The sequence below is a fragment of the Bubalus kerabau genome, chromosome 11 (genome assembly GCF_029407905.1).
Source record: "Bubalus kerabau isolate K-KA32 ecotype Philippines breed swamp buffalo chromosome 11, PCC_UOA_SB_1v2, whole genome shotgun sequence".
Classification (NCBI taxonomy): Eukaryota; Metazoa; Chordata; class Mammalia; order Artiodactyla; family Bovidae; genus Bubalus; species Bubalus kerabau.
Window position 1 is genome coordinate 68,616,777 of NC_073634.1, and position 72,089 is coordinate 68,688,865.

At 37.3% G+C, this 72,089-nt stretch overlaps 1 protein-coding gene and 1 long non-coding RNA gene across 3 annotated transcripts; both read left to right on the forward strand.

Moving 5' to 3' along the window:
- Positions 1-11,006: 11,006 nt before the first annotated feature.
- Positions 11,007-25,771, forward strand: LOC129622481 (uncharacterized). Its single transcript, XR_008700011.1, has 3 exons — positions 11,007-11,160; positions 23,064-23,298; positions 25,542-25,771. It is a non-coding gene; the product is annotated as an uncharacterized LOC129622481 (long non-coding RNA).
- A 7,382-nt stretch (positions 25,772-33,153) lies between these two features.
- On the forward strand, positions 33,154-46,856 carry ETAA1 (ETAA1 activator of ATR kinase). Of its 2 annotated transcripts, none has more exons than XM_055540495.1 (6): positions 33,154-33,517; positions 34,658-34,786; positions 35,040-35,116; positions 38,884-38,996; positions 39,247-41,288; positions 46,355-46,856. In XM_055540495.1, exons 1-6 carry the CDS (start codon positions 33,307-33,309, stop codon positions 46,468-46,470), a joined length of 2,688 nt encoding a protein of 895 aa, XP_055396470.1. In that variant the 5' UTR covers positions 33,154-33,306; the 3' UTR covers positions 46,471-46,856. The 2 variants fall into 2 exon arrangements, with proteins under 2 accessions (XP_055396470.1, XP_055396469.1); XM_055540494.1 differs by having other exon boundaries at positions 33,155-33,529.
- The last annotated feature ends 25,233 nt before the right edge of the window (positions 46,857-72,089 follow it).

Genomic DNA, 72,089 nt, shown 5'->3' on the forward strand with positions numbered 1-72,089 from the left:
CTTAAAGAATGTGCATATTTTGCTATGTTTAGGTATATCAATTTGGAATATTATCAAATTCCTCATTATGATAGTGAAGCATTTTACTCTCTTATATTCCCATCCTCTCTGCTTCTCTTGCTCCATGATTCCAATGTAGTTGTATTCATTTTTTAAATTAAATCAATATCCAGTTATGTCTATGTAAATATTACTCACAGCTGAGCACTGTCCTAAGAATATATTTTCTTTCCTATATTTTTCTGAAGTTAATTATCACCATATTTTTTATTGAGGTACAACTTACACAGCATAATATGCACCCATCACTATAATTCAATGCACAACTCAATGAATTTTAGTAAATTTATAGGGCTGTGGAATTATCACCACAATCTAGTTTTGGAACAATTCCATCATCCTAGAAAATTCTAGTGTGTCTGTATGCAGTCGGCCCCTGCTTCCACTCCCGGCGGCAGGCATCCACTCATCTGTTTTCTGTCTCAATAAAATTTGCCTTTTCTGGAAACTTCATATAAATGAAATGATGCAACATGTAGTCTTTTGTATCTGGCTTTTTTCACTTAGCATAATATTTTGAGATTCATTATGTTGTAGCCTGTATCTGTAGTTTGTTCCTTTTTATTGATGAATAGTATTCTATTTTATGGATATACAACACTTTGTTAATCCACTCACTGACTGATGGATATTTGGATTGTTTCCACTTTCTGGCTACTATAAATAATGCTACTGATAACATATGTGTACAAGTCTTGTATGACTTGTGTTTTCATTTCCCTTGGATAAATATCTAGGCGTAGAATTGCTGAGTTATATAGTAAGTTTACATTGAATGTTTTAAGAAACCACTAATCTGTTTTCCAAGTAGCTGTCTTATTTTACATTCACGCAAGCAATCTATGAGAGTTCCAGTTACTCCATATCCTCACCTGCACTCAAAACTCTCAGTCTTTTAGTTTAAAGCCATTTTAATGGATGTAGAGCAGTACTTCATTCTAATTCATATTTCCCTAATGACTCATTATTTTAAGCCTCTTTTCCTGGGCCCATTATTTTTTTTATAAAATGTCTGTGTAAATCTGTTGCCTACTGTATTAGTTTTTTCTTTGTTTTATTGCTGCCATAACAAATTACTACAAATGTGGTTGCTTAAAGGTGAGAAGCCCGTTTGGGCTCAGCTGGATCTTCTGCTTAGAGTCTCACAAGCTGTAATTAAACTGTCAACAGGACAACAGGATGTGTCCTGTACTGAATGCTCTAGGCAAGAATCCTCGGTCAAACTCAGTCAGCTTGCTGGCCAGATTCAGTTCTTTGTGGTTGTAGGACCAAGGTTTCATTGCTAGCTGCCATCCAGAGACCAGTCTTTGTTTCTTAATGCTACCTGAATTCCTTTATTTAATTTTAATTCATTTTTAATTGTAGGATAATTCCTTTACAATGTTGAATCGGTTTCTCTCATACAACAATGTGAATCAGCCATATGTGTACATGTCACTTCCCTCTTGAACCTCCTTCCCACCCCTCTAGGTGGTCACAGAATACCATGTTGAGCTCCCTGTGTTGTACAGCAACTTCCCATTAGCTAGACGCAGAAGATATTAAGAAGAGATGGCAAGAATACACAGAAGAACTGTACAAAAAAGATCTTCACGACCCAGATAATCACGATGGTGTGATCACTGACCTAGAGCCAGACATCCTGGAATGTGAAGTCAAGTGGGCCTTAGAAAGCATCACTTACGAACAAAGCTAGTGGAGGTGATGGAATTCCAGTTGAGCTCTTTCAAATCCTGAAAGATGAGGCTGTGATAGTGCTGCACTCAATATGTCAGCAAATTTGGAAAACTCAGCAGTGGCCACAGGACTGGAAAAGGTCAGTTTTCATTCCAATCCCAAAGAAAGGCAATGCCAAAGAATGCTCAAACTACCGCACAGTGGCACTCATTTCACACGCTAGTAAAGTAATGCTCAAAATTCTCCAAGCCAGGCTTCAGCTTGAACTTCCTGATATTCAAGCTGGTTTTAGAAAAGGCAGAGGAACCAGAGATCAAATTGCCAACATCTGCTGGATCATGGAAAAAGCAAGAGAGTTCCAGAAAAGCATCTATTTCTGCTTTATTGACTATGCCAAAGCCTTTGACTGTGTGGATCACAATAAACTGTGGAAAATTCTGAAAGAGATGGGAATACCAAGCCACTTGACCTGCCTCTTGAGAAACCTATATGCAGGTCAGGAAGCAACAGTTAGAACTGGACATGGAACAACAGACTGTTTCCAAATAGGAAAAGGAGTTCGTCAAGGCTGTATATTGTCACCCTGTTTATTTAACTTATATGCAGAGTACATCATGAGAAACGCTGGACTGGAAGAAGCACAAGCTGGAATCAAGATTGCTGGGAGAAATATCAATAACCTCAGATACGCAGATGACACCACCCTTATGGCAGAAAGCGAAGAGGAACTCAAAAGCCTCTTGAGGAAAGTGAAAGTGGAGAGTGAAACAGTTGGCTTAAAGCTCAACATTCAGAAAACGAAGATCATGGCATCTGGTCCCATCACCTCATTGGAAGTAGATGGGGAAACAGTGGAAACAGTGTCAGACTTTATTTTTCTGGGCTCCAAAATCACTGCAGATGGTGACTGCAGCCATGAAATTAAAAGACGCTTCCTCCTTGGAAGGAAAGTTATGACCAACCTAGATAGCATATTGAAAAGCAGAGACATTACTTTGCCAAGAAAGGTTCATCTAGTCAAGGCTATGGTTTTTCCTGTGGTCATGTATGGATGTGAGAGTTGGACTGTGAAGAAGGCTGAGCACCGAAGAACTGATGCTTTGGAACTGTGGTGTTGGAGAAGACTCTTGAGAGTCCCTTGGACTGCAAGGAGATCCAACCAGTCCGTTCTGAAGGAGATCAGCCCCGGGATTTCTTTGGAAGGAATGATGCTAAAGCTGAAACTCCAGTACTTTGGCCACCTCATGTGAAGACTTGACTCATTGCAAAAGACTCTGATGCTGGGAGGGATTGGGGGCAAGAGGAGAAGGGGACAACAGAGGATGAGATGGCTGGATGGCATCACTGACTCGATGGACATGAGTCTGAGTGAACTCCGGGAGTTGGTGATGGACAGGGAGGCCTGGGGTGCTGTGATTCATGGGGTTGCAAAGAGTTGGACACGACTGAGCAAGTGATTTGATCTGATCTGATCTTATACACGGTAATGTATATGTTTCTATGCTACTCTCTCAATTCGCCCCACCCTCTCCTTCTCCTGCTGTGTCCACAAGTCTGTTCTCTATGTCTGAGTCTCTGTTCCTGCCTGAAAATAGGTTCATCAAGTACCATCTTTCTAGACTCCATATATATGCATTGAAAGTAAAAGTGTTAGTCGTTCAGTCTGTCCAGCTCTTTGCAACCCCATGGACCGTAGCCCCCAGTCTCCTCTGTCCATGGAATTCTCCAGGCAAGAATACTGGAGCAGATAGCAGGTAACCATTCCCTTCTTCAAGGGATCTTCTCCACTCAGGGATTGAATTCAGGTCTCCTGTATTGCACGTGGATTCTTTACCATCTAAGCTAACAGGGAAGCCCTGTATATGCATTAATATATGATGCTTGTTTTTCTCTTTCTGTCTTACTTCACTCTGTAGAATAGGCTCTATGTTCATCTATCTTACTAGAATTGACTCAAATTTTTCCATTTTATGGCTGAATTCCTTTAATTCTTTCTCTGTGCCCCTGCTCCAGCAACAAGGAGTTGCTTTCCTGCCACATTTTTAATTTCTCTGCCTCTGTCTTTTCTTGTTAGCTTATCTTTTTGATGCTAACTTTTATGGGCTAGTATGATTGCTGCTGCTGCTAAGTCGCTTCAGTCGTGTCCAACTCTGTGTGACCCCATAGATGGCAGCCCACCAGGCTCCCCCGTCCCTGGGATTCTCCAAGCAAGAACACTGGAGTGGGTTGCCATTTCCTTCTTCAATGCATGAAGTGAAAAGTGAAAGTGAAGTAGCTCAGTCATGTCCAACTCTTCATGATTAGATTGAGATAATTTAATCACAACCCAGATAATATAGAATAATATCTCTGTATTAATGTCCACACCCTTAATTAATCAGCAAACCCCTTATACCAAGTAATATAACATATTCACGGATTTTAGGGATTAGAGCATGGATACTGTGGGGACAGGTATCACCAAATATCCACTTTTAAGGGGCTTGTTGGTCTTATTAATGAGTTGTAAAATTGTGTATATATTCTGGATTCATGTCTGTTAGCAGAGGTTCACAAACTTTTTTTGTACATGGAAAGATAGTAAATATTTTATGTTTTGTAGGTCATATGGGATTGCTTTTGTATTAGCTTCTTTTATAAACAACCTTTATAAAAATGTAAAAACTATTCTGTGTGTGTGTGTGTGTGTGCGTGCGCGCATGTGCACACGCAGTCACTGGGCCGTGTCTCACTCTTTGCAGCCCCATGGACTGTAGCCCACCAGGCTTCTCTGTCCACGGGGTTTCCCAGGCAAAAATACTGGAGTAGGTCGTCATTCCCTTTTCCAGGAGACCTTCCTGATCCAGGAATCAAATCTACAACTCTTGTGTCTCCTAAGCCGGCAGGAGAATTGTTTACCACTGTGTCACCTGGAAAGCCCCTTCTTAGTTCATAGGTCTTACCAAAAACGGCTGTGGCCACAGTTTGTCAACCCCTAAGCTGTGTGATTTGCATATATTTTTATTAAATTTTCTTACTGATCCCTTTGGAAGAGTGTGATGGACAGACTTAAAAATGGCCCTCATAAGCCCTGCCTCCTGGTATCAGTGCTTTGATTGAATCCCTTCCCTTGAATACGGTGGGACCTGTGACCTGCTTTTCACCAATGATCTGAGGCAAAAGTGACTCCATGTACACTGTTAAAGAGTATAGCACCCATCTTATCAGAGTCTTTCTTTCTCCTGTTAGAGACTCTCTTTCTCTTTCCCTTTCTCTCTCTCTTCTTCCTGGGTTTGAAGAAGCAGGTTGCCATGAATCCTTTAGCCCCCAGGTACCAGACACTTCCAACAACTCTGCAAGTTAGTAAATGGACATTCTGTAACTGACTCTCAGCCCTGGCTGACACCTTGATTACAGCCTTGTAAGACCCTAAGCAAAGGACCCAAATGAACTGTCCTTATTTCTGACTTAGAGAAACTGTGGACTAATAAGTATGTGTTGTTTTAAGCCATTAATGTTGCAGTGATTTGTTATGCAGTATAGAACACTAATACAAAAAACAAATATCAAGTCTACTTTATTTTTTCTCTTGAAACCATACCTGAGAAATCTTTACCTAACTCAAAGTTACAAAGATTTCATCTTGTGTTTTCTTAAAGATGTTTTAGAGGTTCAGTTCCTACATTTCAATGTGTAAGGGTCTAAGTTTATTTTTTGAAATATGTGAATATCTAGTTGTCAATAATATCTAGTTTGCAACAAATGATTGCAAAGAATCTCCTTTCCTCCATTAAACAACTTTAGTACCTTTGTTGAAAATCAAAGGATTTTATAAATTTTATAAATTAAATTATAAATTTTATAAATTAAATTATAAATGTAAGAGTTTATTCCTATTTTGTTGATTCATTTTTTTTATTTTATTTTATTTTTAAGCTTTACAAAATTGTATTAGTTTTGCCAAATATCAAAATGAATCCACCACAGGTATACATGTGTTCTTTACCCAATACTCCACTGTCTTGATTACCATAGGTTTATAATGAGTTTTATAATCAGAAATTCTAAGTCCTCCAAATTTGTTCTTCATTTTAAAATTTTCATTGGTTACTTTGTGTTTCCATAAAATTTTATAAGCATCTTGTCAGTTTCTACAAAAAAATAAAGTCTCCTGGGATTTTGATAGAGATTTGTTTGACTCTAAGAATTACCATCTTGTCAATATTGAGGCTTGTAGTCTAGAACATAAAATGTCTCTCCGTTTATTTCAATTTTCATTTCTCAGCAGTCCCTTGGAGGCTTCTGTAAATAAAACTTTCCTTTTGTTACATTTACTCTAAATATTTTTTCTTCTTGATGCTCTGAGAAATGGACTTTCATGTTCCAATTCTTCATTGACAAAATACAAAAAAATAATTATTTTGGCATATTTATCTTGAATACTGTTATCTTGAACTCATCTATTAGTCCTAATATTTTATTTTAATATTTCTTAGAAGTTTCTACATGCAGGATCATGTTGTCTTCAGAAAACATAGTTTTACTTCTTCCTTTTGCTTTTTTATATGCTTTTAATTTCTTTGTCTTTTATTGTACAGTCTAGAATCTCCAGTACAATGGTGAATAGAGCTGGTGAGAGTGGATGTCTTTGCCTTACTCTTAATCTTAAAGACAAAGCAATTTAGTATAATGTTAGCTGTGGATTTTTGTACGTGCCCTTTTTCACATAAAGAAACTGCCCTGCTATTGCCAGCTTGAGAGCTTTTTATCATTCATGGGAGCTGAATATTTTTCAAAACTTTTTTTCTGTTTTTCTTGAGATGATCATGAAGTTTTTAATCTCATTTTTTATTAATATGGTATGGTGCATGCATGCATGCATGCTGAGTCACTTCAGTCGTATCTGACTCTTTGCAACACTATGGACTATAGCTCTCCAGGCTCCTCTGTCCATGGGAATCTCAAAGCAAGAATACAGGAGTGGGTTGCCATCCCCGCCTCCAGGAGATCTTCCCAACCCAGGAATCAAACCAGCAGTTCCTGCATTGCAGGCAAATTCTTTACCACTGAGCCACTGGGGAAGCCCAATATGGTATGGTACATTGATTTATTTTCAGATGTTAAAACAACCTTGTACTTCTGTGATAAGTAGATCTGTTAGTCACGGTATACTTTTTTTATATGCTGTTGGATTTCATTTGTTAGGTTTTTGAGGAGAGGGCGTTTGAGAATTTTTGATCTATATTCACATTAGATATTGATCTGTAGTTTTTTTTTCTTTCTCTTGGGATATCTTTATATGGCTTTGGTATCAGGATAATACTAGCCTTATAGCATTGGAAAGTATCCCCTTTTCCTCTATTTTTTGAATATCTATTTTTCTGGCAGAATTTGTAAAGTGTTTATATTATTTCTTTTTTTGAGCTTTTATTTATTTATTTTTAGCACGTATTTTATTGAAGTATAGTTGACTTACAATGCTTCAGGTGCACAGCAAGGTGATTCTGTATATATATACATATATTATTTTTCAGAATATTTTCCATTATAGGTTAGTGCAAGATATTGACTATAGTTCCCTGGGTTATACAGTAAACTTTTGCTGCTTGTTGCATATGTTTTTATTGTTTTTTTAAATTAGAATTTAAATATTTAACAGAGATCACTAGAGAAGGTATCTAGGCCTGGACTTTTTTTGAGGATTTTTAATTACTAACTCAATTTCTTTACCTGTCATTCTGTTCAGATTTTCTACAGCTCCTTTAGTTTGTTTTAGTAGTTTGTGCCTTTCTAGGAAATTTTCTGCTTCATCTAAGTTTTCTAATTATTTTGACATAATGTTGTTGACAGTGTATCCTTACAATTCTTTTAATTTGTGTCATCTTTCTTTATCTTGGTTAAACTAGATCAGGAGTCAATACAGTATGTATGGCTTAGTGGTGAGGTCATGATTGGCCCGTTATTTCATTCAAACACCTAGAGTCAGTCTGGCTGACACTCTGCTCAGTGATCTGTTTGTGGGTTAGGAGTAAATCCAGATTTCAAGCCTTTGGCATCTTTGATGTTACCTTTACACTTGGTCATGCTCTTTCAAGTATTCTCTGTATAAATGCATGCCGTCCTGGTCAGCCAGTGATGTCTGAGGACCTTTGCTAGCTCTTCCAGAGCTGTCTGATTTTTTTGGAATCCACTGCTAAATTTCTAGTTAGTTTGTAGGTCTGCCACTCACTCCAACCAGGATCACAACCTCAGGCTTGGATTACAAGGTTGTAGCCTAGACCATTTTCTTCCTATCCAGGCTACTACTATCACTGACATAACTTTATTGTGTGTGAGTTGTTTTGCCCTTCCCTCCAAGTCAAGTCAGCCCTTCAGCAGGAAAGCTTCTGCTTTGATGGCTTGCCCAACCTGGTACAAAGTGAAGTAAAGTGAAATCTCTGTCATGTCCAACTCTGTGACACCATGGACTATAGCCTACCATGCTCCTCCATCCATGGGATTTTCCAGGCAAGAGTACTAGAGTGGGTTGCCATTTCCTTCTCCAGAGGATCTTCCCAACCCAGGGACTGAACCCGGGTCTCCCACATTTTAGGCATGCTTTACCATCTGAGCTACCAGGGAAGTCAACCTGGTACAAACACCATCCCAAATGCACTATAGGACTGGATGGGAATAGTTCCAGGCAAGAATGGAACAGATTTCCACTGCTCTTACCTGAAATTCAACAATATTTTTTTTAGTAATAAATAATTCTCAATTTGTTGTTTGCCTTTGATTTTCGGAACCCTCAAATTTCTTTGGAAAAAAAATTGATGAGTTTTACAGTTATTTTGAGGGCTTCCCTGGTGTCTCAGCAGTAAGACCTGGGTTTGATCCCTGGGTCAGGAAGATTCCTTGGAGAAGGGCATGGCAACCCACTCTAGTACTCTTGCCTAGAGAATCCCATGGACAGAGCATGGCAGGCTGCAGTCCGTAGGGTCACACAAAGTCAGACGCAACTAAGCAGCATAGTTATTTTGAGGAAGATAGGATTTACCAGCCTTATTACTTTCCCATAATTGGAAATTCCTGCCCAGGCCACCTGGCGTCCCAAATATCTGTTCATTTTCACTTATTTAGTTTTCCCCTATACGTATTGCTAATTGTCCACGCACTACCAATAGTCAGAAAACTTTCACCAGAAAGAAATCTCCCCCTTTCGATGTTTTATTTTGGGAAATTTCCATTCTGAAAATTTTCATTCTAATTTTCATTCATTCAATCTAGAGTAATATTAACTGCACAACTAATATCAGTTTTTAATTATCTTAAGGATTCCCTTTACTCATCTCCTAATTTAGTTTATCTATCTAAACAGAATTAAAAGTCCGTCAGAAACTTAAGGTTTTCTCTTTTTTGGTTTATTCTCTTGCTTTGGTGGAACACAACTTCCTGTAGAGCTTTTTCTTTTTTGTGTGTGTTAAAAATACTACTCTTTTAGAAAGAGTGGTGATGGCACTCCTCAACATGCTTGCTTCTGTAGTAACACTGATCTAAGCTATGACTCCCTCAGACTGTTGTTTAGTTGGGTGGAATTTTTGTTGTTGTTTTGTTAAGTGGGCAATTCAACTGAAATAAATAGCCTAACTGTTAGTGAAAATAGAGTGAGGAGAAAGGAGAAAAAGACCCAGAAATAGAGTCTTTCTTTGCCAGTGATTTCTAAAATTAGAGTTAAATTTTTTTGTATATAAAAAAAGAAAATGTTGCTTATTCTGGCCTCAAGGTGATTTCAAGACCAAAGCAAAGAGTACCCAAGGAAACACATTACATTCTCATTAGAGAAACATGAGGATTAAAAGATATTAATAGAAGCAAAAATAAAAAAAAGTCCATCTTAACAACACATCAGTATAGATCCTTGCCTAAAAAGGAATTCCAGTATACAAAGACTAGAACTTTACCAAAACTTAAATTAGTTCTAAGACATATTGTTGGTCAGAAGCATCTTCCAAATTTGCTTCACTCAAATCCCATCAAAAGAAAAGATGATTCTTACAGCTATGGAGGCCACAGTTAGAACCATATGCCCTGAAAATGATGGGACTGATTGTGTCTTGGAGAAAGGGGAAAAGGATGAGGAAGTGCCATTGGCAAATAATCTTATCCACTCCAGAATTACTTGTGAATGCTTCAGAATTGCTTTTCCTGTATCCAAGGAGGACATGGATGAATTGACAGTTATTCTGTTTATATTCAGGATGCAATTTGATCCTGAAATCGCCCAGTAGGCATCTCCTGGTTTTTACCAAGAACATCCACAATGATGTCACTCAAGAAAAATTCCTAGTTTATGAACACCTCTGAAAACTAACAGCTACCAGCAGCTTTGAACTGGTAAAAATTTTATTTGCTGAACAAATCTTCAATTGGATAGACCACCTGGGTTCCTAAGATGCAGATGGAGTGCCTGAAATAATTAACCACACATTTATTTTTACTTCTACAGTGAAGATAGAAGTTGTACGCACAGTACCGAGTCTTATTATGAGCTCCATTGGATAAACTGGCACCAAGGGGCTGAATACATCCGATATGAAGACTGTCTTCTGAGATGAGAGTCATTTTATCCATGTTAGGGATAAATTTACTACTTTTTCAAGAGAGCTTGTCAAGAACTGAAGGTATAATATTTCTTAATTACACAAAAGTTCATTAGGTTTCACAGAAAATTCTCAATATGCTATTTTGAAGGCTGGACACATTTATTGATGTTGATGACGGAGTATTTGTTTGCCTTTATTTACATTTTAAGCAAAAAACACTCTCAGAACCATCTAAAGAGAGATTTGTTTTGGTCTGGTTCACGTGGAAGATAACTTGGGGCCATATAAATGAGGTAAACTTTCCCTTTAAGGCTAGTCGATTTGTACAGCTATGAAGTCTTAAGCAACCTGTAAGTCAACAGGGCCCTTAACACTCACATATTTACAAAGTCTTGGATTAGGCACAAAATGGGTGGTGAAGGGACCAAAGCCTGCCTGGCCTCCATATTTAAGTCAATTTTTCCCATCTTATTCAATCTTTTAATACTATGTATCTCTTCATAATATTCACCATGATTGTACCTTAACATTTTTAATGATCCTTTTGATTGGATGACTTGACTACAATCTCCAATTATTCAATGTCAGTGGTGCTGTGGACGTATTTTGTAGATGCAATTCAAGTTCATAATCAGTTGATTTAAAGTAGGGAGATTATCCTAGATGATCTGGGTGGACCTGATTCATGGAGCTGAAAGGCTTGAAAAGGAAAGCTGAGGTTTCCCCAAAGAAGAAGAAATTTCTACGTGTGGATAGCAGCTTCAGCCTATGCCTGAGAGACCAGCCTGTCCTTTCTGAAAGCTTGCCCTACAAATTTCAGACTTGCCTTAGTAGACCACACAATCAAGTAAGCCAACTCCTTGTAAGAAATGTCTTAATATATATCTTCTACTGGTTCTATTTCTCTGGTCAAATCTTAATTCTTATAACATTGTGTGTGATTCTTTAGAAAATATGTTTTACTTTCTGAACTATTTTTATTTATGTATTTATTATTTGCCAGCTATGGTATTTCATGGTATGGAATAATGTCTAGTCACAAAACTCACTCAAAAAAAAAAAAAAAGTGTGCTGAATGAGTAATTACAGATTGATAGATTTATGTAGCTTTAACTGAACTATGCTGCTGCTGCTGCTAAGTCACTTCAGTCGTGTCCGACTCTGTGCGACCCCATAGATGGCAGCCCACCAGGTTCCCCCGTCCCTGGGATTCTCCAGGCAAGAACACTGGAGTGGGTTGCCATTGCCTTCTCCAATGCATGAAAGTGAAAAGTGAAAGTGAAGTCGCTCAGTCGTGTCCAACTCTTCGCAACCCCATGGACTGCAGCCCACCAGGCTCCTCCACCCATGGAATTTTCCAGGCAAGAGTACTGGAGTGGGGTGCCATTGCCTTCTCCGTAACTGAACTACATATAACCTCTAAATATAACTGAAAGCAGGATTATATCTTCCAAATCTCTAGAAAAAATATAAATGAAAAAATACATAGTTCATCCAGTAAGAGGTAAATAACAAAAAGAACAAGAAGCATAAACTTAGAAAAATACTAAAAATTTCAAAAGTAGATCAAAAAGATTAATTGTAACAATTAATGGATATTGATACAAAATTCTTTATTAATAAAAAGAAAATACTTAGATTTAGTTTTATAAAAATCCAACTAACTGTTGCTTGTAAGAAAAATGTATAAACCAAAAGTTTTAAAAGCTTTAAGAGACTGATATGGTCAACAATATTTCCAACCACTGTTAAAAAAAAGCAGAGGCAGTAATATTAATATTGACAAGAAAATACTCAGAAGGAAAAAGAAAAGCATATATGTGATAAAAAGGATAAATTTATATGAGTAAAAGGAGATATAAAAATTGGGAATTATGGGTCAGCTCATAAAAATATTAAAAATCCATATTGATAAAAACAGAAAAAATGGACAGAAATTACTTTAGTGAAATCCTTTATAAACCATTATAAATTTATAAAACATCAGTTCAGTTCAGTTCAGTAGTTAGGACATGTCCAACTCTTTGTGACCCCATAGACTGCAGCATTCCAGGCTTCCCTGTCCATCACTAACTCCTGGAGCTTGTACAAAACATCAGATATGTTTAATTGATGAGAAATTAATTTAAGAAGGATACATTTTATATGACATATATTTTGATCTATATCATATAATACTTTCTTTAAAGTGTCTTTGAAAGATATAATTTTGTCATTTTCTAGAAATAAAGAATATCCAAGGAAACTTCAAAAAATGGATATTTTGTTGGCCACATCCTTTAATCATAATGAAATAAAGCATAAAAAGTACAAATCCACTAAAAATTAATATCAAAAAATCAGACAAACATTTTTAACCCTTTGAGAATTAAAATAATTTCTCTTCAATAACCGTTGGCTAAAAAAAAAAATACAAAATGAAATAGCATATAAAAAGGTATGGCACTCAATCAAAAACTATACCGAAAAATAGGTAGAATCGAAAGTTTGTATTGATTTTTTTAAATAGGAAAATAAATAGAGAAAATGCACTAATCATTTACTTCAAGTAAGTTGGTGTTAGTCACTCAGTTGTGTCTGACTCATGGACTGTAGACTGCCAGGCTCTTCTTTCCAGGCAAGAATACTGGAGTGGGTTGTCATTTCCTTCTTTTTTTTTAAATTGATTTTTTTTAATTGGAGGCTAATTACTTTACAATATTGCATTGGTTTTGCCATACATCAACATGAATCCACCACAGGTATACACATGTTCCCCATCCTGAACCCCCCTTTCACCTCCCTCCCTGTACCATCCCTCTGGGTCATCCCAGTGCACCAGCCCCAAGCATCTTGTATCATGCATCGAACCTGGACTGGCGATTCGTTTCATATATGATATTATACATGTTTAAATGCCATTCTCCCAAATCATCCCACCCTCTCCCTCTCCCACAGAGTCCAAAAGACTGTTCTATACATCTGTGTCTCTTTTGCTGTTTTGCATACAGGGTTATCATTACCATCTTTCTAAATTCCATATATATGTGTCAGTATACTGTATTGGTGTTTTTCTTTCTGGCTTACTTCACTCTGTATAATAGGCTCCAGTTTCATCCACCTCATTAGAACTGATTCAAGTGTATTCTTTTTAATGGCTGAGTAATACTCCATTGTGTATATGTACCACAGCTTTCTTATCCGTTCATCTGCTAATGGCCATTCCCTTCTTCAGGGGATCTTCCTGACTAGGGATCTAATCTGGGTCTCCTGCATTGCAGGCAGATTCTTTAGAAAAGGGGCTTCCCTGGTGGCTGGCTTCCCCTGTGGCTCAGACAGTAAAGTATTTGCCTGTAATGCAGAAAACCTGGATTCGATCCCTGGGTCAGGAAGATCCCCTGGAAAAGTAAATGGCAACCAACTCCATACTGTTGCCAAGAAAATTCCATGGAGGGAGGTGTCAGGTAGGCTACAGTCAATGGGATCGCAAAGAGTTGTACATGACTGAGCAACTTCACTTCTTTAGAAAAGAAACAAGTACCGTAATATTTTAAGGAAACTAGAGAATAGAAAGTAATGATGGTTAAGTTAAGATAGTGAATTAGAAAATAGCAAAAAAAGAAGATAAATAAAGGCAAGGTCTGGTTCTCTGAGAAAAACTTAACACAATTATAATTCTTTAATAAATCTAATAAAAAGAGATTGTGTCAAATATGGACATAATTTTCATCTCTGTATATCATGTTCAATTCTACAAATAAAATTAACAATCCTTAATGACAAGGAAGAAATTGGAAATCTTAGCTTTAAGGAAAATTTTAGATATCTTCCTCCCAAAACTATAGACTCAGACAGTGTATATCTTGATCTACTTTATGGATAAATTATTTTAATCATCCAAGAAATTAATAATTCCCATACAATGTAAACTATTCTACAACAATATAGCAAAATATGGAAATATTTCCCCATGTATGAAATAAATTAAGAATTAGTTTGGGGAATAAGAGTCTTGCAATTTCCTAGTTAGGTTATCTTCAGTGATTGCTCTCAAATGCAGTTTCCTAATAAAATGAGAATGGGGGTTTCCCAGGTGGCACAGTGGTAAAGAATCTGCCTCCCAATGTAAGAGATGCAAGAGACGTGGGTTTGATCCCTGGGACAGGAAGATCCCCTGGAGAAGGAAATGGCAACCCATGCAAGTATTCTTGCCTGGAAAATCCCATGGACAGAGGAGTCTTGCAGGCTGTAGTCCATGGGGTCGCGAAGAGTTGAACTTGACTGAACATGCAGCACATATACACATAAAATAAAAATAGTTATGGTACAAACTTCATAAATTGTCTGTGAAATTTAAAGGGGATAATTCATGTAAGTCTCAACTTAGCAGATTCCCAGGAACACAGTGTAAACTCTATAAGGTTTTTTCAGCTAGAATAACCCTGATACAAAAACTCATTAAATATAACACTAAAGTCAACAACACACCAATTTAGTTAATGAGAAATGATGGACAAATCTAAATAAAATATATGCAATGAAATTTAATAGCCTATTAGAGAATAATAGTGGAGAAAGAAATGGCAACCCACTCCAGTATTCTTGCCTGGGAAATCCCATGGACAGAAGAGCCTGGCAGGCTACAGTCCATGGAGTCGTGAAGAATCAGAAACAATTCAGACTACATAACAACAAGAGGATAATCGAACATAAATACAATGACAAATTAGTGTTAGGACATATGATTATGCAATTAATCTAGCTACATTGATGCACCAAATAAGAAAAGCATATTATCACATAAAGATCCTATGCCTGATAGCATCTTACAAGTGAAGAAGGAAAATAAGATATCTAATATGATAAAGCCAACAGCTTCTTAATGATAGAACACTAGAAATGTTGCCACTGAAATCACAAAGTACACACAAAAGGCAAAGAGGCTAGTTTCCCAAGATATTATGCAACCAAGTTTTCAGGCCTAGGTGGCTTAGCTCTAGACAGACTTTCAGTTCCTTATTCATCGATATTCATCAAGCCGTTACTCATGTAAACCAGTCATTCTGGGTGTGATCTCTAGACCAGCGGCATCAGTATCACCTGTGAACTTGTTAGAAATCTGAATTCTTGGACACTACCCCAGAGCTATTGACTCAAAAACTCTGGAGGAGATGCCCAACAATCTAAGTGTTAATAACCCCTCTAGGAGATTTAAGCCCCTGTCTTTGACGGCTCTCTTAAATTCAAATGCAATTCCAACTAAAAATATATTCTGCTGATGAGTATGCTGAGAAAATTCACTAATCTCCCAGGAAAAAAAAATTAAGTTAGATATTCACTTGGTACACAAAATTGAATTTCACATAGATTTGAGATTATATAAAATCAGAAAAAAACACATATAGAGCATTATATGTCATGAGTGTGAATAATAAGCATAAGAATAAATAGCACGTTAGGACTAAAGGGTGTAATTGTTAAGAATGGGCCCCCAAGGCATCTTACATAAAATTATATAACAGAATAAGACATTTGTGATGCTTTCAATAATTACCGAACTTAAAAAACTGCTCCATGAAATGGCTATTGTTTCTCCCCAGTTTCCTTGAGTTGGAAGTTTACCCAAACAAATTTCACTCTGGACCTCACCAAGGCTTCTAAACTCATAGGCTCCTCCTATGTTGTGTGGCTTGGAGCCTTTAGAAATGTATCCAGAACAATGAATAGTCTGGGCCTCACATAAATGGACCTCCTTTACTAAGTGAATTCAGGAACCATCTCATTCTCTCTCTGGCTGTTGAGTCTCCCATCCTGCCTTATTCTCTGTCCTTTTTCAAGTGTGCATCTCCAGTTTAAGTCACCATTTACCCTCTTGTCTTTCAATCTTCAAGCTTTACCTCTCTGGCTTTAATCTCATCTGATTTGGCTTTTCCCTAGCCCAACAGAGGAGCAGGGATCAAGCCCTAAACTTTCTGTGCAAGTGGTGTTCTGGTTAATGGTTAACAACCAGCTCCTTCTGATAGATATGGCCAGAAGGCACGAACTACGTTTATTATAAATTTCTAATGATACAAAGGATATTTTATATCATAATTTTGTTTAAACTCTTGTATCCAAGCCAGCATAAGATTTTGGTTGAGGAGCAAGAGGATAGGTCTGAATGTTGGTTGATATATTCCTTTACATTAATGAGAAAGTAGAACAATAAAGATCTATGTAGGAACTTCAACACTTTCCCAATGATCTGAGTGATTTATTTGCTCCATCAGAAAAATTTTTTTTAGTTCTGGGAAAATATTCCCTCAATTTTTGTGCTAATCACACCTCATTGGTCACAGTGAAGGCATTCTTTGAAGTGTAATCTACATTTTCTCCTTTACTTTCTAAGGTCCAGACGATCAACAAACAGTAAATCAAGCCTTGATTTGCAGTATTTATCAGTTTCTTTGGGGTGAGCTTTTCCATCATGGCTAATCTCAAGTTGCTAAGGTGACACCACTGGATGTAGAGTTGAAAAGAAAGGAGTAAAGATGGTAGCAGATCAGGGCATTGCATTTCCACTATATAGACACAGCGGGCACAAACAAACTCAAAATATAGATTAAATAATTACTAATGGTGAGTTCTGACTATTTATTAACTTTGTTTTTACTATAATTTAATAGGTGTTTACATAAATTACTTTTTAATTATGGCTTTCAAAATTCCTGAAATGTTATTTTCATGAGCAAACCACTGGCTCCATTTTCCCTGCATCTCCCCAGAAAAGTGTTTTTCAACATTATTTGTACATCCATAAAGAAGACTGAGAAATATATACATTCATTAGTAGCCTGCATATCTTCCATCTTGCTAATGTGTTCTTCTAAGAAGAAGACAAATACTGCAGAGCATCAGGGAAGGCTCTTAGAAATTTGGATCATTGGTGGCATAAGCCCAAATCTGTTCAAGCAGTAGGCTCATTTGAGAAGCTCAGACCCTGGCCCTCATTTTCAGCCTGCACAGTTGGAAGAGGCCAGTGTTCATGAAGGGCATCCATGGCGGGAGTTTACTGAAGGGTTGCTGAACTTCAGGCAGGGCTATCTTGGAAGCTCAATGGTTGTGTGGAGTAAGAAGCCAAAAAGACTTCTTCCCACTTTGACTGTGGCTGTACTGTTATTCTTACACATAGAACTAGATTCTGGTCAAGTAGAGACAATAGCAAAGAATAATAATTATTTAGTGAGTACTTGTTCTGTCCTAAATATCATGCTAAATGCTATATATACATCATCTTCATAACCCTTAAAACAACCTTGGGTAGTAAGGATTATTATTCCCACTTACAGCCAGAAACCTGAGAGACAGAGCAATTAAGGAATTTGTCCCAGGATCACCCAGACAAGTGATAAATTAGGATGTGAACCAGCTGTGTTTCTCCAAAGCCAATGCTTTGCTGAATCACCTCCTTGGGCTTCCCTGGTGGTTTCCCAGGTAAAGAATTCACCTGCAATGCAGGAGATGCAGGTTCAATCTCTGGGTCAGGAAGATCCCTGGAAAAGGAAATGGCAACCCACTCCAGTATTCTTGCCTGGGAAATCCCATGGGCAGAGGAGCCTTGTGGGCTACATTCCATGGGGTTGCAAAGAGTCAGACACAAATTAGTGACTAGATAACAACAACCAAATCCTCAGTCTGGAGATCCAGGATTTTTGAGACCCATTAATAACAATGCGGATGCAGTTCATTCATTCTTCAACATTCCTCATTAATCCATTAACCAGATACACTTAGTATATTTTTGTTTTCAGCTGATATTGTTAATGGCATCCATTTCCACTAACAGGGATGTCCTAATTTGGGGGTTAAATTATATGTCTTTCTATATACAGAAGAACATGTTCTGTGTACTAGTAGGAACAGAGGGAAATTGTATCTCTGCCCTGATTCCAGTGGACCCAAGATGGCAGCAGCACAAAACCTGCCTCAATTCTTTTCTTTTCCAGCTTACCAGATTGAGTCTGCACAGCCACCTCTCCAAGGGCCCTACACTTTCATGAGCATGTGTAAAGAGGAAGGGTCAAATTTTCCAAATACAATTTCAGTAATTAGAATGTGTGGTGGTGCCCTTTGACCTCTGAGATTACCTTCACTGAATGCCACTACCTACAACTATATCATCCTAAAACTACATCATCATCTTGAATGAGCACTTCCCCTCACCCCAGTTGACATCCTATGGAAACCTAGTTCTGACAGTCACAGATGTATTTCAAAGCAACTTTTCTCCATGTAATGCTTGAAAAACACACATTTTCACTCCTGGGAAACTCAGTGGATACCTGGAAAAGGGGCAACCCCTCAAAAGGAACAAGATTACCTAATGCTTCTGAGATACAAAGTCAACCATGCTCAGCTTGGGATTCCCTCCTGGCTCAGCTGGTAAAAGAATCCACCCGCAATGCAGGAGACATGGGTTCGATCCCCGGGTTGGGAAGATCCCCTGGCGAAGGGAAATGCTACCCATTTCAGTATTCTGGCCTGGAGAATCCCATGGACTATACAGTCCATGGGGTTGCAAAGACTTGGACACGACCGAGCTACTTTCACTTTCACTTTCATGTTCAGTTTACAACAGTGTTCTTAGATTATTTAAGATGACACCACCAAGGACAAAAGATGAAGTAAAATTTGGAAAACTTTCCATGGAAACATAAAAAAATACTGTGGAAAACCAGGCAAAAATAAAGGTATTTTAATTGATTATTTGTAGATTAGCTGTTAACTATTGTTAAAGCATGTGTAACCTGAAGACTTTCGTTTTACGAATGTATCAAGTGAACCCTAAGCTTAAAAAGATATGAACACAAATAGTCCACTTAACTTTTTTCTTATTTGTTCATTTATTTATTTTTGGCTGTGCTGAGTGTTCACTGCTGCACAGCCTTTCCCTGGTTGTGGTGAACAGAGCCTATTTTCTAGTTACGGTGGGCAAGTTTCTCATTGCAGCAGCTTCTCATGCTGCAGAGCACAGGCTCTGGAGCCTGCGGGCTTCAGTAGCTGTGGCTGCTGCGCTCTAGAGCACAAGCTCAATAGTTGTGGGCTTGGTTGCTCCGAGGTATGTGGTATTTTCTCGGACCAGGCATTGAACCTGTGTTTCCTGCATTGGCAGGGATATTCTTTACCACTGAGCCAGCAGGGAAACCCCATAATAATCCACTTTTGGAATTATTGGAAACCCAATAATCCACTTTTAAATCTTGAATATTACACAGTCTCTTTCTCTGTAGATGAGTATCTTAAGAAAAATTATTTATCAAATTAATAACAAATGCTTTCACAATTTTAAATATGCTCTGTATAGTCAATTAAATTAAGATCTTCAAACACAGGCTAGTTATTTTGATTTAAATAAAAGAAACAATTTATACACTATATAACAGTAATGTTTTTTGGCCTTTACCACCAGGAAAACTACATTTTTCTGGTTTTAAAATACCTTAGTATGGGTTTTTCTTATAAGGGTCAAAAAAAAAAAAAAAAAACCTTCCAGAAAATATCAACCTAAATAGAAAACCCATTTCTTTCCCAACATTGCCTGGAGCAGTAACCCAGGTAAACATACTTGTATGTATTTGTGTGTGTGTGTGTGTGTGTGTGTGTGTATGTAATATATGTTATGCTGTGGATTTTCCTGGAAGGTTTTTTCATTCTTTTCTGCTAATACTGTTTGAATTATTAAATATTAATGAAATCAAGGAACTAATCCTTATGGATTATACCTTAAACACAGGGGATGGCTCGCAACGATATGAAGTTGCAATCTAACACTTAGGGACTAAAGAATACTACTATGGTCAAGTCACAAAATAGGTATTGCCAAAAAATATTTAAACTAACTACTCGGGCATATTTATTCTTTTTTGCTATCAATTGTTATTTATATTAGGTTGTAATAAATGCAACATTTCTTTACCAGTATGGTTTTAATGAAAAATTATGGATTATATTATTTTGCTGAGTGAGGACTCATGGTTTACTTTTACATCTTGACATCAATAAGAAAAGAAAAACTTTATATAAGATTATTTGAAATCTCCTATTCTTATTAAAGTTTATTTCTAAAGTATGAAAACACATTTTTAAATAATATTCAGATAATTTTTCATAACTTTTCCTAAAACTGTACCTCAAAATAATTTAGAACATGAGGCAGAAGGGAATATGAAATGACTTTAACAAATCACTGAATAATATTGATTGTAACCTTCCATAACTTTTAGCAGTGTACCAAGAAGTGGAAGTGTTAGTCACTCGATCATATCCAACTCTTTGCAACCCCATGGACTGTGCCCACCAGGCTCCTCTGTCCATGGGATTTTCCAGGCAAGAATACTGGAGCAAGTTGCCATTTCCTTCTCCAGGAGATCTTCCTGATCCTGGGATTGAACCCGGATGTCCTGCACTGCAGGCAGATTCTTTACCATCTGAGCCACCAGGGAAGCCCAGCATATAATTCTGGCCTGCCATCTAGGACAGGGGTGGGCAAATCACTACCCATTGACCAAATTAGCCTGGGACCTGTTTTTGTATGGTTCTCTACCCAGAATGGTTTTCAAAGAGTAAACAAGTCCCCAAAGAACATACAACTAAGATAGTATATGGCCAGCCAAAGCCTAAAATATTTACCATGTGGCCTTTTATAGGATTTTCCCTGGTCTAGAAGGTCACAAATTTGTGAAGGAAATGGGATTCACATATGTCCAATAATTACTGAGAAACATAAATTATATAGAATAGACTGAAGGTAAATTGGAAATTTAGAGAGAAGACATTCATCATTGTGGATCAAAATTCCCTACAGATAATCACCTCTGAAACTTACTGTGATCATGAATGACCTGGGGATCTTGTAATCATGCAGATTCTGATTCAACAGGTCTGGGGACAGGTTCTGCATTTCCAACAAGCTCCCCTGTGATACCTGGTTGCTCTTCCATACCTTATATTTTAAATAATGAGCGCTTTGAGGTCAGCAAGAGTTTGGAAAAGCCAGAGTAGCAGGTAAAGGGGCCTGCCTGTTGATATACTTAGAAGCCATGGTTACAGGCTTAGGAAAATAGTTCAACGGCAGAATAAATGTATCTGTGTTTTCCGTAAGTTTCTTGCCTATGAGATGACAACCCCCAGGGCTCACTTTCCTCTAACACTGTTACCCAGATTATTGATACTAGACCAAAGCTACATTCATATGAAATACGCCAATCATTTTTTCCAGTAGTCTGAAAGACAGGAAAAACCCTGTTGAAAGGAAAATTTTCTTAAACTGGGAGCTGAATCAACATGAGTAGAGTTAGTTTTGTAACATAGACTTTGCAATTTAACTACCTTCTTGTCTATCCTTTCAGTTTCACATTCAAACTGATCTAAGAGTTATTTAACATTTTAATACGTTTTCAATGCTGTAATTTCATCCCTACACAATCAAAAGCCATTTTCAGCTCTAACCAGAAGATTCTGTATAAATAACCATTCACCAAAAGAAACATTTGCATCTAGGACATTGCAAGCATCTCTAAGCATGCACTTGGCTAGACTAACTTAAACACTGTTAACAGTAGTAAAAATATTAAGACTATTTTTCATTGTGAAATAAAGAATTTTATAATAGTCTCAGATACAGTTTAGGAGTATTTTAAATTTATGGTGTCAGAGTGGATGATGCAGATCCTGATGCTTGAAGAAGAATGAAGGGCAGTCTTTAAAATCAGGCCATCCTCCTGGTACCCAAAAGTATGAAAACACATGGATGGCAACTAAATTTCATTACAGCCAGGAGAAAAGAACATTATTAACCCAGAATAAGACATTTGGGGGCAGTTCTGATTTTCCCCCTAAGGTTTCTCTTAAAGAAACAAAGAAAATATGTTTTAAAATTACCTCTATGACACCCACAGATAGTATTCCTGGGTAGATACAGACCCAGTGTGGGGCTGGTACCTGCAGTGATGGATGGGTTGAATTCAGTGAGTGGTACTGCTAAGCGGTACCTGCAGAAAGCACTGTGTACAAATATATGGCCCACTCCAGCATTTGAGTAACTTGCTCTGCTTTCTCCTATGAGTTTCCCCAGACTGACCTCCATACTGGTCACTCAGAAAGGGTTTCCTCCCAGGCTGAGCTCCCTTTCACAGCGTCTTTCTAATTTTTTAGCCCTAGTAAGTTGCCCCAGGTTTTCTTTTCCTACAACATTTAAACAGCTTGGTTTCATTTTTTTAAGCCTGTAACCTATGTGTAGGACCCTCTGAGTCCACTTCTGAGAGCAATCACTGAATTGAGAGGCTTAAAACTGATGAAAAGTTTGAAAAAAATAAGCAACATGAGGAAATGCTGAAGGAAATGAGGTTACTTAAACTGGAAAAAGGAGCACAAGACATAAGGAAATCAGTGGTATGCTCTAACTAACTCAGAGGAGCTCTCAAGAGCTGAGTTTTAAATTTTCAGGAATTTTGTGAGCTGATTGTTAAACTCAAGCATTAATCACAGGTGAATTATCAATATATAAACTTACGTATCACAAACAAAAGTAATACAAAGGAGGACAGGAAACTTTTGGGGGTGATGGTTATATTTATTATCTTCCTTGTGGTGAAGATTTCAGGAAGCACGTTGAGTACTATAGAGTGATTGCTGAAACATTTATATCTTATTTATTCCATTATAAAATTTTAGGTAAGATTTATCATAAGCCCATTCTTAGTAATTAAACTCATCATTTCTCTTAATCTTCTTTATATTCTTTTATAGAAAGTGATAGAACTTTGGAATCTCTATTTTGAAGGACAAAAGCATGAGTTCTCCTACTCAATGAGATTTGTCACTTCATCATGTGACATTCAAAGCTCCTGATGACTACAGATTCTTTGTGGCACAGCTGGGAACCTCTCCAACATAATAACTCAGAGGTAGAAGCTAAGAGAGCTAGTGCATGGTTGATCCAAAATTTGAGTCCAGCAAGGAAAATGTACTGGCCAGTTGAGAGGTAAGAAAATTGAGGAAACTGGTAAAACAGAGGTGATCCTGGATTATGGCCAGGAAAGGCAGCAAATATGGTCCATATTTTCTAAACTTTTGGGTATTTATAAAATAGTGAGCCACAAAAAGTTTTTAAAAAATGATTTCAGATGACAGCCAGTGCCCACTATAATTTGTCTCAGGTTCAAATGAATCACTAAAATGTTTTAGCTCCCAAGTCCATCTTTAAATGGATTCTGCTACATTCTATTCTGAACCTTTTGAAATAATATTTCTTTAACTTATTATTTTGGAAAAAAAATTACTCAATTTATAATTAAGCATGATTTTGCAAAGTTTACAGCAACCATCTTGTGCTTAAGAATGATTTTGGGATCATGCTTCACAAACAGCAATTAAAAGCATTCTGTAGCAAGTATTTCTTTGTCCCGAATTTGTGCCATCTAATAAAAACTGAGAAACAATTAGGCCATAATCTTAAATCCCAAGCTTTGCTTTAGTTTAGCATTTGTGGCTATAAGGAATACAAATTAACTGGCATTAGCTAGCTCAAGGAAAGGAAGTTTGCTGTGAGGGCTCACACTGAAAAAGAAAAGGCAATGATTGGAATTACAATGGGACCCGGCCTTAGGGACCCAGGAGCTAAATGGCTGTTTGGTTTCCAGCAACTAAAATCTAAAATATTCATCCAAAGATCCTGTCAAGTAACACCACTTTTTTCAGTTCCACAGAAGAAGGCAATGGCACCCCATTCCAGTACTCTTGCCTGGAAAATCCCATGGACGGAGGAGCCTGGTAGGCTGTAGTCCATGGGGTTGCTAAGAGTCAGACACGACTGAGCGACTTCACTTTCACTTTTCTCTTTCATGCCCCGGAGAAGGAAATGGCAACCCACTCCAGTATTCTTGCCTGGAGAATCCCAGGGACGACGGAGCCTGGTGGGCTGCCGTCTATGGGGTCGCACAGAGTCGGACACAACTGAAGCAACTTAGCCTAGCATAGCATAGCATAAGACAGGAAAAGGCAATGGCAACCCACTCCAGTACTCTTGCCTGGAAAATCCCATGGACGGAGGAGCCTGGTGGGCTGCAGTCCATGGGGTCGCTAAGAGTCGGACACAACTGAGCGACTTCCCTCTACTTTTTACTTTCATGCATTGGAGAAGGAAATGGCAACCCACTCCAGTATTCTTGCCTGGAGAATCTCAGGGACGGGGGAGCCTGGTGGGCTGCCGTCTATGAGGTCGCATAGAGTTGGACACGACTGAAGTGACTTAGCAGCAGCAGCATTAGAAAACTGGGCTTCCCTCTTAGCTCAATCAGTAAATAATCTGCCTGTAATGCAGGAGACCTGGGTTCGATTCCTGGATGGGAAGATCCCTGGGAGAAGGAAATGGCTAATTACTCCAGTATTCTTGCCTGGAGAATCCCATAGACAGGGGAGCCTGACATGCTACGGTCCATGGGGTCCCAAGAGTTGGACAGACTTAGTAACTAAGCCACCACCATTAGAAGACTTCCTCAGAGTTTCTGCACCCTTCCCCTCCCACCAACCATCCTCCCATGGTTTTGCACTGGACCCTCTAGCAAATTCTTTAAATCTCCACGAAGAAATACAATTATCTCAATGTATCTTTTTGTGACAGTCAGTGATGGAAAGTCAGTCTATGGGTTGGTTCCCAAAGTCAAGAACCAATCTCCAACTCGAATCAGATATCACCTGGGCAGCAGATCATCTGGGCTCTCTGTGGAGCAGTTCCCTCAGAAGAGGGATAGGTGTGGATGTGACTTTAATTACAATGGCCAACAAGGACCTACTGTACAGCATGGGGAACTATACTCAATATCTTGTAATAATGTATAATGGAGAAGAATCTAAAAATTGAAACTAACACAACATTGTAAATTAACTATACTTCAATGAAAAAAATTAACTAGTTAATTAATTAAAAAAAAAACAAACAATTATCGGCAGGTCAGAGCTGAGAAAAAATGGGCCCAGAACTTATCCAGGTGCATTTTGGGGTGTATTTAAGAAATACAGTAACAACATTATTTAAAAAATTCTCTAGTCATTCTGTTGCCTGTTCAGATTCTGACAACTGTATTCTGACAGATTTGGAGCTAGGGCAGAGCTCTGTACACATACTGTGCTACATAATAGCACACTATGATTTTTATTATTATTATTAAAGTCTTTATTGGATTTGTTACAATAATGCTTCTGTTTTATGTTTTTTGGGTTTTTTAGCAGGAAGCAGGAGAAGGCAATGGCAACCCACTCCAGTACTCTTGCCTGGAAAATCCCATGGACGGAGGAGCCTGGTAGGCTGCAGTCCATGGGGTCGCTAGGAGTCAGACACGACTGAGTGACTTCCCTTTCACTTTTCACTTTCATGCATTGGAGAAGGAAATGGCAGCCCACTCCAGTGTTCTTGCCTGGAGAATCCCAGGGACGGGGGAGCCTGGTGGGCCGCCGTCTATGGGGTCGCACAGAGTCGGATACGACTGAAGCGACTTAGCAGCAGCAGCAGCAGCAGCAGGAAGCATATGGAATCTTATCTCCCTAACCAGAGATTGAACCCCTACTCCCTACATAGGAAGGCAAGATTCTAACCACTGGATAGTCAGTGAAGTTCCTATTATTTTTTGCTTCAAACAAAGACCTCCCACAATTGGCCATTGATCCTGACAGTATCATTGTAATGTAAGTGACAAGGCAATCACTTCACTATAAAAAAGCTCCTTAACAACAGACTCTCAATGCCTCAAATTTTTGCTTAATAATCACTGTTAAACTTATGAATAATTTATGCAGGTAAAACAAATCAGAGTTTAACTCTGATTTATTAAAACAGTTTTTAGTTGTACTAAAACGCACTTGTATGTACATGTTATTTAAATGCCTAGAGATGCTATTTTGGCCTTTTGGATGACATTGCATTCAGATGTCTACAAGATTTACCTTTTATTAAAATATTTTATCCAGAAGTTAGTTGTACTGTAATTCATTTGGAGCTATATTCAGGAAACACATTTATTTTGAACTACATTTAGAACTGGAACAGATTGTGTGAATTAAGTAACTTTAAAACTAAAACTTATGATAGTTTCCTACCACATAATGATTATAGATTATAGCCATCCTGGGGCTACTAAGGTAAGAACATATGTCTGTTTTTTGAGTTTGAGTTGTTTCTTTTTATAAGAGTTACTTGGGCATTATAGAATTTGGACAGTTAAGGGAAATTATTCATTGCTATTTTATTTTCAGTATTAATATGCTTTAAATGATTACCACATAGTTATTGCCCCAATAGGCATTATTAAATACTTCAAATACCTTCAACTATTTTCTCAGTATGAGTTAGGTATTTTTAGGATAAATTTAGTCTTAGATAGCTATGATGCCATTTATTTAAGAAAGTATTATAATGGACATTTGAGTTTGTAAAATTTTGCTTCTGGAATTCTTGGTCAGTTGAGAGGTAGGAGAGACCCCAGAAAATAACTGAAATATTCCTATTACTTTAAACAATTGCAGGTTCAAGAAATTAATTTGAATTTTAAGAGATGTGACCTCCCAAGCAGTCATATCCAGTTATATATAAATAAATAATATAAAACTAAATAATGGTTTTTAAATATGTAGATTACATATAATTGTGGTGAGACAGGAAGGAAGGGAGCAGGGCAGAACTGTGGCAAAAGAATGGCATTAGTTCAGGTCAGTTCAGTCACTCAGTCGTGTCCAAATCTTTGCGACCCCATGAATCACAGCACGCCAGGCCTCCATGTCCATCACCAACTCCCAGAGTTCACTCAGACTCACATCCATCGATTCGGTGATGCCATCCAGCCATCTCATCCTCTGTCATCCCCTTCTCCTCTTGCCCCCAATCCCTCCCAGCATCAGACTTTTTCCAATGAGTCAACTCTTCGCATGAGGTGGCCAAAGTACTAGAGTTTCAGCTTTAGCATCATTCCTTCCAAAGAAATCCCAGGGCTGATCTCCTTCAGAATGGACTGGTTGGATCTCCTTGCAGTCCAAGGGGCTCTCAAGAGTCTTCTCCAACACCACAGTTCAAAAGCATCAATTCTTCGGTGCTCAGCCTTCTTCATAGTCCAACTCTCACATCCATACATGACCACTGGAAAAACCATAGCCTTGACTAGACAGACCTTTGTTGGCAAAGTAATGTCTCTGCTTTTCAATATGCTATCTAGGTTGGTCATAACTTTCCTTCCAAGGAGGAAGCGTCTTTTAATTTCATGGCTGCAGTCACCATCTGCAGTGATTTTGAAGCCCCCCAAAATAAAGTCTGACACTGTTTCCACTGTTTCCCCATCTACTTCCCATGAAGTGATGGGACCAGATGCCATGATCTTCTTTTTCTGAATGTTGAATTTTAAGCCAACTTTTTCACTCTTCTTTCACCTTCATCAAGAGGCTTTTTAGTTCCTCTTCACTTTCTACCATAAGGGTGATGTCATCTGCATATCTGAGGTTATTGATATTTCTCCCGGCAATCTTGATTCCAGCTTGTGCTTCTTCCAGCCCAGCATTTCTCAAGATGTACTCTGCATAGAAGTTAAATAAGCAGGGTGACAATATACAGCCTTGAAGTACTCCTTTTCCTATTTGGAACCAGTCTGTTGTTCCATGTCCAGTTCTAACTGTTGCTTCCTGACCTGCATACAAATTTCTCAAGAGGCAGATCAGGTCATCCGGTATTCCCATTCCTTTCAGAATTTTCCACAGTTTATTGTGATCCACACAGTCAAAGGCTTTGGCATAGTCAATAAAGCAGAAATAGATGTTTTTCTGGAACTCTCTTGCTTTTTCCATGATCCATCGGATGTTGGTAATTTGGTCTCTGGTTCCTCTGCCTTTTCTAAAACCAGCTTGAACATCTGGAAGTTCATGGTTCACATATTGCTGAATCCTGGCTTGGAGAATTTTGAGCATTACTTTACTAGCGTGTGAGATGAGTGCAACTGTGCGGTAGTTTGAGCATTCTTTGGCATTGCCTTTCTTTGGGATTGGAATGAAAACTGACCTTTTCCAGTCCTGTGGCCACTGCTGAGTTTTCCAAATTTGCTGGTATATTGAGTGCAGCACTTTCACAGCATCATCTTTCAGGATTTGGAATAGCTCAACTGGAATTCCATCATCTCCACTAGCTTTGTTCATAGTGATGCTTTCTAAGGCCCACTTGACTTCACATTCCAGGATGTCTGGCTCTAGGTCAGTGATCACACCATCGTGATTATCTGGGTCGTGAAGATCTTTTTGGTACAGTTCTTCTCTGTATTCTTGCCACCTCTTCTTAATATCTTCTGCTTCCATTAGGTCCATACCATTCTGTCCTTTATCGAGCCCATCTTTGCATGAAATGTTCCCTTGGTATCTCTAATTTTCTTGAAGAGATCTCTAGTCTTTCCCATTCTGTTGTTTTCCTCTATTTCTTTGCATTGATCACTGAGGAAGGCTTTCTTATCTCTCCTTGCTATTCTTTGGAACTCTGCATTCAGATGCTTAAATCTTTCCTTTTCTCCTTTGCTTTTCACTTCTCTTCTTTTCACAGCTATTTGTAAGGCCTCCCCAGACAGCCATTTTGCTTTTTTTGCATTAAAAAAAAATAATTTATTATTTGAAATAACTCCAGAAAGAATGAAGGGATGGAGCCAAAGCAAAAACAACACCCAGCTGTGGATGTGACTGGTGATAGAAGCAAGGTCCGATGCTGTAAAGAGCAATATTGCATAGGAACCTGGAATGTCAGGTCCATGAATCAAGGCAAATTGGAAGTGGTCAAACAAGAGATGGCAAGAGTGAACGTCGACATTCTAGGAATCAGCGAACTAAAGTGAACTGGAATGGGTGAATTTAACTCAGATGATCATTATATCTACTATTGCGGGCAGGAATCCCTCAGAAGAAATGGAGTAGCCATCATGGTCAACAAAAGAGTCCGAAATGCAGTACTTGGATGCAATCTCAAAAAACACAGAATGATCTCTGTTCGTTTCCAAGGCAAACCATTCAATATCACAGTAATCCAAGTCTATGCACCAACCAGTAATGCTGAAGAAGCTGAAGTTGAGTGGTTCTATGAAGACCTACAAGACCTTTTAGAACTAACATCCAAAAAAGATGTCCTTTTCATTATAGGGGACTGGAATGCAAAAGTAGGAAGTCAAGAAACACCTGAAGTAACAGGCAAATTTGGCTTTGGAATACGGAATGAAGCAGGGCAGAGGCTAATAGAGTTTTGCCAAAAGAACGTACTGGTCATAGCAAACAGCCTCTTCCAACAACACAAGAGAAGACTCTACACATGGACAACATCAGATGGTCAACACCGAAATCAGATTGATTATATTCTTTGCAGCCAAAACAAGACCTGGAGCTGACTGTGGCTCAGATCATGAGCTCCTTATTGCCAAATTCAGACTGAAATTGAAGAAAGTAGGTAACACCACTAGACCATTCAGGTATGACCTAAATCAAATCCCTTATGATTATACAGTAGAAGTGAGAAATAGATTTAAGGGCCTAGATCTGATAGATAGAGTGCCTGATGAACTATGGAATGAGGTTCGTGACATTGTACAGGAGACAGGGATCAAGACCATCCCCATGGAAAAGAAATGCAAAAAAAGAATGGTATAGAATACTACAAAAACTGATTAGGCCCAAGATGCTGAAAGATCTGACTTCCGATTGATCTTGAACCTCATTACAGACTCATTGTAATGCATGGGCCAGCTAAAGGACACCAGTGCCATGACAAGTGCCGTGACAGTTCCTAGGCTGACCATAAAAGGCCAAAAGTGAGTGGTGGCCCAATTCCTGGAAATCTCTCCTCTTACCCCAAATAGTTAGCATATTCCTCCCATTAACCTATGAAATTACCTAGCTGAGATGGTCTGGTTTCTGCCAGTGAAATGTGTAACTCTAAATAAACCTGCTGTCACTTTATTAATACTTTGGCTTTTGAATTCTTTCCTGCTCCAAGTCAAGGACGCTCACTTACTGGCCCATCCCAGGAACTTGCTCCAGACCTAGGACAAGACCTGGAATGTGACTGTTCTCTGGCTCCCTCTTCTCTTGCAAAAATGGCAATAGAAATATTCGTAGAAAGTAAAGTAGTGAGGAAAAAGAAAAGAACTACTTTGCCACAATGTTTTACATAATTGATAGTACCTCAGATTTAGTTCTAGGATTCCTGTCAGCCAAACTGAAGAACAAAAATAGTAAATTACAAAAAAGAAATATAAACCATTTCTTCAGTGGAAATAAAGGTTTTTTTTGCCTTACATTAAAATTTTAAAATATTTTTATTGATAAATATGATTCAGAAAAGTACATAAAATGACATGTTCAGCTCAATGAATTATCACAAAATCAACAACTAGAATAAGCCAATGAACAAAACTATCAGATACTCTCCTTCCATCTTGGCTTCTAATCATTGCCCTTCTCTCCTCCCCAAAGTAACATTATTCTGACTATTATGGTCATCACTTCCTTGATTGTTCTTTATAATTTTATCATTTAAGCTTACATCTCTATACAATATGGTTTAATTTTGCCTGTTGGAATTTATGTAAATGGAGTTACATAGTATTCTTGGGGAGGATGGATAGGGGAATCTGGCTTCTTTTGCTGAAGTTTATGAGATATGTTTTTCCTGTTACAAGGAGCGATAGTTTTTCATTTTCATTACTATGCAGCATTCTGTTGAGTAAATATAGCTCAATATATTTACCCACTCTACTGTTGAAGGGTATTTGGTTGGCTTCCAGCTTAGGGTAATTTTGAATTTAATTGCTAAAAGCATTCTTATAAAATGTATCTTGATACACAAGTATGTGGAGTGGGATTGCTAGATCAAAAACTGTTTTGCAAGTTGATAAACCAAGTTATGCCATCACCAGCAGTTCTGTGACAGTTTCTATTGGCTGGGGCTTCTGGCTGTCCATTTTCTCGCATGATGCAACCAAGGCAGTGGCTATGGTCTCATCAGTTTTACTTCGTTGTTACCTCTATTGTCAGACCTTAATTTTAGCCATTCTGATGGGTGTAGAAGAGTATCATGTGCATGCATGCTCAGTAGCTTTAGTGGTGTCCAACTCTTTGTGACCCCAAGGACTGTAGCCCACCAAGCTCCTCTATCTATGGAGATTCTCCAGGCAAGAATACTGGAGTGGGTTTCTGCACCCTCCTCCTGAGAAGAGTATCATATCCTCGTTGTAATTTTCATCTTCCTCATCACAAATAAGGTTGAGTACCTTTATACAAGTTTGTTGAACACGTTGATTTTCTTTTGCAGAGCCTCCTAAAATATCTGACCCACTTTTCTTAATGGTGGTCAATCATTTCCTTAGAGATTTATATCTGTTCTTGGTATGGTTTATATATGAGCCCTTAATTTTGCATATTGTAAAATCTTCTCCCAATCTGTGACTTGCTTTTCATTGTCTTTAATGTTGTCTTTGGTTAGGCAGAAGTCCTCAAGTTATGAATTTAATGTAGCCATATTTTTAATTATTTTCTTTACAGTTGGTGACCTTTTTGTTCAATTTAAAATTCACTTTATGTAATGAAGACAATATATATAATAGAATGTTATTTTACCTTTTACAATTCAATATATAATCAAATAGCACTTGATTTGAGGGAATCTATCTTGTAGCTCAGCTGGTAAAGAATCTGCCTGCAATGCAGGAGACCCCAGTTCAATTCCTGGGTCAGGAAGTTCCACTGGAGAAGGGATAGGCTATCCACTTCAGTATACCTGGGCTTCCCTGGTGGCTCAGCTGGTAACAGAATCCATCTGCAATGCAGGAGACCTGTGCTGGATCTCTAGGTTGGGAAGATTCCCTGGGGAAGGGAACAGCTACCCACACCAGAATTCCATGGACAGAGTGGCCTGGCAGGCCCCAGTCCAGAGAGTCCCACAGAGTTGGACACCACTGAGTGACGTTCAAGAAAAAAAGATCTACCAATATTGAGTCTTTCAATCTATGAATGCAATATTTCTTCGTTTATTTAGGTCTTCAATTTTTTTTTTTTAAATATCTCATAATTCTCTCTGTAGGAGGGTTACCATCTGGTTAAATTTATTCCTAATTAACTGATATCTTGTATGCTATGAATCATCTTTCTTTAAAACGTCAATGTTAACATTATTAATCCATTGAAACACAATTGATCCTCGAATATTGACTTTGTATCAGCAACTCTGTTAATTTATGAATTTAATAACTTTTCCTACGTGTTTTGATTTTCTATGCACATATCATCTATGGAAGAAGTTTTGTCTTCCTTCCGATTCCTGTATTTCCTCTTTTTCCAAAAATTAAAACCCACAATAATCTGAACCCGAGTAATGTGTTATTCTAGTTGTTGCTGCTGCTAAGTCGCTTCAGTCGTGTCCGACTCTGTGCGACCCCATAGACGGCAGCCCACCAGGCTTCCCGTCCCTGGGATTCTCCAGGCAAGAACACTGGAGTGGGTTGCCATTTCCTTCTCCAGTGCATGAAAGTGAAAGTGAAGTCGCTCAGTCGTGTCTGACTCTTAGCGACCCCATGGACTGCAGCCTATCAGGCTGCTCCGTCCACGGGATTTTCTAGGCAAAAGTACTGGAGTGGGGTGCCATTGCCTTCTCCGATTCTAGTTGTAAGCCCAATAAAAAAGTGCCAGAGGATTCTTTACACCTCGCATGCTCTAGCTCTGAGCCTCTGTGGCCAGACCAATACCCCTTAAATCACTTCCAATGCGGACGAATCCGAGCAAACAGAGCAGACACGGTCGCGGGCTGCGCAGGCACCCTGGTCGCCCCGCCCCTCGTCCCGACGCAGCCAATCAGCGCCCTCCTCTTACGAGCGTCCCTCCGGTCAAAATGGTGGCGGTCGTTGGCTTGGCGTCCCGCTTTTAGTTCCATTGCTCTACTGCTCCCGTTGCAAAATGTGAAAGGAAACGCTGCCGGTGGAGGGGGTCCTGAGCCATGAGTCGGCGAAGGAAACATGGGGACAGCTCTGGCCTGAAGCAAACGCCGCGCAAAGCGATGGCGACTGAAGAATGCAGTTTGGTGTTCGAATCGGGAAAGAGGCGGCTGAGGGCGGCCCGCGGCTCGGGGCCCCAAGGGCCAGGAGAGAGGCCTCCCCGGCCCTTGCCGCAGCAAGAACAGCCTCCAGTAGCCGCTTCGTGCAGTAAAAGTAATACCGAGGGTGAGACATGGGCAGCGGGGCCTCCCTGGGCCTCAGCGCCTCAGCTTTAGAGCCCCGGGTGGGGGTGGAGTCTGAAATCGTGTTTTCTTTCCCTGGGCTTCTCCCTCAAGAGTTCAAAATTAACCAGAATATATTCCCCCACGACTTTCATCCCCGAGTATGAGCACTGCCCGGTTAGGCTTGACCACCACTTATCGCCCCTGCCACAGGAATAAGTTGTGGGGTTTACCTCAGGGAGGAACGCTAATTTCTAGGCTGCTTCTCCAGGGATCAGCAGTGGCATAGCGATGAGAAATAATACCTTTTAAAGCCTTCAGGTTATGCCTAGAGGGGTTATTTCACCTTAAACTGTTTGCCCTGACCAGATTTTAGTGAAGAGGCCATATGAAATACAGTTATCTGTATTCTCAAGATCTCGGTGATGTTTTACCTTATGAATAAACCGGAAGTTCCTTTGTATAAAGTTCCTCAAAGTAGGAAACTATGGGCCTCCAAGTATATCATTCTGATCACTTTTTGGTGTTTCATTTTTTTAAAAGATTTCTGATGAATCCTGATAGGAATTGAAACTCAGAAGAGCTGTTTCCTAGAGCATGTTCTTAAAATAGAGCTTTTTACCTTGTTTGTAGTTTACTTTCACAAAACAATTGCGGAATAAACAAAAAGTGGTATTTGACAGAACGTAACTAAGAAATGGCTCACTATAGTTTTTTTAAATAATTAGTGTAAATTGGGTAGGGTTGCCCAAAGGAGGCTAAACACAGACTTTTTCTGAAGTTGCTGTTAAAATATTTTTCATTTTTGAAATGTGTTTGTAAATTACAGGTGGTTCCAAAAGCCTCCGAGTTCCAGTGGAGTGGCTAGCTTATACAGTATTGTCCATTTATAGAGCTATTAGATTGTCTTAAAGTACTTATTATTTACAATGTCAAGTTTGTAACGTACTACTGGGATTTTTATGTGAAACACGTTTCAGTTGTGGATAAAGTAATATAGTCATCACTGGGAGAAAAGTTTATAATTGCAACATAAAAAGTAATTTAGCTGAGGTATTTAACATTAGGGTGTTATGAAGTAAAGTAATCCTTTAGAATGCAATAATAGTTATTTTCATCTTATTTTGTATAGAAAGATATGAGACACCAAAGAGAACGCTGCAAGTGGATTTATTGTCATCTACCTTCAGTTCTCCTAATGATCCAGATGGACAGAATGATATCTTTTGGGATCAAAATTCTCCAATGACAAAACAATTAGGTAATTTGTCATTAACAGTTTTATCTGGGTGAATATTTGATGATTAGGATTTAACCTTAGAATTTCAGTCAGGTATTCACATCAGGAACTTTCATACAGCAGATGTTTTTCCAAAATCTTAAGTGATTTTGTTACTGTGATAGGCATGTGATGTCAGAGTGCTTAGTGATCTAAGTCATGCTAATTGTTTTCTGTAAGAAGTGACTGATATTTTTAGAAATTTTTGTTTATATGAATTTCTTTGTTTCTTTAGATAAAGGAAGAAAAAAGCAGCTTTACACCACAGATAGTGATGAGATCTCACATATTGTTAATCGTATTGCGCCTCAGGTAAATATAGGTAATTTTATAGTGTATTTTAGAACAGTGAAACAAATGGCAGTAAGTTTTGTTTGTAGTTCATTTATGTGAAAAATATTTTGTCTTATTCGATTCTCTTCTCCAGAAACAGAGCAGCACAGATTACTTTTACCTTTTCTACAACTGAAATGCATGTTTTGAAAAAAGGAACATAATGTAAAGTTGGGAACATATATTTTCCTAAGCATATGTTTTATTTTTTAGAGATGATTTTTAACGAGAGCCTTGTTTTTATTTTGTTTTTAATGTTATTTAATAATATATGGTTATTATTTTTCAGGTTACTAAAAGAATAGAATCAGACAATAAAAATTTAAATTTCAAAATCTTTTTTTATTATTATTATTATTATTTTAACTGTCTGTAGTAGTGTTTTCCCAGTTGAAACTGCCTTTCTTAATACTTGTTAACTTAAAATATCATCAGGAAACATTAGAGTGGAAAAAAACTGGATTTGGGTTTAGTACTAAGTCTGCCTTCTGTGGCAACCCCTAAGCAAGTCACTTGACTTGCCAGGTGGCGCAGTGGTAAAGAATCTGTTTGCGAGTGCAAGAGACGCAGGAGACATGGGTTCAGTCCCTGGGTCAGGAAGACTCCTGGGGTGGGAAATGGCAACCCCCTCCTGTATTTTTGCCTTGGAAATTCCACAGACACAGGAGTCTGGTGGCTACTGTCCATGAGGTCTCAAAGAGTTGGACTTGACTGAGCATACACACACATATAAGCAAGTCACTTAAACTATCTGAACTTTAGTTCATTTAGTTATTAAAATAGAATTATTACTTGTCTTGCTCTCTTTCTTGTATTATTGTGATGATTGAATTAGATAAAAATTGTTTGTAAGCTATGTACTACAAATACTAGGTATATTAAAATTAAGTATGATAGTTAAATTATTTGCTGTAAAAGAACTGTGTTCAAAAGTTTCTTCTTTATTTCAGCTCTTGTGATGCTTGAGTAAGTCACTCTCTGCTCTGGACCTTTTTCTGTTTTTTCTTATTCAGCAACATTTAAATCCAGAAAACATCCAATTTTTGTTTAGTGTCTTCACAGGAAGTATGATATTTTCCTTGATGTGGCCTCAGATAGTGACTGTATGTTGACCATAAACAATACATGGCACTGGCCCAAACTGTGGTTACAAGGATCACCATCATCCAGGTGGAGGAGACAGGAAATAAAGTTTTTCTTAGTGGCTATAAAACATCCAAAATTACAACTAGCACAGTCAAAAGAGCTCTGTTGCTACTAGCTCTACTTTCCATCTTTGGCATGTCATAGAAATACATTTTACATAGAGTTCATTAGTTAAATAGCCATTTATGCCATATATTATTTGCTACATAAGTTAACAATAGATCTTCATTAAATTGTTGATTTTACACGAAAGAAGCATAATACAATGTGTGGACTGGCCAGCCTAATTAGTGATAAAAAAGGTAAGTAAATTATTGAACTCTTTACTTAAGTAGGCTGGAAATAATTGCTCACATAAAGAAATGGCAGCAGTATGCAAGTGATAACTTGTGTATAAGAAGAAATACAGTTAAATTAGTTGTTTTTACATGGTACCCCTTTCAAGTGAGCACTTTTAAAGCGTATAAATCTTTGGTAATATCAAGGTCTGTTTAGGAACTTGTCATGTTCCAGAATGGCATAGATGAGTTACCCTCCTCAAATAATTATTTAAATCACCTTAATAGTTCCAGAGATATATTTTAAAATTTGTACTTTTAATTGATGGGGCTTTCCTGGTGGCTCAGTGGTAAAAAATCCACCTGCCAATTCAGGAGATGTGGATTCAGTCCCTGGGTCGGGAATATCCTGTGGGGTAGGAGATGGCAACTCCAGTTTCCTTGCCTGGGAAATCCCATGGACAGGGGAGCCAGGTGGGCTACAGTCCATGGGGTCACAAAGAGCTGGACACGACTCGGGGACTAAACAACAAACAGCAATAGTTCCAGAGATGACATTTTTTAAAATTTACATTTTTATTTTAATTGATTAGTCATTTTACTTTCTTCGGGATACTTTTCATACAGTATTGTTTGTTTGAAGATGGTATATATTTTTCCATCATTTTTATACAACTCTGCCGAGTATACTCTAGAATTAAATGAACTAATGTGCTTAGATACATTTTACAGCACCTGGATTGTACTATGTAATTATTAATGAATTTTTTAAAATGTAACATTTACAATAATATAAAAACCATATATAGGACCCATGTATTTATATAACTGTATATATAAAGTTATTATACTTTTATTCTCTAAAAATGGAGTGAATTTAAAACTACTTGGTAAATGGACCCAAAAAAAAAAATCGTAATTAAATCATTAAGAATGTTATCTTCCCAAATTCAAGATTGTTGAAACAAAAGGGAAGCTATGTATTGAGTCTAAAATCAAATTTATTGCTTTTCTTGAGTATTTGCAAAGCTGAAAACTGCTGGATTCAATTGGACATCTAAGGAAACTACTTTTTGATTAATTGATGATTTTGAAGTACCAAGTTGTAGGCAACTTACCACCTAACTTTCTAGTGTATAAACATGAACTGACATCTTTATGCTCAGCATTTTGCTAGATGCTGAGTTATCATAGAAACTGTGCTTGCCTTCAAGTAATCTGTAATCTAGTGATTAGATTATTTTGTGTGACAGTTGCTTGTTTATATTCATTCCAGATACTATAAAAATAGAGTAGAAAATGATTAACTTGTTTATTTTGTTGGTTTGGTTTGTAACTAATAATGAATTCATTCTCTAATTTTGTGCATGATCAAGTAACTAAAAGGTATAAAAGAAACATGTAGGACTAAAATGGCTTTTTTCTAGCCTTAATACTGGTTAAAACTTTTTTACCCACTTTCTCTACTTAATTTTGTTCTTCTCCCTACCTCATTCACAGCATCAGTTCTAATCTTGCCATTATCTCTAACTTGGTCCTGACTTAATGCTAAATTTTCTTAGTTCTGTCTAAGTGTTGTCAATTCACGTCAACATGGATTGTCCAACTTAGATAAATGTTATAATGGCAATAGGGAAAATTTGGAGATTCAGGTAATACAGAAAGAACTCCCTGTTTATTTTTTTATTCCTAACTCTGATAATTCCTGCTGCACAGTTTATTTCTAGTACTAACATTTATTTTTATCAATATCTTAGGACAACTGAAATAGGATGATCAGTTTTCTTTTGATAAAAATATGTACTTTTATTATTGAATATGTATTTCTATTCTGCAGTGGCTTCCACAGTGGCTCAGATGGTAAAGAATCTGCCCGCAATCAATGCAGGAGACCTGGGTTCGATCCCTGGGTCAGGAAAGTCCCCTGGAGAACGGAATGGCTATATACTCCAGTGTTTTTGCCTGGAAAATTCCATTGACAGAGGAGTCTGGCAGGCTACAGTCCATGGGGTCGCAAAGAGTCAGACATGACTGAGCAACTAACGTGCATTTCTAATTAAATTCTTAAAAACTTAAAAGTTTTTTGAAAATATGGAATTTCCAATTCTGAGTGTTTTCATTCCCTAAAGCAAGTATATCACTTCTTGCAACTTGTTATAACCATCCTCCAGCTTTTCATTGTTTTGAAGTTTGTTTGATTGCTGTCACTTTACCACAATTTATTCCTTTAAGAAAATAATTCTACATAATTAAAGTGGGTTTTTGTTTGGTTAGTTTTTGTACTTTCACATCTCTCTTTTTTTTTTGGCCCTTCTACCAAAGGATGAGAAACCAACAACAGACTCCATGCTGGGCATGTGGATTGGTGACACTGCTATTCCTTGCACTCCTAGTGTAGCCAAAGGAAGATCAAGAGCAAAACTCAGCTGCACAAAGTAAGTTTAAACTTTTCAGTTTTTCTGACATTCAGTGAAGTGAATATTTTTAGTGTTTTGTTTGGGCTTTGTGTGTATGTCAAAATGGTTATAAATTATTATCCTTAACTTTGACATGTAAAGTTTTGAACTTATTTATGTCAGGATGTGTTAAAATTTGTGAGTTTTAACATTAAAACATGTTAAATAACAGTTTAGTATTTATGACTTTTAGAATATCTACATAATTTTTGAAATATTTGTTTAATAGGTTAAAATCACAAAATCAAGAGGAAGAACTTATGAAATTAGCTAAGCAATTTGATAAAAATATGGAAGAGCTGGATGTGATTCAAGAGCAAGACAAGAGAAATCATGATCTTATCCAGATGATTTCAGAAGCAGAGACTACACATAATTGCAGAGATAATGTACAGATGCAGTTACTGTGTGATATAGTTCCTGAAATAGATAAGGCTATAATAAAGAAGCCAGTGAAAGAAAATACCAAGATATCTGTGGTAAATGATCAAACCAGCAGTCAGAAGCCATTTGACCAAAATGCTGAAGCAGCCTTTATTGCCATGTTTGATGGTTCTACTCAGAAATGTAGTGGACAGTTAAGCCAAGAATTGTCAGATGCTTTCTTGAAAACCAGTAATACTACCTTTGGAAAGAAAAACACTTTGAAAGAGGAGAAAATCATTACTAATGGATCTGTGGTCACTGAAAATCTGCCAAGTAAAACCCTAGGATCACTTTCTCATCAAGTCGATAATCCTGGAATGACAAAATCATATGTAACTTTCTGTACTAAGGAACCAGGAACTTTTAATAAACACATTGATACTTTTACTACCAGTGATTTTGAGGATGATTGGGAAAACTTACTAAGTAATGAACCTTTTGTTATGCAGAATATTGAAATGTCTGAGCTGTTCCCTGCTCCTAAAACAGTCCAAATTGCTGATCAAAAGGAAATGTATTCCTTTAACGGTAAAGAGGCTACAAGTAAGTCAGGAATGAATAAAAGTGTAGATGTCAAGTTAAGAGATTCAAAAATTTTACAAGGTCTTCCTTCAAATACATGGAACAATGAATTAACAGATGCGGAAAAATACAGATTTTCACCAAAGCCAAATGATAAACCAAATAAATTATCAGCCACTGGGAATAAAATGAAATTGGAGAAATCTTTTAATATAGTTGTTAATCAAGACAAAATTCAAGACTGTGCAGTTGCATCTAATCTGACAAAAGTAAATGAAGATACTCATACTAAATTTAATTCTAAAGTAAATGCTTCTGAAAAGAAATCTGCTTTGAAACCAGGATGTTCTAATAAGTCCATTTTTAATCAGTCTTTGAAGGTGCCTGCTAATGTCAAGCCTTTCGGCTCAGCAACTTTGGGCAATACAACCAGTGTTTGTAACCCAGATCAGACTAATGGATCAAAGTTAGGTTCTTTCTTTGATGATTGGAATGATCCATCATTTACCAATGAAATTGTTAAAGCATGTCATCAGTTAGAGAATAGCTGGGAAGCAGATGACGTAGATGATGATATATTATACCAGGCATGTGATGATATTGAAAGACTAACTCAGGAGCAAGATACTAGAGTTGACAGCAAGACATCAGAAAGTATACTTGGGATCAATAATAGTTCTAAACATGGAGCCAAAAACGTGTTTACTACACCTAAACAAGCAAGTCAGTTGATGCAGTCAAAGCACCTGAATCTGAACAGCATTTCAGCACAGACATCTTCATTGGCAAATAGCTTACAAATAAATAAATCAGTGAAGATGGAGAGAGGGGAAATGTATGGAAATTCTCCAGGATTTTTAGGTGCCACGACAAATTTGAGTATATACTCTAAGAACTCAGACTGTCAGATCAGTAATCTGCATGTCTCGTGCAACAACACTGATGTACCAAAACAAGTGAATAGTTCTAAATCAGTTCTTACAGGAAGTTCAAGTTTGAATGTGGGTTCACATCATATGAGTACAGAAATTGCTGCTTCTAAGAAGAGACTGAGTACCCTACATCTATCCAAGAGCACCATAAGAGGTGAAGCTCGGAGTGACCGTTACAGAGCAATTAGATTTTCTGAGTACGTGTTTACAAAGATGAAAAATTGTCCGATGCTTTCCCCATTTAATAACAGTTCTGTAACAGGAAGTATTTCTGATATCAAAATAGCACAGGGTTTGGAGAAGAATAAAACTGTCAACCCGTTACCTGGGAAGGCTGTTCAACAGCAGTCTTTGGTGAAATGTTCTGAACCTTTGAAACAACCTTCAAAAGGTATGTATTAAATTGTTCTTTGAAAAACAGCCAGACTAGTTCTTTGTTGTATTGAATTTTCATGACATATATGTTAAAGACACTATTCTGCTTTAACTAGAAGTCTTAAAGTGATTCTTACAAATAATGATGCTGGAATATACCAACACTGGGTGGTTTGTGTTTTTAAAAGACTGCATTGAATTCTTGGCCAACATGTAATACAGTGACTATTATAGTTGCCAATCAATACGTATGTGTTGAGTCTTTTCTGAATTATTTCCTAGAAAATTTTACTTATACATCTATGTATTACTGTCTGAGAGTCCTTGTGTTCACTGAAATACCTCACTGTTTTAAAATTTGAGTAATTGTGTATTTTTAGCAGAACAATATGTGAAGATTTAAAGCATTCTACTTAAATGCCTTTGCTAGAATACTATCTGATATAAAACTGTTAGCTATGATGGTTAGAGTTGTTATTTAGTACATCTTGTGATCTTTGATTCTTTTCAGTTTTTCTTTTCCCCCAATTTTCCTTTCTATCTCTCAAGTTCCATTGTTTTTACTTCAAAAAATGTATCTCAAAATGGTCCATTTTTCTCACTCTCTGCTGTACCACCGTTATGCAAGCCAACATTGCCTGACTGGACTGCTGCAGTTCTTCTACCTGTTCCCTCTCATTTCTAGTCTCCAAACAGCAGACTCATCTTTTAAAACAAGGTTAAAAAAATAAAAAGCAAGTAGACATATTTGGCATTCCTCTGCTTGAAGACAAGCTTCAGGCACTGCTCATCATATTTCAAATAAAATCTTAATTTACACCCTGATCTGCAAGCCTGGACTGTCTCTATAACCTGCCTGTTCTCTTTTTTTCTTGCCTTACCTACTAGATTTCAGCTACACCAGCTGTATTTGAGTTCCTCAAACAGAATAGGTTCTTCTCTAGTTCAGGAACTTTGCTATTCTCAGCTAACACTACTGCCTTCAACAGTCTATAAATGCTTTCCTGTTATTTTCAGTCATCTCTCTTTTATTTCCTTAATTTCTTTTGTCACAGTTTGCAATCAGATATTGATTACCATCTTTCTCATCGGTGAACCTAAGCTACCATAGCAGCTGCCATTTAGAAGATGTTTAATAAATATTTGAGTGAACATTATACAATATAATCTGAAAAGTCTGTCTTTCACTGAAACTGTAATAATTTTTAAAAAGGAATATTTATGGCATAACTGTGTGTTTCTTAATGCCCAGTGCTCTTCAACAGAAACCTTGTATCCCCACATGCATACATCAGATCTGCTAGCTGGTTTCCATTTATCTCTTAAACACAATGTGTTTCTAACTACTCAGAGTGATTTTGATTCACTTTCTCAGTTATGCCAGTAGCCCGTGCTAACTTGTTTTACACCATTTACTATGCTGGCTTGTAATTATTGACTTTTTACATCAGTCTCCCTCACTTGAGGCTAACATTAGGAATTTTACCTATTATGTAGATCAATGTTAATATGGTAATGGAGTTTTTAGTTTCTTTTAATAGTAGATTGTTTTCTGTTTAGATTCTAAATGATGCTTTTGTTGGCATTATCACTACAACTTTCCTGTTAAGTGATCCCTCAATTTAAAAAAATTTGCGACAGTAATAGGTTATTGTTTAAAAGTAAAAAGTATAAGTTAATTTGACATAAAAAGGTAAGTCCTCTATTTCTCCTTTTCTCCAATGATTTTTCAGGGAAAGCCCCTTTTAATAGCATTTTCTGCAAGTATAAAAACGTAGGGGTGAAGGATGGTGTGTGTATACCTATACATTTATTTAAATAGTTGTAATTATATAGCAAAGACTATTTGGCAGCTTGATTTTGCTTTCACTTAATGTATTGTAACTGTCTTTTTCCTGATAGTACATAGAGATTTGCTTTAGTCCTTTGAATCTCTACATAATATGTAGTTGTATGGATGATACCATAATTTATCTGTTTCTCTATTGATGGAGGTTTAGTTTGATTGCAGTTTTTTGCATTACAAGCAGTCCAGTGTGCCAGTGAATATTCTACATAAATTTGCACATGCTCATGAGATTGTATCTGTTTGAAAATTGATATAAGATTCAGAATATTTTAAATGTTGATGGAGATCTTTAAATCTTACCCCTAATTACATCAATTTATACTTTTATCAATACTGACAATGAATACGCTACGTTATCACCCAAACTAAATATTTTGAAACTTTAAAATTGTTGTCAATTGATAGTAGTTTCAGATATTTGTTTATATTTAAGTACAGTTAATTGAGTCATTCTTCCAATGTGAATTAATTATACTTGTAATTCCATTAAAGACTAAGTCTCTCTGGAATGTGAGTTTCTCCGAAACTCCTGTCTACTATCTTATCAGCATTGTTTTTTATGGACAGACTCTTTCAGTTTACTTTACAGTTTTTCTGTTAAGTTTATTGATAGTACCTAATATTCTAATTAATATTAACCTTGTTGACATTTTCTATTATTGCCATTTCCTTTTACTTTGGTGTAGCAAGCTGCTCTGCAGCAAATACCTTTGGCGGGGTGGCGGGGTGGGGGGGACTTCTAACTACCTCATTGTTTTAAGCTAGATTTGGCTAATTGTGGCCTGTCCAAATCCAGCCTATATAACCTGTTTTTTGTACAGCCACCATATTAAGGTGATTTTCACTTTTTAGATGGTTGAAAAAAATCAAAAGAACAATAATACTTAATACCTTTTGAAAACTATGTGGAATTCATGTTTCATTGTCCCTAAACAAACTTTTATTTAAACATAGCCACATCATTTATTTATATGTGTTGCCCATGGCTGTTTTCATGCTGCTGTGACAGAGCTGAATAGTTGCCACAGGAGATCCTATGCCTCTTAAAAGTTAACATATTTTTGGGTCTTTTACTGAAAAAAAGGACTTCCTGGTGGCTCACTGATAAAGAATCTGCCTGCCAATGCAGGAGACACAAGTTGGATCCCTGAGTTGGGAAGATTCCCTGAAGAAGGAAATGGCAACACATTCCAGTATTGTTGCCTGGGAAATCCCATTGACAGAGGAGCCTGGAAGATTACAGTCCACAGGGTTGCTAGAGTCAGACTCGGCTTAGTGACTAAACAACAACTGAAAAAAAAAAGTTTTTCTCCCCTGCTTCAGGATTAAGATTTGAAAGAGCCATTTTTGTTTTGTTCCTCGCCAATAGTTGGAGCCCTTGGTATGTATTTTTATCGAAGAAATGAATGGCTCTTCCAAAATCAAATTTTCCCTATGTGACTTTATTGTATCTTTTGAAATTAATTTGTAGAATACCACATAACCAACTGAGGTGCCAGTTTTAGGGAGCTATGTTCTATTCTGCCATGGATTATTAACCTATTTTCCTTCTAAATTTACAGTCAACTGAATGTAAATTGTGTGTGTGTTCTGAGTTTCTTGTGTTTCTCCGCTTTCAGACTAAAATAATAAATTAGTCAAGCTAATTTATATGTTGTATCTTTCTATAAGAAAAAATAGCTGCAGTCTATAAGATAATTGATTTAGAAAAAAAGTAAAAGGCAACAGAATCACCTGGGGAATTTGAGATATATATCTCTTACTCTGAGCACCCTCTCCCATTTCTGATTACACTGGGGACAGAAGGAGAGAGTGATGATATATTTTGGGTAAATATCTACCTTGGTTAACAAGAGAAATGTCTTATAACAACTATATTCTGAATCTCTGTAGAGGTCACTGTAGATATTATTTCTCTTGTTAACAGTACTACTGATTCTTATTTAACTTCTGTAAAGGGTAAATTTTACAATATATACAGTTTCACCAATACACAGTCACTTAAATATGTATTTGGATGATGGTCTTGATTTTAGAACATTAAATGAAAAAATGTTGGCTAAAATTTTGAAGTCTAATTCTTAGTAGCATTACATAAATAATCTAATATTGTAGCTTAGAGTGACTTGGCTTAACTGTGGAATTAAATTCATTTTATTAGAACTCAGAATTTTGGTAGAGGCAGAATTGGTTGTGTTAAATTTAAGACACATTGTTCATTTCATAGTATGTTTATCTGAAGTATATACTAAAGTATGTTACATAAAAAAATATCAGAATGCTCCACATTTTTTAAAAAGATTTCATATTGAAAATTTTATGCAGACATCCTGCTCCTTGAAATAATTTTCCAATGTTTATAGAAAATATATCTTCCATCTAAAAATACAGTATTTGACAGTGAATTTTATGTTGATTGACATGATAGGTTTCACTCTATTACTGCAAAATATTTTTCTTAAACAGCTAAAATGAAAATATCTGAGATCTATAGAGGAAAAAAATGTACGAGTAGGAATATTAACATCAGTTATCTTATAGTAAAAATATATATTTGAAGTATTATTAATATCTGATTCATTTTATTTTGAGTACTTTTCTATTAAAATCTATATAACATTTAAAATTCCAATTTGTTTTTAAAATATATTCATTTATTGGTTATATAAATTAGGTGTCATTGTTCATAAGAATTATTTGCTGGGTAGTCAAAATATAGAGTTTTTAATCAATTTTATTACCCTGTGAGAAGAGTACATCAAAGAGATTGATCAGTTCTTGATTTCATTTTGGCCTGGAGCCTTGTACTGTATCTGCATTTGTAGTCTTATACTTAATAGTTTAGGATGGGCCCCCCTGATGGCTAGGTAGTAAAGAATCCTCCTGCCAATGCTAGAGACACGAGATGCAGGTTCAGTCCCTCGGTCAGGAAGATCCCCTGGAGAAGTAAATAGCAACCCACTCCAGTATTCTTGCCTGGTAAACCCCATAGACAGAGCCTGACAGGCTACAGTCCATGGGGTCACAAGAGTCCCACAGGACTTACCAGTTAAACGGCAACAACATGGTTGAGTAACAAAACCAAAGGCATTCTTTACCATCTGAGTCACCAGGGAAGCCCAATAACAAAACCAGTGTGGCAGATCTGGGTAATGAAAAAGTAAAAATTAAAACTCATTCAGAATGATTTTATAGTCTTTAAAACTAATATCTATATTTGGTTTCATTTTTAGAAGAAGAAGAGAAAAATAGAAAGTATTCTCCGGAAGAAATTCAGAGAAAAAGACAAGCAGCGCTGGTTCGAAGAATGGCCAAAGCACAGGCATCATCTGTAAAGAAAGGCAGATGATTTCTTTAATGAAATGTTACTTGGGAGATAAAGACAGTTGATAACTATCTATGATAGGAAATGTTTTTCTTGATTTCTCCATGAGAAATTTAATGCTGAGTTATAAAGCATGGACTTGTACTATATTTAATAAATCAGTGTTTACGTGGTCAATGAAACCTTTCCTTGGAGATGTATATTGAAGTTAATTGCATGTAAGTTTTGGAAGTTCAGTAAAGTTAGCAGTTATGTAGTAGAATTATGCAGAGGAAAGTAGTTTTATTTTTAAATACTGTGATTACAGAGGGTCATCCCAAAACTCCTTAATTTTTTATTGTTAATTGTTTTCCAAATACAAAACTTCAACCTACTAAGTTAATAAAATTTTTTGTTGTTGTTTTCAGTAACTGTTCCTTAAAGTTTTTATACATTTCTGAAATTTAATTAATACTTTCATATTCTTAGGAACATGGATGGTAGGAAATAAAGGACTTCACTTTATTTGTAAGAAATTACTCTTTTCAATTCCTAGTCTGTAATAGATGTGAATTTAAAATTTTCTAAAATGTAATGCATTTTGGAAACTTCACACCATTTTTAGGGAAGATCCTGATTTAAGAACTTTAGAAAAAAGATTGTGGATTGGCTATATAAGTAGTGTAGCGTCATTAACATTTAGAACTATCAGAAACTTTAGAGATCATCTGGTCTAATTTCATTGTATAGGTGAGAGATGAATACTCTTATTCTGAAAGTCACAGGCAAGTTCATGCTTGGATTAGAAAGGTTTCTTTCATTCTAATGAATACCTAGTCAAATGGTATCATTTGCTTCAGAGTATTAATTACTACATAAAATAACTTGTTTGTGGGAGCATTAATTGTAGTATAAAATTAAAAGTAAAATACATTAAGAGACTTTCATAATACTGATTGTTTCTTATATTAAAGAATCAGGATATAAAAAGAATCTCTTCAATTTTCCTATAACTATATAATTTTACCTTGATTAATTCACTGACTTTGCTTATTCTTCTCTATTATCTGTTTTTGTCTGAGATTTTCTAAGCCAGAAGTAAAAAGACTCTTAAGATGAGGGCATAAGGGTGGTAAAAATGCTTTGTTTATCCCAAATGGCTTTAGGAGATGTGACGAAAGTTATAGATGTGACATACCTGTGAGGGTGTTCACCATTATTTTGACCTATACAGAGATACTTCATTTTTAAAATTGTATTTTCATATATAACACATTCTCGGAGAAGGCAATGGCACCCCTACTCCAGTACTCTGGAAAATCCCATGGATGGAGGAGCCTGGAAGGCTGCAGTCCATGGGGTCGCTGAGGGTCGGACACGACTGAGCGACTTTACTTTCACTTTTCACTTTCATGCATTGGAGAAGGCAATGGCAACCCACTCCAGTGTTCTTGCCTGGAGAATCCCAGGGACGGGGGAGCCTGGTGGGCTGCCGTCTATGGGGTCACACAGAGTCGGACACGACTGAAGTGACTTAGCAATAGCAATATAACACATTCTAGGTAATGTGTAATTTTTGTCTAAGGCTCTTATTAGAAAGAACATAAATACAGGTAATTGTATGTAAGAGAATGAAGAGCTGAGAATCTTCAATCAGTCAGTCGTGTCCAACCCTTTGCGACCCCGTGAATCACAGCACGCCAGGCCTCCCTGTCCGTCACCAACTCCCAGAGTTCACTCAAACTCACGTCCATCGAGTCAGTGATGCCATCCAGCCATCTCATCCTCTGTCGTCCCCTTCTCCTTGTGCCCCCAATCCCTCCCAGCATCAGAGTCTTTTCCAATGAGTCAACCCTTCGCATGAGGTAGCCAAAGTCCTGGAGTTTCAGCTTTAGCATCATTCCTTCCAAAGAACACCCTTATCTTTTTCTAAAATAACTTCACTGTGTTCTTACTATCCTTTGGTATCTATCTCTGCTTTTATTTAAGCTTCTACCGCCCACCACTTGTTTTATCTAGAATGCCTTTAGCCTATTCTGTCCAGTTGTGAAAACTCAGCCCAGTGAGTTTTCGTTTCTTTGACACTTGTACCCTACCCTCCTTACTTCCCTTGTGGGTCAGCTGGTAAAGAATCCACCTGCAATGCGGGAGACCTGGATTTGATCCCTGGTTTGGGAAGATCCCTAGAGAAGGGAAAGGCTACCCACTCCAGTATTCTGGCCTAGAGAAGTTCATGGACTGTATAGTCCATAGTGTCTCAAAAGTTCGGATACGACTGAGCGACTTCACTTTCACTTTCATCCTTACTGGAATTGATTTCTCTGATCATTGTGGTACTTATTTCTTGTATCTTTTGTAGAACAATTCTATAATGCCTTATGTGTTAATTTAGTTGTATATGCATTGTAGTAATATTTGTAAAACTTGTTAGTTTGCATCTCTTCCGTAATTTTATCATGTTCTCAATACAGCCTATGCTGCTATTTACCGAACAGTTTCTTTAAAGTGACCACTTTTCTCTTTAAAGGCAAACTTACAGTACTTATGGAGTTGTAAGAGTGGCTCACCAAATCCAAGCCTGAGAATGCTCTTCACCCTCTCCCTTTTTATCATACTGATTCCTCTTCTTTAGCTATTGTTGGAAACGGTAGGAGTTGAGGGGCCCATTACTGAGCATATGGAGGACTGTTTAGATAGCGTCTCTAGCTTGGCTTTTTCCAGTCTATAGGGGTCTGTTTTCACACAAGGAAGGGGCAACTGGTAGGCCTGGCAGTTCTAGTCCATCTCAAGCTCTGCTGCTATTTATGCATCTCAGGTTGGCTGCAGAAAAACCAATGCTAAGAACGCCATTATTGTAGGAAAATCTACAGAAGAGAGCCTGTCTGTCATTATTCATTCTTGCTGTAGTCATCTCGGATCCGAGGAAAACTTGGGTTGCTTCTTATATACAGTGTTACGCATGCATGTACCACACCTTGGGAAAATCTACTTATATCGTTATACTCTATTATCACTAAGTTTAAAGTTCTTAAGGACAGAGGCATCTTATTCATCTGTCTATCCAATATTCAGTGGCTGGTATTCAGTGGTATTTATAAAATGTTGAATGAATTTAAATAGATTCTGATGGCAGAGATTCTGTCTTGCCGCACTTAAAGCATTTTGACTCTGATTCCTTGAACTTCAGAATTGGAATATGTTTCTAGAAACAGTTTAAATTTAGCCTAATACTGATTCATATAAATGATAATTTATCTGGAGTATGATTGTAGTTTTCAGTTCTTTCTCAGATGTAGTGATCATAATTGCTTGTGAGACTCAAAAACAAAGCAACAAACTTAGGTCTTTATGCCTTCCCGTAGACTTCGTAAATGAGTACATCAGGGGTAGATTTTTATGTTTGCTTTTAAAGTCCATTGACTAAAATCAACAGGATCGAGAAGAAGGCATAATTACTAAATTGATACAACAGTTGCTAAATGTTTTATTTACCATGAATGGTTTTAAGAAATTTACATTTAAAGGCCATTTTACAAATAAGGAAACTGAAATAAGCGTAATAAGTGACTCTCTCAAGGTCATACAGTTGGATGTTGGAGCTGGAGTTTGAACTCAAGCAGTGTCATTACAAATAATACAATATTAACCACTGAATATACAGTCATTCATGGAAACTTCACAAAAACCAGTGGTTTATGGAAATTACCTGAATGTATTCTGATGCTGGGAAGGATTGGGGGCAGGAGGAAAAGGGGACGGCGGAGGATGAGATGGCTGGATGGCATCACCGACTCGATGGACGTGGGTTTGGGTGAACGGGAGTTGGTGATGGACAGGGAGGCCTGGCGTGCTGCAATTCATGGGGTCGCAAAGAGTTGGACGTAACTGAACTGATAGGAAATAATTGTAACATTTCAAGCATATGTGCCAAAAAACTCACTAGAATTCTATAGTTTAATTGTATAGCTCAGGAGAATTTTCTTCCAGTCTGAATTGCTATTACAGATGACTCCTGTATTTTATGTGTATGTGAGAGGGTGAGTTGGTATTGATTATATGAATACATATATAAATAAACTTTTTTCATGCAACTATTAGAGAAATCCATAAAATGTATAGCTATATTAAATATCTTCATTTTACTTCACTATTTTAGTAATTTCTGGGTGTTCTAGTTTTAAATCTACTGGGGAAAACTTGCTTAGTCCAAGATGTAATGGCATACTCCAGCTTTCTAGTAAAACTTTGATCCAGGTAGTAAAATTAAGGTTTCTGGTTAGATGCCCACTGTATAGAATAGTGGTATTCTGCATTTAATTTGTTGTTTTACATTGTTACGGTTGAAGTACTGGGTTGACCAAAAAGTTTGTTAGGGTTTTTCTGTATGCTGTACTGTATTTTTGTATTTCTGTACCTGTTTGTATGAGTTTAGAGGAAAACCCAAATGAACTTTTTGGCCAACCCACTATATGAAGAGTCCCATGTCTCACAGATACATAGTTAGACAAAGCAGCACTGAAATAATCTTTTATATAATTGGAGATACTCTTTTGATGTTATCAAAAAACTCGAGAAGTGGTAGTTTCTTAAAAGTTAGATGTAATTTCTGTTTCTAGCCATGATGGAAAACAAGGACTGCTTGTTCTTGCTGAAAGAATCAAATAAAAAATAAACTACATGGAGAAGTGGACTTCAAGACCTTCAGCCTCAGACAGCGAGGAAAATTGGGAAACATAGAACCCTACAATTTTCCCAGCTTACTGATTTGAGGGAACTTCCAAGCCATGAAGCAAGGAAGGGGAACAGAGGAAGAGCCAGGTAGGCTCCCTGAGTTAAGGAAAGGGAGCTAAGTGTCTTAGGAAGACTAAGATAAGATTTCATGAGGCAGAGGACCAGCCAGGAGACAACACAGAACTCCAGATACCTATAGATGGTCGCTTTGAGAATTAAACAGTCCTGATCAGCAAAGTATATGAGGAAGCAGACTGGAGAAAGAGGCATTTGAAAGGATTAGAGGATTTGTGTGGGTCTGGTAACTGCCTGTTCTCAGCAACCACAGTTGAATGGGTAGCCCTTGATTCTAATAGGGAATAATTACCCCCAAACTGTACTGCTGTGGCTCCACTCAATAAATTAAATGTGAGATTCAAAAGGATCAAACCATTCTCAAGTGTCCCAGAACAAAGCTCAAAAGTGTTTTATGAAAATCAAAAAAATACTCAACATTATGAGGTGAAATTAACAATGGATGTCATCAATTAAAGATCAGTAGGCATGCAAAGAAACAAAAAACATGATCCATAAGAAAGAATAATCAAGTGAAACCAACCTAGGTCTTAAACAGATTTTAGAATTAGCAGGTAAGGATATTAGGTAAAACAACGTAATCAAAAAATTTAGAAACGTAGGATTTTAAGGCCAAAATCAAACTTACAGAGGTGAAAACTATAGTTTCCAAGTTGAAAAATACACTAGATGGGATGAATGATGCATTAGGCATTGCCCAAGAAAAGATTAGTAAACAACATGTTAACAGGAACTACTCAGAATGGAGGAGGGGCAATAAAAGCATGAATGAATTATAGAACAGCTTCAAGTATCCAGCTGCTGCTGTTGCTGTTAAGTCGCCAAGTTGTGTCCGATTCTATGATCCCATGACTGTCGGATTTCCCAGCAAGAATGCTGGAATGGGGATTGCCATTTCCTTCTCCAGGGGATCTGACCCAGGGATTGAACCTGGGTCTCCTGCATTGGCAGGCAGATTACCACTGAGCCACCAGGGAAGCCCTATCCAGAATATATAAATTACTCTTAAAACTCAACCTTAAAACAGGAAACAGTAAGAAAGAGGAGAGAAAGAAAGCTGTGGTACATATACACAATGGAATATTACTCAGCCATTAAAAAGAATACATTTGAATCAGTTCTAATGACGTGGATGAAACTGAAGCCTATTATACAGAGTGAAGTAAGCCAGAAAGAAAAACACCAATACAGTATACTAACGCATTTATATGGAATATAGAAAGATGGTAACAATAACCCTGTGTACAAGACAGCAAAAGAGACACTGATGTATAGAACAGTCTTATGGACTCTGTGGGAGAGGGAGAGGGTGGGAAGATTTGGGAAATGGCATTGAAACATGTATAATATGTATGAAACGAGTCACCAGTCCAGGTTTGATGCACGATACTGGATGCTTGGGGCTGGTGCACTGGGACGACCCAGAGGGATGGTATGGGGAGGGGGGAGGAAGGAAGGTTCAGGATGGGGAACACATGTATATCTGTGGCAGATTCATTTCGATATTTGGCAAAACTAATACAATATTGTAAAGTTTAAAAATAAAACAGCTGAATCTCAAAAAAAAAAAAAAGGGAGAACAAAGATTTGAACACAGAATTCATCAATATATACAGAGAGCATGTAAGCACATGAAAAGATGATTAGGAAATGAAAATTGAAACCAGTGAGATACCACTATATACATATCAGAATGTTTAAAAAGACTATGTCAAGTACTAGTAACATCTGGAGAGATTAGAACTCTCATATGTTGCTGATAGCAATGTAAACTGATCAAAAAACCATTGAGAAAACAATTTTATGATTTATATGAAACTAGAAAAGGGGTTTCCCTGGTGCCTCAAGACGGTGAAGAATTTGCCTGCAATGTAGGAGACTTGTGTTTGATCCCTGAGTCAGAAGAATCCCCTGGAAGAAGTGAATAGCTATTTACTCCAGTATTCTTGCCTGGAAAAGTCTATGGACAGGAGCCTGGGGTGCTACAGTCCATACAGTCGCAAAGACACAACTGAGAAACCAACACTAGTAAAACTGATTGTGGCAGAAGGCAGGTCAGTAACTGCTTGAGGAGGGAGGATCAAGAAGAATGGATGGAAAGTATTACAAAGGATTACATAATCATTTTTTGAGATGAGGGATATGTTTACTATTTGATTTTGGTGAAATTTTCATGACTATATATACTTCAAAATTGATTATATAAATGTATACAATTTAAGTCAATTATACCTCAAAGCTGCCTTATTAAAAATAAAATTATTGATAATTGGATATTCACAAGAACTGAAACATGGAAGTAACCCAGGTGTCCATCGATGGAATATTATTCAGCCTCAAAAAGGAAGGAAATTCTGACACATTTCCTTCAACATGAATGATCATGAAGGACATTATGCTAAGTGAAACAAGCAAGTTGCAAAAAGACAAATACTGTATGGTTCTACTTACTTGAAAGTATTTCTAATTATGAAATAGTTTAGTCAAAATCATAGAGACAGTCCTGATTATTGCAAACTATTATATGAAGTTACAGTAATCAAAAAACTATGATACTGCCACAAAAACAGACACATAGATCATTGGAATAGAATTTGGAGCCCCCAAATAAACCCACACTTATATGGTCAATCTACAACAAAGGAGGCAAGAATATACAACAGGGGCAAGACCATCTCTTTAATAAATGGTATTAGAAAGACTGGACAGCTACGTGCAAAAGGATCAAACTACTTCCTCACACTGTGAAAGTGAAGTCGCTAAGTCGAGTCCAGCTCTTTGCAACCCCATGGACTGTAGCCTACCATGCTCCTCCATCCATGGGATTTTCCAGGCAAGAATCCTGGAGTGGGTTGCCATTTCCTTCTCCAGGAGGTCTTCCTGACCCAGGGATTGAACCTGGGTCTCCTGCATTGGAGGCAGACACTTTACCATCTGAGCCCCCAGATAAGTCCTCACACTATACACAAAAACAAAATAGATTAAAGACTAATGTATTCATAAGACCTGAAATGATAGAATTCTTAAAACATAGGCAGTACACTCTTTGACATCAGTCTTAGCAATATTATTTTTTGAATATGTCTCTGCAAACAAAAGCAAAAGTAAACAAATGAGACGTCAAACTAAAAAGCTTTTGCACGATGAGGAAAACTATCAACATAATGAAAAGTCATCCTTCAAAAAGCGAGAAGATACTTGTAATCAATATATCTGATAAGGAGTTAATATCCAAAACATACAAAGAACTCATAAAATTCAACATCCAAAAAGATCTGATTTTAAAAATGGGTGGAGGACTAGAATAAGCATTTCCCAAAGAAGACATATAGAAAGCCAAGAGACACAAGATGCTCAACACCGCTAATCAGAAAAATGAAAATCAAAACCACAATGAGATACCATCTCACACCTGTCAGAATGGCAGACAAAAAGCACAGATAACAAACGTTGGCTAGAATGTGGAGAATAGGAAACCCTCATGCACTGTTGGGGGGAATGTAAATTGGTGCAGCCTCTATAAACAGTATGGAGAGACCTCAAAAAATTAAAAATACAACTACCACCCAACTTGGCAGTTTCACTCCTGGGTATGTATCTGGAGAATATGAAAACCCTGTAATTCAAAAAGATATATGCACTCCAGTGTTCATTGCAGCATAATTTACAATAACCAAGATATAGGAGCAACCTAAGTTCCTATCAATAGATGAATAGATAAATAAGATGTGGTATATCTATAGATATAGAATATTATATGCTGCTAAGTCGCTTCAGTCGTGTCCGACTCTGTGTGACCCCATGGACTGCAGCCTACCAGGCTTCTCCATCCATGGGATTCTCCAGGCAGGAACACTGGAATGGGTTGCCATTTCCTTCTCCAAGAATATTATATAGACATATAATATTCCATTGTATGGAATAGAATATTACTCAATCCATAAAAAATAAAATCTTGCCATTTGTGGTAGCTTGTGTGGGTCTATAGTACATTAGCTAGTAAAATAAATTAGAAAAAAAAAATTGAACTTTCACTCACATATGATTCTGCATCCAATCTAAAAACCAAAACAAAACAAAATAAAAATGGACACATAGATACAGAAAACAAGTGGTTGCCAAAAGAGAGAGGGGTGAGGAAGTGAGTAAAATAGGTAAAGGGGATTAGGAGATGCAAACCTTCAGTTACATAATAAATAAGTCATGGGGATGTGGTATACAGCATGAGGAACATGGTCAATAATATTGTAATAACTGTATGGGGATACATGGTCACTAGATTTATTATTGTGATCATTTCATAACATATGCAGATGTTAAATCATTATGTAGTACACTTGAAACTAATACTGTACATCAACCGTATTTCAATTTTTAACAAAATCATGGAAACAAAGTAGAATGGTGGTTGCCAGGGACTGGAAGTAGGAGGGAATAGGTAGTTATTGTTTAATGGGTTTAGGGTTGCAGTTTTACAAGATAATAAGCATTCTGGAAATTGATGGTTGTTTTTGGTGAGAAAACAGCTACAGTATTTTGAGTCGTTGCCTAGGCATTTAACAGTATGATAATTCTGCTCACATCCAAAGTGTGGATAGTTAGATAAGACCTGAGATTAAAATTCTCACAAGTTCCTGGTTTGCTTTCCCCTGGACAGCTTTTAATGTAACCACTAAGAGTTGGTCCAGCAAAACTGACCTTCACCACAGCCACCTTACAGGAATGGTGCTTGCTCTCTGTCTCCCGCTCCTCATGATGAGGGTCAGAGGATTCCCCTCCCCGCAGCTCCCTGCACTCTGCCCTCATTCTGGGATTTGCAAATAAAAAATCTTGTGACCTCACCTCCTTTGTGTGAGTGTGTTGAAACCATGCCTTCCACCCAAGGACCCTGGGGTTTTTACTTCCCCTGTGTACCTGTGTCTCCTCATTCAGCAAGTCATACTTTGCATATATTTAATTCACTGCACAACATTACAACTGCATTTTATACCATGAAACTTACCTCTTAAAATGGTTAAGATGATAGATTTTAAGTTATGTGTAATTTACATAACTTAAAATATGGAAGTAAGTAAATAAAATGAGTTGCAAGCCAAATCAGTGAATTATCTGTAGTATATTAAAATCAATTGTTTTATATTGTACTTTAAATAGATCTTTTATACATGTGTAGTATCAGTTCAGTTCAGTCACTCAGTCGTATCTGACTCTGTGACCCTATGATACCACAGTATGCCAGGCCTCCCTGTCCGTCACCAACTCCCGGAGTTCACCCAAACCCATGTCCATTGAGTCAGAGATGCCATCCAACCATCTCATCCTCTGTCATCCCCCTCTCCTCCTGCCCTCAATCTTTCCCAGCATCAGGGTCTTTTCAAATGAGTCAGCTCTCCGCATCAGGTGGCCAAAGTATTGGAGTTTCAGTTTCAACATCAGTCCTTCCAATGAACAACCAGGACTGATCTCCTTTAGAGTGGACTGGTTGGATCTCCTTGCAGTCCAAGAGACTCTCAAGAATCTTCTCCAACACCACAGTTCAAAACATCAATTCTTCGGCACTCAGCTTTCTTCACAGTCCAACTCTCACATCCATACATGACCACTGGAAAAACCATAGCCTTGACTAGATGGAACTTTGTTGACAAAGTAATGTCTCTGCTTTTCAATATGCTGTCTAGGTTGGTCATAACTTTCCTTCCAAGGAGGAAGCGTCTTTTACTTTCATGGCTGCAATCACCATCTGCAGTGATTTTGGAGCCCCCCAAAAATAAAGTCTGACACTGTTTCCACTGTTTCCCCATCTATTTCCCATGAAGTGATGGGACCGGATGCCATGATCTTAGTTTCTTGAATGTTGAGCTTTAAGCCAACTTTTTCACTCTCCTCTTTCACTTTCATCAAGAGACTGTTTAGTTCTTCTTCACTTTCTGCTATAAGGGTTGTGTCATCTGCATATCTGAGGTTATTGATATTCTCCTGGAAATCTTGATTCCAGCTTGTGCTTCTTCCAGCCCAGCGTTTCTCATGATGTACTCTGCATATAAGTTAAACAAGCAGGGTGACAATATACAACCTTGACGTACTTCTTTTCCTATTTCGAACCAGTCTGTTGTTCCATGTCCAGTTCTAACTGTTGCTTCCTGACTTGCATACAGGTTTCTCAAGAGGCAGGTCAGGTGGTCTGGTATTCCCATCTCTTTCGGAATTTTCCAGTGTATTGTGATCCACACAGTCAAAGGCTTTGGCATAGTCAATAAAGCAGAAATAGATATTTTTCTGGAACTTTCTTGCTTTTTCGATGATCCAGCAGATGTTGGCAATTTGATCTCTGGTTCCTCTGCCTTTTCTGAAACCAGCTTAACAACTGGAAGTTCGTGGTTCATGTATTGCTGAAGCCTGGCTTGGAGAATTTTGAGCATTACTGTACTAGCGTGTGAGATGAGGGCAATTGTGCAGTAGTTTGAGCATTCTTTGGCATTGTCTTTATTTGGGATTGGAATGAAAACTGACCTTTTCCAGTCCTGTGGCCACTGCTGAGTTTTCCAAATTTGCTGGTATATTGAGTGCAGCACTTTCACAGCATCATCTTTCAGGATTTGGAATAGCTCAACTGGAATTCCATCACCTCCACTAGCTTTGTTCGTAGTGATGCTTCCTAAGGCCCACTTGACATCACATTCCAAGATGTCTGGCTCTAGGTGAGTGATCACACCATCATGATTATCTGGGTCATGAAGATCTTTTATGTATAGTCCTGTGTATTCTTGCCACCTCTTCTTAATATCTTCTGCTTCTGTTAGGTCCCTACCATTTCTGTCCTTTATCGATCCCATCTTTGCATGAAATGTTCCCTTGGTATCTAATTTTCTTGAAGAGATCTCTAGTCTTTCCCATTCTATTGTTTTCCTCTATTTCTTTGTATTGATCGCTGAGGAAGGCTTTCTTACCTCTCCTTGCTATTCTTTGGAACTCTGCATTCAAATCAGTATATCATCATGCAATGGTCACTTGGAAAACACTGGTTCACTGAGTTATGCAGATGTTCAAAATGCTGGCACATCATTACATAATCACCTTTCTGTACTATTGCCACTAATCTCAAGAAATGCCTTCCATGTGTCAAAAAGCTGTCGAACTCATGGTGGCTGATATCAGTTTTCCAAGATTCTAAATTTTGCTTCAAAGCTTGAATTTTAGCACTGACAACAAAAATAACGACCATTGTTTTCCTCGAAGTAATGAGCTACCTTTGTTCTTTTTTGAGACAGTGTCTACTAAATACGTTCGTCTGAATCACCATACTTTGTTATTTGTCCAAGTGAAAATGGTAGTCCTTGTAAAAAAGAAACTTATTCAGCTCATATCACTGGTTGAGGCAATGTTACACATGGATATGCAGCCACAGGACTTCTTGTATACTTCCCATTTGGTCCCACAGAATAAAGAAGACATACACTCCAGTTGAACTGTGATGCAATTAATAATTGTTACTTCATTACAGGCATTAGGGTTTAGTGTGTGGTGGCTCAGATGGTAAAAGCGTCTGCAAGAAATGCGGGAGACCCGGGTTCAATCCCTGGGTCAGGAAGATCCCCTGGAGAAGGAAATGAAAACCCACTCCAGTACTCTTGCCTGGAAAATTCAATGAATGGAGGAGCCTGGTGGGCTAAGTCCATGGGGTCGCAAATTGTTAGACACGACTGAGCGACTTCACTTTCACTTTCATTTCCACAGGCATTAAAGTGAAATGGTTTCTGTTTTGTTTTTAACTGCAAATGTATGGCAGTGACAAATAAGATGAGTACTAGTATATTTTGGTGCTCAGTTCAGTTCAGTTGCTCAGTTGTGTCTGACTCTTTGTGACCCCATGGACTGCAGCACGCTGGGCTTCCCTGTCCATCACCAACTCCCAGAGCCTACTCAAACTCATGTCCAATGAGTTGGTGATGCCATCCAACCATCTCATCCTCTGTTGTCCCCTTCCTCCCACCTTCAATCTTTCCCAGCATCAGAGTCTTTTCAATTGAGTCAGTTCTTCACATCAGGTAGCCAAAGTATTGGAGTTTCAGCTTCAGCATCAGTCCTTTCAATGAATATTCAGGATTGATTTCCTTAGGATTGACTGGTTGGGTCTCCTTGCTGTCCAAGGGACTCTCAAGAGTCTTCTCCACCACAGTTCAAAAGCATCAATTCTTCAGCGCTCAGCTTTCTTTATAGTCCAACTCTCAAATCCATACATGAATACTGGAAAAAACATAGCTTTAACTAGATGGACGTTTGGCAAAGTAATGTCTCTGATTTTTAATATGCTGTCTAGGTTGGTCATAGCCTTTCTTCCAAGGAGCAAGGTCTTTTAATTTCATGGCTTCAGTCATGATCTGCAGTGATTTTGGAGCCCCCAAAAATAAAGTCTCTCACTGATTCCATTGTCTCCCCATCTATTTGCCATGAAGTGATGGGAGCAGATGTCATGATCTTCGTTTTCTAAATGTTGAGTTTCACTTTCATAAGAGGCTCTTTAGTTCTTCTTTGCTTTTTGCCATAAGTGTGGTGTCATCTGCATATCTCAAGTTATTGATATTTCTCCCAGCAATCTTGATACCAGCTTGTGCTTCATCCAGTCCAGCATTTCTCGTGATGTACTCGGCATATAAGTTAAATTAGCAGGCTGACAATATACAGCCTTGACGTACTCCTTTCCTGATTTGGAAGCATCTGTTGTTCCTTGTCCAGTTCTAACTGTTTCTTCCTGACCTGCGTACAGATTTCTCAAGAGGCAGGTCAGTGGTCTGGTATTCCCATCTCTTGAAGAATTTTCCACACTTTATTGTGATCCACACAGTCAAAATCTTTGGCATAGTCAATAAAACAGAAGTAGATGTTTTTCTGGACCTCTCTTGCTTTTTTGATGATCCAGCGGATGTTGGCAATTGGATCTCTGGTTCCTCTGCCTTTTCTAAATCCAGCATCTGGAAGTTCACAGTTCATATACTGTTGCAGCCTGGCTTGGAGAATTTTGAGCATTATTTTACTAGCGTGTGAGATGAGTGCAATTATGTAGTAGTTTGAGCTTTCTTTGGCATTTCCTTTCTTTGGAATTTGAATGAAAACTGACCTTTTCCAGTCCTGTGGCCACTGTTGAATTTTCCAAATTTGCTGGCATACATATTGAGTGCAACACTTTCACAGCATCATCTTTCAGGATTTGAAGTAACTCAACTGGAATTCCATCACCTCAACTAGCTTTGTTCATAGTGATGCTCCCGAACACCCACTTGACTTCACATTCCAGAATGTCTGGCTCTAGGTGAGTGATCACACCATTGTGGTTACCTGAGTCATGAAGATCTTTTTTGCATAGTTTTTCTGTGTATTCTTGCCACCTCTTCTTAATAGCTTCTGCTTCTGTTAGGTCCATACCATTTCTGTCCTTTATTGTGCCCATCTTTGCATGAAATGTTCCCTTGGTACCTCTAATTTTCTTGAAGAGATTTCTAGTCTTTCCCACACTATTGTTTTCCTCTATTTCTTTGCATTGACCACTGAGGAAGGCTTTCTTATCTCTCCTTGCTATTCTTTGGAACTCTACATTCAAATGGGGATGTCTTTTACTCTTTTGATATTTACCACAGTGCTAGTAGTTTTATCCACTTTTGCTTTCAAATCATTAGTGTAAATGCAAACACAGTGAAAATGGACATAACATCTTACTACTATTATGAAAACAATTTTGACTTCACAGACCCTCTGAAAAGGTCTCTTGGGGACCCCATGGGATCTGAAGACTGCACTTTGAGAACCATTACTACAGAGCATGCCATGCCACAATTAGAAGCAATAGACCAGATTACATTCAGCAATATGAATAAGTATTAATGGTTCTAGGAGGTGGGATGAGTAGATAAACACCTGTTACATAATACTCTGTGAAAGTGAAGTCTCTCAGTTGTGTCCGACTCTTTGCAACCCTGTGGACTGTAGCCTACCAGGCTCCTCCGTCCATGGGATTTTCCAGGCAAGAGTACTGGAGTGGGTTGCCATTTCCTTCTTCAGGGGATATTCCCGACCCAGGGATCGAACCCTGGTCTCTGACACTGCAGGCCGATTCTCTACCAGCTGAGCCACCAGGGAAGCCCATAATATACTATGGGTACATTAAAAATATATGCACATAATACATGTTTAAAAAAACATTAAAGGATGCATATCAAACCTTAGAATGGCTACTATGGGATTAAGAAACAATGTTTTAAGCAATAGTAATTGTTAGATCAATTTTTAGGTTTTTAGTATATCAGGCCAATTTGGGGTTTTTCCATTACTGTTCAGGGAGAATTGAAATTGTTGTAGTAGTTTCTAAATATTGATGAAAATCTGGCAATGGAAAGGAACACTTAAGAACAAAATAAAAATTAGGAAGAGGTAAGAAATGAGCTATGGGAATATGAGTCAAAATGCAAAATCCTAAGTATATATTTTTCTTCCTCTCGTTGGGTAGCAGCAATAATGAAGTCTAATGGTTTTTATTCTTTTTACTGTTATTGTTACATATTTTCAAATATGAGAGATCTCTGTGCTCAGTTCATTCTTTTTGATTACAGCCCCAGAGTCTACTGCTTTATAGCACATACCCATACTTCATTTTTGAGAAGAATTTGTCTATTGCCAGCTTATTTGAACTGTGATCCTTTATCATACAATGAAAGCCTTAGTGGTAGAACTCCAGAACTCTTTACTTGATAACATAGCTTATATTCGGATCAAATGGATTGATGGTGAGTGAAGGATTAGCTCTTCTCACTACTGTCTTCAATCTACAATTAGAGAAAAGGAATGCTCAGAGATCCTGGATGTTCCTAACAGCTAATACAAAAGCTTTCAAAGAATATGCTTTTTGAAAGCTATCTGATGATTGAATAAATTCTTAGCTCTAATCCTTCCTTAGTATGAAGTCTTAATTCAGTCTTCCCTGATAGCTCAGCTGGTAAAGAATCTGCCTGCAATGCAGGAGACCCTGGTTCAATTCTTGGGTCAGGGAAATCCCATGGAGGAGGGCATGGCAACCCACTAAAGTATTCTTGCCTGGAGAATCCCCACAGACAAGAGGAGCTTAGCGGGCTACAGTCCATGGGGTTGCAAAGAGTTGGACATGCTTGAGTGACTAAATTCAGCAGCTTACTTCAAAAACTTTTTTACCCATAGATAGTTCCATTTTCTAATATTTTTGCATCCTTTTTACTTTCCTGAACCCTCTTACAATATTAAGTCCTTCCAGATGGAGCACTCCAGGTTGAAGTATCATAAATCATAATATCATAAATATCAATGTACTAGCTACAGAAGGCAGACTTAGTGCATTGGCAGGAGTGAGCTATATTTGAGTAATGACTATTTTTCAGGTACTTTTGCTATGTGCTTTGCAAGTTTAATGCCATTCAATTGCCACAGTTGCACAGTGGCATTATTCCCAGGTCAGAAATGAGGCAATAAGTGCTCAGTTTTACTTCCTGAGCTATACTTGGTTTTATACTCAGTTTTAAGACCAATTCAGGCCGCTCCAAATCTCATGCTTTTTACATAGTAATTATTTTCTACTTCACTTTTTCCACAGTCACCATTATTATTTTTTTTTTAATTCATCCATTCTTTTGCTGTTATTTGTTTATGGTATTGGGCAGGCCTTCTTTTTTTTTTTTTTTCAATACAGCTGGACTATTATATTAAAAGGATGAAAATTTTAAATGTTTAATAGAAAGCGTTTCTTTCTTTGGTATTAAAAAATTTAGTAATATCTTCTAAGTGCAAATACAGACAACACTGTTTAAGTGCTGAAGATATCCTGGACCATTTATTATACCTCTAAGCCTGGGGATATTCCCTGTAGGACAGTGAAACAGATGGAAAAAACTCTTTGACACTGTTTAGTTATCTCAGATTTCTTTGTGATTTAGCAATTTTAGCTTCCAAAAACATGCAAGAAATAAAGAATTTAAAGGAAGGAACAATGACTATGAACTTTAAAACAGGGTGTGTTCATATGACAAGACATTTAAGAATATTTAAAAATAAAATTTAGTCTTAAAAATACCACCTAATTACTTGCCTAACTCCCTAGCATTGTAATTGCTTTTGTTTTCAGCAAGTAGTATTTAAAACACGTTCAGGGAAAGGAAGTAAGGGACCTAGTAAAATATGTGAAGTATCTGAGTAAAGTATATTAAATTCAGAGAACATATACATTTTAATATGCATTTTATAGGTTTTAGATATGAGACATGCAAATCATTGTCTCTATATCCCAATACATAGAGAGGGAAATTTAAGCCCTAGGGACACTAGTCCAATAAACTCTTGGGAGGAGACACTCCCCATCTCTAAGCAGTAATTATTGCCAAAACTGTTGAAATGCCATTTCTAAAATGGTTTGTTCAGAAAGAGAGCCATAGTTCCAGGCTCTCTAGACAGTTTCAGCAGTTATGAATATATCCTTCACCGATGAGCTTGTTCAAAAACTCATCAAGCTGGTAATCCTCTGCTTTAAATTACAATTGCAATGATATTTGTCCACCAGGTGTGGTAGTGCACTTAGACACTCAAAGGTTTATGTTAATCACTACTTCATTTAGTTCTGCCACTGCACTTTTTCTGATGTTGAAACTGTTATCACTTTCAACACTTATAGGAAGAAAATAGCACATTTTTGAGGGGTGGAAAGCTGAGCAAGTATAGCTTACTTTTATTTATAACACAGTGTTTGTAGAAAAAATTTTTCAGGTAGAAGCACTTGATCAGTTATTTGACTATTAAGTATTTTAAAATAAAAAATAGACAAAAATATGAACTGATTTTTTAATGTGTTTAATTTTACTTTTGTGAATTGTGACCTATACATGAAACAAAATCTAATTTGATATTGTATCTGCTTCCATTACTGACTTATTCTGTTTTCTTCAGTTCAGTTCAGTTCGGTTCAGTCGCTCAGTCATGTCCGACTCTTTGTGACTCCATGAATCGCAGCACACCAGGCCTCCCTGTCCATCACCAACTCCCAGAGTCCACCCAAACCCGTGTCCCTTGAGTTGGTGATGCCATCCAACCATCTTATCCTCTGTCGTCCACTTCTCCTCCTGCCCTCAATCTTTCCCAGCATCAGGGTCTTTTCAGATAAGTCAGCTCTTTGCATCAGGTGGCCAAAGTACTGGAGTTTCAGCTTCAACATCAGTCCTTCCAATGAACACCAGGACTGATCTCCTTTAGGATGGACTGGTTGGATCTCCTTGCAGTCCAAGGGACTCTCAAGAGTCTTCTCCAACACCACAGTTCAAAAGCATCAATTCTTCAGCACTCAGCTTTCTTTATAGTCCAACTCTCACATCTATACATGACCATTGGAAAAACCATAGCCTTGACTGGATAGACCTCTGTTGACAAAGTAATGTCTCTGCTTTTTAATATGCTGTCTAGGTTGGTCATAACTTTGCTTCCAAAGAGCATGCGTCTTTTAATTTCATGGCTGCAGTCACCATTTGCTGTGATTTTGAAGCCCCCCAAAATAAAGTCTGCCACTGTTTCCACTGTTTCCCCATCTATTTCCTATGAAGTGATGGGACCAGATGCCATGATCTTAGTTTTCTGAATGTTGAGCTTTAAGCCAGCTTTTTTACTCTCCTCATTCACTTTCATCAAGAGGCTCTTTAGTTCCTCTTCACTTTCTTCCATAAGGGTGGTGTCATCTGCATATCTGAGGTTATTTATATTTCTCCCGGCAATCTTGATTCCACCATGTGCTTCCTCCAGCCCAGCGTTTCTCATGATGTACTCTGCATATAAGTTAAATAAGCAGGGTGACAATATACAGCCTTGACGTACTCCTTTTCCTATTTGGAACCAGTCTGTTGTTCCATGTCCAGTTCTAAGTGTTGCTTCCTGACCTGCATAGAGGCTTCTCAGGAGGCAGGTCAGGTTTTTTTAGGCATACCCTTAGTATTTTCCTGCCTCAGAGTTCTGATATACACAAAGGGTATTGCATTTATTATCCTCTTAATTAGTACTTTCATTTGCACCTTTTATTGTAGGGTCATTTTTTAAAAACTGCTAATTGCTAGCACTTATTGGGTACTTGCATGTGCATTTTTCATGTATTATTTCATTTAATTCAAGGAAGAAGATATCGCTGCATTTTGTACACAAGGAAATACAGAAACCTAAGGAAATATAAAGTGGTTAGCTAGTTAAAGATCACATGGCTTATACATGATAGAGCCAAAATGCAAACCAGTCTGACACATGTGTTCACTCTCTTAATCATCAGTATGTGATACCCATATCTTATGGACAAGAAAACTGAGACTCAAATGAGCTTAAGGTAGTTTTCAAGGCTAGAACCAGTGCTAGGACCCAGATCTTCTCAATCTCATGCCAGTAATTCTGCACTGGATCATGCTGTTGGTCTGAAACTCTTTTCTGTTAGAGTTAAGAAATTTAAAAATTACTTACATACCTATAATATTCTTAAATCTTCACCCGCTCATCTATTTTTTCAATTGATAAATAATATATCTTATTTATTTTGTTTCTAAAAATCTTATTCACTGTTCAGAAAGTTAAATACAACTATCTATCATATAACTGCAAAGGAAAAGAGTAAATGGAGCATTTTTAATGTAGCATAGAATAAGATAGAAATAAAATACAGCAAGCAGTCTATACAACAAGACAATAGAAAAAAGGTTGCTGCTAAGTCACTTCAGTCGTGTTCGACTCTGTGCGACCCCATAGACGGCAGCCCACCAGGCTCCCCCGTCCCTGGGATTCTCCAGGCAAGAACACTGGAGTGGGTTGCCATTTCCTTCTCCAATGCATGAAAGTGATAAGTGAAGTTGTTTAGTCGTGTCTGACTCTTAGCGACCCCATGGACTGCAGACTAAGTAAAATTTAAAATAATTACATAAACAAGCTGAAGAACATATTTCTCTTTTAAGAGGATAATTCATGGTTGTTCAAGATAATTTTAAAAATATAGAAAAACATTACCACAAAAAAGCCATCAAAAGCATAAAAAATACACTTAGGATATTTACTGTAAGATTACTTGGGATTTACTGTAAGATTACTATTATGTATTCATACTATATAAACTAAAGTCCATATAAACGTTATTTTAAATTACAACATAGTATTCCATTGAGTGAATTATCATTATTTAACACTCCCCTTTTGAACATTCATATAGATTTGTTTTTTCACTTTTTAAATTTTTTTAAATTTTTCTTTTTTTAAATTCAAATTTTAATTTAAGTTTTTAAATTAAATTATTTTTAAAATTTTATTTTTTAAGTTTTAATAAATTTTTTTATTTTTATTTTTTTAATTAAATTATACAATAACACATACAGGAGACTTGGAAAATACAGAATGAGGTTATGTATAGTTCCAATATATAATACATTATTTTTTTAAGTGGATAAATCAAGATTTTTAGTTGGAGTTTCATTATCAAACTCTCAACGATTAATAGATGAATACACAGAGAATATAAGAATAATGCTGCTGCTGCTGCTTAGTTGCTTCAGTTGTGTTCAAAGGATATAGTAGACCTGAAAAACTCTGTGAACCAATTCAACACACTTAAAATTTACCCAATTTTCACACAACAGTAGACACAAATTCTACAAGTTCCCATAGACTGTAAACTAGAAGATACTGGAACATATCCAGGGACACAAAAGAAGGTGCCAAAACTTCATGGTTCAAGAGTCTATTTTTAATACATTTGCTTAAAAGATAAGTAATATAATTATTTGGCTATATTCAGAATTCTAAAATACAATGTCCATGTTCCTAAACACTATTAAAATAATATTTTATGAATTTCTTTTCACTCTTGATTTTATATTTTAATAAACTATGTTACTTTTAGTAAACCCACGACTAAAATTTTTTCTTTAGTCTTTCATAGCAATTCTATTGGCATAGTTTATTCAATAACATTTCCTATCCATACCTAAAATTGTTCATAAGTACATAATAAAACTCAAGACAATGAAAGTTTCCAGATTTATATTTTCAGCATTATTTATTTTTAAAATCAGCAAACATTATTAAAAACTTTGTGTGATCAAATACTGTTTGGGGTATTTTGACAATGATCGTCAGCAGTTTGACTATGATAGCTCTCAGTTCAGTTCAGTTCAGTCGCTCAGTCGTATCCGACTCTTTGCGACCCCATGAATCTCAGCACACCAGGCCTCCCTGTCCATCACCAACTCCCGGAGTTCACTCAGACTCACGTCCATTGAGTCGGTGATGCCATCCAGCCATCTCATCCTCTGTCGTCCCCTTCTCCTCCTGCCCCCAATCCCTCCCAGCATCAGAGTCTTTTCCAATGAGTCAACTCTTCGCATGAGGTGGCCAAAGTCCTGGAGTTTCAGCTTCAGCATCATTCCCTCCAAAGAAATCCCAGGACTGATCTTCAGAATGGACTGTTTGGATGATAGCTCTAGGCTTGATTTTATTCATATTTACCCTGTTTCAGATTCACTGAGGTGCTTATATAGTAAATCTGTCTTTAAGCAAAATTGGAAAGGCTTTACTTATTACTTCTTCATATTTTTTTCTTCCTTTTGTCTTTCTTTTTTCGTCTGAAGCTCCAACACTCTTGTGATACTGTACTACAAGTACGTGAGGCCCTTTATACTTTATTTCAACCTTTTTTCCTCTCTTTTCTTCAAATTAAATATTTTTTAACTGATCTGTCTTCAAGGTAACTGAATTATTTTACTGTTATCTTCATATAGCTATTTAATCTATTGTATAAATTTTTAAAATTTCAGATATTGTATTTTTAGCTTTAAAATTCCCACTTGTTTATTTTTTTTAATAATTTTCTGATAACTTTCCTATCATTTTATTCACTGTAAGCACATTTTCATTTATATAACTGAGCTTGGTTTTAGCTGCCACGTTAAAACCCTTGTTGATTACTGTAATATATTGACCATTTTATATTAATAATTGGCCTCTGTGGATTATCTTTTCCCTGGATATTAAGTTTCATATCTTGGGTCTTCATACATCTAAAATTTTAGATTGTATCCTGGAAAATGTGTTGGTTAGGTATTTGGTTATATTTCTTTGAATAGTCAAGATGTTTTTGTTTTAGCAGAGAGTCTGTTTCGATAGACTCAGACAGCAACCTCTGCCTTGTCTGGGCTGGGTTGCATCTCAGGTCTGTCTCAGTTTACACTCCTTCAATCAGCTGAGTTCATTCTGTGGTTCTAGGAACAGCCAGAGATTTAGGCAGAGTTTAATGATGCTGTGAAAGTGCTGCCCTCAATATGCCAGCAAATTTGGAAAACTCAGCAGTGGCCACAGGACTGGAAAAGGTCAGTTTTCATTCCAATCCCAAAGAAAGGCAATACCAAAGAATGCTCAAACTACTTCACAATTGCACTCATCTCAAACGCTGGTAAAGTAATGCTTAAAATTCTCCAAGCCAGGCTTCAGCAATACATGAACCGTGAACTTCCAGATGTTCAAGCTGGTTTTAGAAAAGGCAGAGGAACTAGAGATCAAATTGCCAACATCTGCTGGATCATTGAAAAAGCAAGAGAGTTCCAGAAAAACATCTATTTCTGCTTTATTGACTATGCCAAAGCCTTTGACTGTGTGGATCACAATAAACTGTAGAAAATTCTGAAGGAGATGGGAATACCAGACCGCCTGACTTGCCTCTTGAGAAACCTATATGCACACCAGGAAGCAACAGTTAGAACTGGACGTGGAACAACAGACTGGTTCCAAATAGGGAAAGGAGTACGTCAAGGCTGTATATTGTCACCCTGCTTATTTAACTTATATGCAGAGTACATCATGAGAAACGCTGGGCTGGAAGAAGCACAAGCTGAAATCAAGATTGCCGGGAGAAATATCAATAACCTCAGATATGCAGATGACACCACCCTTATGGCAGAAAGTGAAGAACTAAAGAGCCTCTTGATGAAAGTGAAAGAGAAAAGTGAAAAAGTTGGCTTAAAGCTCAACATTCAGAAAACTAAGATCATGGCATCCGGTCCCATCACTTCATGGCAAATAGATCGGGAAACAGTGGCTGACTTTATTTTTCTGGGCTCCAAAATCACTGCAGATGGTGATTGCAGCCATGAAATTAAAAGACACTTACTCCTTGGAAGGAAAGTTATGACCAATCTAGACAGCATATTGAAAATCAGACACATTACTTTGTCAACAAAGGTCCATCTAGTCAAAGCTATCATTTTTCCAGTGATCATGTATGGATGTGAGAGTGGACTATAAAGAAAGCTGAGTGCTGAAGAATTGATGCTTTTGAACTGTGGTGTTGGAGAAGACTCTTGAGAGTCCCATGGACTGCAAGGAGGTCCAACCAGTCCATCCTAAAGGAGATCAGTCCTGGGTGTTCATTGGAAGGACTGATGTTGAAGCTAAAACTCCAATACTTTGGCCACCTGATGCGGAGAGCTGACTCATTTGAAAAGACCCTGATGCTGGGAAAGATTGAGGGCAGGAGGAGAAGGGGATGACAGAGGATGAGATGGTTGGATGGCATCTCTGACTCAATGGACATGGGTTTGGGTGGACTCCGGGAGTTGGTGATGGACAGGGAGGCCTGGCGTGCTGCGGTTCATGGGGTCACAAAGAGTCGGATATGGCTGAGCGACTGAACTTAACTTATACACGGAACTTTGGATTTGCCCTATCTGGCTCTCTCCTTTTTGATATTCTCTTTCTGGAAACTCTTCTTGCCTTGTCTCCTTCCCTTTGTTCCTCTCATAGAAAAATAACAGACTTTTTCTCAGAATTTTAACTACTTTTCACTGTGCTACCTCTGTGTATGACCTCAGAGTGAAGTCTTAAATAGAGAAAATTAATCTTTTGAAGGTTATTGCCTCCAACTATTGGTTTCCCTCTTAAATCTGTCTACTTTTTCCTTTCTCAACTCTTTAGAAACTTTAGGTGGTTGAACTTTTAATTTTGTCCAGAGTTTTTAGTTGTTTTACCTATGGGGATGAGGGGAAGGGCGGATCTGTTTGTTAGAAGCTATCTTTGTGTTGGAGGAAGAACTGCCAACTTTACATATTTTGAATAGAAAGTGATAGTGTATAGATTTTGCTCACAAGAAGCTCTCAATCTGGGTATAATAAATGTGTCACAGATCACAAGACCCCATAAAACACTGACCATCTAGATACAGAAATCCTTATTTTAACATCTAAACTAGTTAGGAGACCAAAGTTCTACTGCTGGTCTTGTCATTACTTAATTGCCTAAATAAATTTCTCTGGACATCTGTTTATTCACTATGAAAAAAAGAGGTTAAATTAGATATCTAAGATACTCTCAAGGTTCTATGATTCTAAAAGATGTAGTTTCATTTTAGGTCATATGTTTATGTGTTACTATTTCTAATATATTTTGAAATTATAATGATTCAATTCAACACCAAAGTTTTAATTAAAAGTTTTAATTATATAGCTTCATATAACAGATGGTTCCTGGAAAGATTATATAAATTAATATTAAATAATATTACCAATACGTATTGGATGACAGACATTTATAGGAGTTGTGTGGATTATTTTTTTTTAAAGATCATTTTTGTTAACAAAGTTTAGCTTTTGTATTGATATAAATTTAAATTCCCATGGAAACACTGGTTACAGATACATGCTTTATGTTAGAAATATCCACATAATTTATTGCCATGATTTGAGATACCAATGACCTGTAAGCTTTGTTGTATAGAATTACTGGTTTTTACCAGTGGACTATTTTTGTAGAATAAAGTACCTTATAATTTTAATTAATTAACATATATATTTTAAAAACTTTAAAATTTTTAGCTAAAAGGTTATATAGACATTGTTAATCATTTTAAATACATTTTAAAATAAATTATTACTTATTTCATTATTGCTTAATTTATTAATATTTGCTTATTCTCTCATTTCAATTCTATACTGATTTTACGATTATTGATATGAACCAGTAGTCACTGGTTTGCTTCAATATAATGTAATTCATTCTTTATACAAATTCAGTCCATTTCAATATGTAGATTATTTATCTCACAGTGGAGGTTTTTGTTTTATTTTGTTGTTCTCAGCTACCCCAATATGTTATCAAATTTGGCTTCTTTTTGTTTTTTAGTGAGTAAATGAAACTTATTTTAGTATCAAGATATTCATAGCAGAGTATGAGTGAGTGAAGTCGCCCAGTCGTGTCCAACTCTTTGCGACCCTGTGGACTGTAGCCCTCCAGGCTCCTCCATCCATGGGATTCTCCAGGCAAGAATACTAGAGTGGGTTGCCATTTCCTTCTCCATATATACATATACATATATATACATATACATATAGCAGGGTATAGTAGCTGTTAGAAAAAAAATTTTAATGTGTCTCCTTTTTTTGTAATTTGTTATATATAATCTTATTAGGATTATATTCATTGTCTTAACACCACCCTTAATTTTTCCTCATAAAGCATCTAGGAAATATATGTGAAAGTTGAAGTCCAAAAAATTTAACAACCAACTTGCAAAGAGGTTCTGTTTTCAAACTTTAGAGTTATCTAAACCCACTGATAAACTTCTCTGGTGGCTCAGATGGTAAAGAATCTGCCTGCAATGCAGGAGAAGCATGTTTGATCCCTGGGTGGGGAAGATCCCCTGGAGAAGGGGATGGCTACCGCATTCCAGTGGGTTTCCCAGGTGGTGCTAGTGCTAAATAACCTATCTGCCCGTGCAAGAGACGTAAGAGACATGGGTTCAATCCCTGAGTTAGGAAATTTTCTCTGGAGGAGGGCATGACAACCCACTCCAG

Coding starts and splice junctions, on each gene's coding strand:
- ETAA1 (XM_055540494.1), top strand. CDS start 33,307: ATGAGTCGGCGAAGGAAACATGGGGACAGCTCTGGCCTGAAGCAAACG. Junction 33,530..34,657: donor CAGTAAAAGTAATACCGAGG/GTGAGACATGGG, acceptor TATTTTGTATAG/AAAGATATGAGACACCAAAG. Junction 38,997..39,246: donor GCAAAACTCAGCTGCACAAA/GTAAGTTTAAAC, acceptor TTTGTTTAATAG/GTTAAAATCACAAAATCAAG.